Source organism: Platalea leucorodia (assembly GCF_965183815.1).
Source record: "Platalea leucorodia genome assembly, chromosome: 1".
NCBI classification, from domain to species: Eukaryota; Metazoa; Chordata; class Aves; order Pelecaniformes; family Threskiornithidae; genus Platalea; species Platalea leucorodia.
The window spans coordinates 61,473,550-61,545,638 of NC_138823.1; the positions used below are offsets into that span (position 1 = coordinate 61,473,550).

The window sequence follows — 72,089 nt, forward strand, 5'->3', positions numbered from 1 at the left end:
TAGTTTCTGATACTCACTTCAGTTTATTAAGCTTTACTAAGCAAAATATCCATTAACATATTATATAAAAGCTATGTACGTGCTACCATCTTCAAAATGAAAAGATATCATAACAAAAGGAACCACCTTAGCTTAACTTAGATTCAGTATACAGCTTTTATTCAGTAAGCATTAGACATAGAAAAGCTGTACTGCACAAAATGCAAATGTTTTGGCAAAACATTGTGTAGTTATTCTTGATTCAGCATCAATTTGTACTACCAAAAGATATTAGAGAGTTCAAAAGAAGATAGCTGGTTTGGTTGGTTGGTTGGGTTTTTTTAGCAGGATGCAGTCATTATGCTAACTGGACTGAATTTTAAGTAAGTTAATGATCTAAGTTAAGACAAGTGTAAGGTGCTAGTTTCATCTAGTCATGCTTTGTTTTGTCCTCAAAAATTGGCATAGACAACTTGTTTTTGCAACTCAATGAAATTCCTTCACACATTCTAGAAAAATACAGCATAGGACTGAATATGCATCCTTTTATACCAAGATGACCAGTAATTCAGATATGATTGGCTAAGTACTGTTCCCCATTATACATAGGCAACTTCTTCACCTAACACATCTGAGCAAAAATTCATTATGCTGAATTTTTTGTGTATTGAATTACAGTAGAAAATCCAGAGTAAGATTCTGCTTTCAGTTACTTTTATAGTTGCTTTAATACATTCCTAAGTGCACAAACCTTCCAAATTTCAGCTGATACATAGAAAGAAAATCCAGCTCACACATTTCATAGTGAAAAAGACTTCATTAGCCAGTAAAAAAAAGTGGAATGACAACATAATTGCATCATGAAAATAAGCAGGGTGACACCTACACACCCAGGTATCACATCTTTCAAGCAGCACCTTCCAGTTTTTCTAGTCAGCTTTTAAAGAGGACTATGTTTTAAGGACATTCTAAAATGCTTTGGGCTAATTTACCACATTCAAACATGGATTCTCTGCATGATGAAGTTACAGTAGCCATAACCTTGGTTTGCTGCCTTTTAAACTAATCCAGCTGTCTTCAGTAATGTCTTTGTCTAATCTTGCTTTCAATTCAGTTTCAAAACTTTTTTTTAACATCAAGTTTCTCAATTTCTGTTTAAAGAAACTGAATATTCACAAGATCTATTGCAAATAATTTTGCTATGCTTAGAAATCAATAAGAATATCAAGTCTATTCTTTGCTGGTTTCGAACACCACACATTAGAGAGTGCCATCCTAACATTCTATACAATAATCTGAAATGAGTTCTTTTTTCATAAGCACACATCCAGCTGAGCAATAATTACAGTGAAATGTGCTGTCATCAAAGAATAGTAATTAGGGATATGAGCCTGGATGTCTTGTATTCTTATGGAAACATTTTTTCTTTTCAGCTAATGATCATCCAAATAGTAAATCATTAAAAGGAAAATGGCAAAGGGTGTGGACAGTGGCTGTCATCAGCCTTGTGCACCAGCTCCAAACTCTGTCATCTTCCTTTGGAAGAGAAAGCATGATGATGCAAAAGTTAAAATTCTTCGTGCTTCTTCGGAGAAGAAAACAGGTACAGGTAATTCATCTTGTTATTTATTATTGGTAATACTTAAAGACAAATCTCCCATGTTCTCTCCCTTTATTGATCTGGGAAAACAGCTTTATATTACACTATCCTTATTATGTGGAGCAAAGAGAGTCAAAGGCCATCTCATACAAAAAGTATCCGTATATCTTTGATCATTATAATAATTTAAATCAACACCTAAGAGCACAGGCGTGTGAGTACCTCTCTGTCTCAATCATCACCAGCTTTCCTTTTTCTAATCATCAGGCCAATTTTTAATACTCACATACTAGTGTGAACTGATTGCCAAGAGGAATGAAAAAGACCTCCTGGGCTGTATCACTGCTCCATTGCACTGGAAACATGAGTCATTCCTTTTACATACATGGGTAACAAGTACCTAACGAACAAGAATCTGGAGGTCTTTTTGGTTTAATGTCTCAATGTCAAATAAACATTTAAACAAAGTAATTACTGCCAACTCTTGGTATTGTTTTTGTTATTTTTCAGTTAACACTACAAGGGTAACTGGTACCACCTTTGCAGTTTTTCGAGTGATACGTGCCAATTTGTTATATGACCAATGTAACAATAACAATAAGATTTTCTTGGGGCTTAGGAGAACCAGCTTCCAGAGATATAGGAGAAGCTACTTCAAACCAAACAGTGTAGCTGTGACTTTAACTCTTATCTCCCAAATCGTATGTGATCTAATCCTAAAGCCCTTACAGCAAAGTTTTCACCTCTCCACCCTTTAGGTGAAAAATCATAGTGTTAATTAAATAAGCACCTCTTTTTTTTCTTTTTTTTTTCCCTCTTTTTTTTTAATCTCAAGTACAGCAAATTTCTGTGAATTTCCCCCACAATGAGTGAGCACATTCCAGTGAAAACCATTTTTTTCATCTACTGCTAATTTTGAACTTGTTCAGAAAAATACTTTTTGGAACATAGAACATGTCAGCACTGAAAGAAAGCTTGATAAAAAATGTGAAGGAAAGAGCAAAGCAGGAGTGAGAGACTATTGTTTAATTTAGAAATTCTCCCATCTTTTCCAAATACTTTGACCAACCTTTTTTTTTTTTTTTTTTAAACAAGTGAATGTCATCAAGTCTATTCAAAATTATTCCCCTTCCAAGTATTTGTTTTTCTTCCTGCCAGCAATAATACATTTCAGGTTTTGCATTTGTTAACCAATATACTGCATACAAACCACAGGCATGTTAAGACACAAAGCAACACTTTGTATTTCATCAACCTCACCGTGATGAAGCAGGTTTGTACATATTCCTGAAGCATGTTATTGCCCACTTTGAAGAAATTCCAAAAGTGTGATGGCTGCTACTCATACTTGGGATATAAAAAGTTTTAAAACTGATAACGCTCCACAGCAATATAATTTAAACAAAACTCCAGTAAAATATTATAAAAGATAGGACACAAGATTAGAACAATACTGTGTTAAGGCATTATGCAAGATTTACAAACACCCTAGTTACAACCTGCATTAAGCACTACAAGCAAGTTAATAACACACAGCTCACGGTTTAATCCCAACACAATAACCAGAGATATATATTTTTTTAAATGTTTGATGTTTGACATACAAAACCGTAATTATAGGGATATTCCCATTTAGCTGTGCGTAATAGCGAACACTTTATAAAAGCCTCATGCACAGAAAGAACAGGCCTAGCAGCACCTCAAAGAGCATGTCTATCTAACATTAGTCATTTACCATGGTCAACAAATCACTCTTGCAGAACAGGTTACACATTTGTACTGAAATTCCACTGCCTTCATTATGAGATCAAAGAGGTTCCAATCTAGGAAAACAACAGGGCTGATCAGGATCTCAGAAGTGGTTTGTCATTACGACAGTATTTTTCTTTAACCATTTTTATTTCTATGGACAAATATGTATCATAAATAACATATTACATGTTATACTAGGATAGATATACAGTTGACCAGTCTTTTCTAATACTGAATGTATGCCTAACTCCCCATTGCCCTTTTTTTCCCTTTGTGTAAAAAAGTTGCAATAGATTTTCCACATCGAAAAACAGAGATTTATTAGATCTTTTAATTAAGTACATCCAACACATCCTTTAAATTCTGCCTATATCCCTAACCAAAATATATTCTTCCCATGATTTTCCCCATACACTTTCAATTCATATTTATGATTTGGGGGAAACCTTGATGAAGTTATGAACCATACTCATTTGTTTTGGAGTCATTTATTATCTGCTGAAAATTAGATAATGCTTTCCTGTGCTTCAGTGTCTACTAATACAAATTAATCTTGCTTATATATCAATTCTTGTCTATACCATGAAATATCTGTATTTAAATCTGTATTCTGCTACTGTACTGACCTTTGAAAAGTATCTGTTCTGACAATCCATCCGTAAAATATAAAACTTACAAAAGTTTGGCTGTATCTGGCATGTTAAACACTGAACTTTCTGAAACACTCAGATGAGACTCTTTCAAATTAATTTTAAAAAATATATTCAGAAATTCTTGGAGTAATTCGAGTAAGTAAAAATGACAGAACATAACAGGAAAATAGTATTATTCCCTACCAGACATACTATTAACCTGACTGTGACTTCTCCTTCCCAAACTTAAGAAAAGAGAAATTTAAAAAGATTAAGCAATTTTTTAAAAATAAAAGCTCTTCCATTAAATAGAAAAAAAACCACATGACTTAATGATTATAAAAAAAAATTAATGCTAACTGTACTCTAAGTTACATTCCAAGACTAACTTCTCATTTTTTATTAAGAATCACTATAAAACACTTGGTTTAAAAGGTATTCTAAACACAACTGGAGTAAAATGCCTTTTTTTTAAAATGCCATGATACAATAAAAAGTACTCATTATAATCAGAAGTGAAAAAATGTAGGCAAGTAAGGTATATATGGCACATTACTGAACCTTTTGGTGACTTCTTTGTCCACATTTAATTAGTTAATTTGCTATTAATTTCAAAAGAATTGCATTATCAAACCCATGGGTTTTTTCCTTTTCTTTTTCCTATTAGTGAAACTGGCACAGAAAAAAGAACTTAGCTCTACAACTAATATTACAACTTTAACTTAAACCTCTAACAGTTAAACGTGGAATGCATGAAACTATTTTACAGCTGAATCAAACCCATGATTCATTGTAGCAATGTAGTCTCTCTTTTGATTGTAGGGGGGTTTAATTGACAATCGTCTTTCTCTCAAATGTATATGTTAGAATTTTAAACTGTGTCTACCAATTATTTTCAAATATAAAGCATTAAAATCCACTTCTGATTTTTATTAGTCGGTTGTAACTAATGAGTCACAAAGCGCTTTCTGAGTGGTGGGGATCATGAGGGGAACATATTAGAATGTTTGCAAAGACAAAACATTAAAGGAAGAGACTTGAAAACATTATTTTTTGAAAATTATTTTGAAAATCACTATGCTTTTTTCCATTGAATTATTTCTAAATACGTAATTATATTTCAGAGACTTCCAGTGGCCTTGCACTAGGAGGACTTCATTAGGCTGTTAATTATTAAGATCCCACAGTAACACACAGAGTTAGATTCAGAGACTTGGCATTTACTAATATTAACATATTAACAGAGAGGCACTGCTGGAAGATTAAGACTTGAAATCCCAATTAAATTCCATGGTCTGTTTTCACAAGCAACTGTCCAGAACTGTCTTCATTTTTGTTGAAAAAAGCACAGTGTTAACTACAGAGATATTCTTTTAATTTTCTGCGGAACAGACCGCCCATGGTATTCCAAATCTATTTTTCAGGGAAGACAATCTACATTTTCCCTATTAACCTCCCCAGTAATTGAGTCACGTGTACACTATGCAAATGATTGACAGTTATAATCTTTAATAAGATTATAATAAGTATTACTTTAGTCTTCCATCTCCAGACACCATGGTTCAAATATTTCAATGAATCACAGTTTACCAGACCTCAACTATGGTGCTGTAGGACCAAGACTAACACAATTTTTTCTGGGATACCTGAGCTGTGGAATAGCCTAAACTGCGCCATATAAAAAAAAAAATAAAATCAAACACTGCAGCTCATTGCAGCAGACACAGATACTAGAAATTATACTAACTAGCAGTCTTAATGCCTAAGCTTTAATAACCACAGGCAAATTAACTTTTAATTTGTGATATTTGGGGGTTGTATCATAAAAAAGAGTTTGCCAGATCATAATTTTTCCTGTTCCATTTCTGTTGGCTGCACAGAAATTTAGAACTGGCACAACCAGAAGTTTGCTAACATAATGCCATTGACAAATAAGCAATTCACAAAAAAAAATTACCTTGCAAAAAGGTAATAAACTACAGTGGTAGAAAGCTTTGAAGAATCCACAGAGATTTTATAGTTCTGCTCAAGCATAAACTATTTGGACTAATTGGAAATTATTCTTGTGAATATTACAGAAGCACTGGTCATGTCTAAAACAAGAAAAATGAGATATTTTCATTATGAGAACTACCCACACAGCTTATCAGTTGCACAGGACTGGGTTTATTAATATTATTGATATTAATAAAAAATATTAATAAACAAAATAATAACATAGTTTGTTTCTATGTTAATATTTTCATTAACAAAGAAGGGGAAGGAGAAAGATGTCTCCATGAATATACCTTGGCTAGATGAGAATCAGAGTGCCCTTATGGCATTCTGGAAAAACAAAGAGCATTAGTTATGCTCAGTTAAAATAGTTTTGCCAAGAGACCAAACATATCAACTGCTGTTTGACAGTAACCATTGTGTTTTCCATAGGCATTGTGCCATTGCATTAAAATGACTCACTTCTAGATCACATTATTATCTGCTTTCTCTAGATTTCACTCAAAACTATAAAAACAGGAGACAGGGATGAAAGGAAAGCCCTCTGAAAAAAATAATTGTTTTTTCAATCTGAAAAATATATGCTCTGCATCCATATTCTAATTAACTAGACATCAATTGCTGATCCAAAGATTAACTGTATGAACAACAGGAGTAGCAGATAAGTTTGCATCTACAGTATTTTAATCACAGAAATTAATAATTGGCTAGAGGGAAAGAAGTAATTTGCAAGACCATGTTTATCATCTGAGGTCAAGACAAAATGAATCAGCAAATGCTTATCTGTGTGGTCTTCATTGAAAGGAAGCCTTAAATTCTTCATTAACAGTAGTAAAAATTCAGAAGAGGTAAATCTAAAATTCTTCTGTTTTCTAAATATAGGAGTGAAGTGTGACAACTGCCAAGAGGAAGGCTTAAAGACAAGACATTTTATGTACTGCATATAAACCTGTTAAATCTCAAATCTGTAAGTTACCTATAACAAGCTTTCTCCTTATTTTAATAATAAAATATCCTATTAATTTCAACTCATCCAGTCAAAATTAATGAACAAGCCTATGTAAGATACCAGAATACTGAGCATGTTGGGCCACTAAGGAAACATCATCATTATGAAATAACCTGAGAGGTCAAGCAGTAGCCTGAATGAAGATTTTTAACTACAGATTGTTTCATCATTGTCTGACATTTTCTGTATATTTCTGATTGCTAATATATAGGGAGGGAAAGAAAGGAGAATCAAGAAAAGCTTGGAAAAGGGGATGGGAAACTGAGATGGTAAAAGAGTTAGAGGGTACAATACAAATGGAAAAGAGACAATGAAAATCATAGGAGAGGGGAAAAGAAGGGAAACAGATCAGAATGAATTAATAGTTACAATAGGCAAGTGACCAACTAGTTGAAGAAAGCATTCTCTTCAGCCAAGAGGAGTGGTCAAAGGTGTGGCTAGTCATCAGCATACATCTCTGGCCACTGCTGGTCAAAGGTGCCTTTTGCTTTTCTATCACGTTAGTAGGAACATAATATATATATAGCATTTGGTACTGTATCCTCTCTTTCTCCAAGGTTACAACCACAATGTTCTCATCTAACTTCAGAAAAGTGCTTCCAAATTAAAGCATTGAAGACATTTGAGATTTTCATGTGACCTTCTCTTGCAACAGTTCTTCAATCTATCCACCTCATAAAGCTGTTAGATTCTCATTAGGAAAATTCTATCAAAACAATTGCAATTGCTACATGCCAGACAGATTAGTCTAGAATTTATGTAGTTATTTTTCTCTATACACGAAACAAATTTCTCTCCTAAAATGTAAGTCTGAAAACCCTGTCCCTTTCTATAATGTAACTCCTGTTTCTCTTAGTTATTTGCATAGGTCATGCACAAATGAAAAGGATTGCTGAGTCTGGACTCATACTTCAAGCATTCTGTGGTTTTAAATGTACATGAAGAACTGTAAAGCAGAATTTATCTACAAATGTATAACCTAGTGAGTCATCCTATCACTATGACAATGATTGCCCATACTTAGACTCTAAGAAATGCATCCTTCCCACTCTTACCTAGTTATATCCTGCGCAAGATGCATTTTGCCTAACATGACAAGACTTGAGATTTTTCCTCTTCCATTTTAACCGTCTCCTAGCAAGGAGAGGTTAAGATACATTACAAACAATGTTACTGCACTACTCAAAGAGAGATCATGGGATAGCAACCCACGGTTTCTTCACTGTAAGGACTCGGCCAAATCACCTTTGTTTTCTGGAGGAAGTAAGCAAAGGCCAAAATAAATACCTAAGTCAGCATAGTCACTGTGTCATGAAATACCCTTAAAAAGTTTCCCACTTCGCTGCTGCCTCCAAACCCTTGTTGCTCTCTCATACACTGGCATACTGTTCTGTCTAAAGAGTTGTATTGACCTGGATCAGTTAATTTACCCACTTACAACACTGCTTTTCCAACAGCTGGTGTGTCTGTAATTTGAAGGGTAGTGTACAAAGGCATGAGGACCAAAACTCCTTAAGCCAGCAGTTAAAGTTGCAGTATAATGAAACTATGGCCTAAGTAAGTTGCCTAAAACTGCACTCCACGTCAAAGGAAGATGGCCAGAAACTGAACTTAATGCTCCATGGCATGTCTACACTCTAATTTAAACATGACAGGGCAAGTTCACTTGCCCAAGGACCAACAGGCACAGACCAACCTACATCTGTGATCATGAACTCACTGTCTCCAAAATGGAGTGGCCTTGTCCTAGCTTCAAATGAGCGTGCATGGGCCTGAACAGAGGAAATAGCCCACAGGCTTTTGTGTCTGCTCACCTCTGTACCTCATGTATTCTTCCTCACCTTATGATACATCATCACAGCAATGCAATGATGAGTTTTTAAAGTGTTTAGAAAGAGTCCTCTTCCCTGTGTCTTCAGATGGTCATTAAAACTAACCACAGCAGCACACGTCCTGCATGTCAAAGCTGGGGCTCCTGAAGTCTCTGCTACTGCCACTTTTCAGGCTCATGTTCATTGTGGCCAACTTCCAGCTCTTTCTGCAAACCACTGGGGCTAACCCACATGTGTGCGACAGAAGCTACCAGAGCCACTGCTCTGTGCAGTCGAGCTCCGGCTTCTAGGAAATGACGTGGGAAAAGAAACTGGTGTTGGAGCTCAGCCGTGCTAGTTCACACCAAGGGTCTGCACTGAAGCATTTTTTTCTTCTAAAGGGAGGAAATGAAAAGAACGGCCAGTTCTATGGGAACTTTTCACTTTTTCTGACCTACATGGTGCATATCCTTATGTAACCTCAGGCTTATCAACACTCTTCTAAGAAGACTGGCATGATAGAGTAGCATATTTTTTGAATGTGAATCTTACAGGCTTCATTATTTTATTATGCACTTCCTTTATAGCTCTTTCCCAGCCTCCATTGCACCTTAACATGAGGAATAGTCTTACTTTAAAATCATCGCGCCTTTAGCTCTCACTATGAACTTCATTCCCCTATGAGCCATGCTGCATGTTTCCAGATCAACACCTTTTGGACGCAACAGTTAAGGATGTCAATATGAAAAGTTCCTCCCACCTCATAACCATTATTTACAAAACTAAAAGGAGCCTTGCAACTTCTTCCTTGGGATTGTTTAAGCCATAGATAATTGTTCTCCATTAGCTAACACACGACGCCTGCTTTTGCTTAATTTTCCATACATGGCTTGAGCCTTTGCAAGGCTAAGTGAGCAACTCAACATCTTATTTCTAGTATGTCTTAGCATTTAGATTTCTGACAACTGAAGCTGACGTAGAGTTACAGCCCACTGAAAGAACCCCGTGCTTCTGCATTATACTTGAATTCCAGGTGGAAACTCTCTGGAAACTAAAACCCAACATAGAGTCACATGAATGCACTGACAGCTTTCCTCTTTAAGACAGACCACTTAAATTATAACACCACATGATGCAAAGTGTAAAAATAGAAATATACTATGTTCAGGTCAAGATTCATATCTGCATTTAAATCTTGTTCTAAACCCCAAGTATTACTTACTCTCACCCTGCTAGAAATCCTTCTATTTTAAATTACAACAACGTGATACAAGAAGCTCTTAGCTACTTAAAAGATCTGTTCCAAAGAGTATTTTTCATATTCTGGTAGATCTGTCTGTCAGAGGCACTCAATACAGAACAATACTTCTGTTTACCTTTTATAAAATACTTCCTCTTCTGTAACCCACTCTGAAAGCCTTTTGATACTTCTTACTTCACAGCAGGATCAGATAGATCTTAAAAAGTTAACACCACAATATATTGCATCATCTCTTGCAACCCATGGCATTTGGGATGTGCTTGAAGCATTTTGGGATTTCATAAATAAGCCGTGAAGAATAAAAATATGCATTCCTTCTGCAACTCTTTTTTTAAAAAAGTATATATTTTTAAAAGATGGGGAAGAAGAGGGCGAAGATATGCACCATAGTATTGCCATCTCAAGGTTTAACTCAATCCTCAAGTGTTATTTGCATAATGCATAATTTTGCATGAAGGCACAGGATAATTTATTTTCTCCACTGAGACTCAGACACAGCTATTAAATGATAAATCTGCTGAAGGCAATCTCTTTCTCCAGCTCAGGAGCAACTAATGCATTGTCAAGGACTTGTCTGGGCCAACAAGTATTTCTCCCATCTTCTGCAGGAAATGCCCTCAAATTTCATTTTCGTAGTGACTGAAAAGAAGGAAGCCTTAGCTTTCTTCCACTTTACACAAAAGGAGATCTCCTACTTCAAAGGGGAATTCTGTTCCTGGAAACTTTATGTCTCTATACAGACCATCTACATGCCTTCCCCTACTTGAGATGCAGCCTACCATAGAACAACCTTTTTTCTGTAATTCCTCCTTTTCTAACAAATGTTCTGTTTAGGGACAGGAAAGTTATTCTGATACTTGAAGATTTACATGTTTGTTGACAAAAAGAATCTCAAAAAATGTCTTACAAAAACACTCTGATATTTTGATAGCTTCTAAGTGTTATCTTTTTTTTTTTTTTTCCCCTCCAAGTCTGCTTTTAGAAAATGTTATCTAATAAATTTTAACATAGACCTGAGGACAACAGCATATGTTTAGGGAGTTGTGTGATCCTGCAAGAAGTGCTAAGTAGAAGCAGCTCAACTGGCTTGATGTGCAAAGCTAAGATGAAAAAAGACATATTTTACAAAAGCAAAGAGGAAATAAACAAAATTAGCCAGTGGCCATCCAAAACACCAGTCTGCATTTCAATTTTTAATGTACAGTGTACTGTCAGGATATTCAGGCAAATTCTTTTAAAGACGCATACTAAGAAAAAAAATTAAAGATTAACTAAAGAGTTACAGTCAGTTCTAAGTCAAAAAGACTCAATCATAAAAGAAAAAAAAATACTTTGAGAGGGGATTAAAAACTTACGTACTGAAGTCCCAAAGTCTTTTTGTTTTCTTTTAATATTGAGTCACTTAAAGTTTTTACAGTCTATGAACAGCACATTGTCTGGTTTGGATTAAGAGTCAACATTCACTAATCAAGTAAAAAGAATGAAATTGCAGCAACTGTTGCAATATTTTTTTTATTATTTGAAAAAAACCCCAACACTTCTTTAAGATGAAAATAAAAATCACTATTGATTAGATCAATCTAAGTCCTGAAAGCATTAAGACTACAAGTTGCCACCTTTGTAAGAATTTAAATATACTCTTAAGTTATTATTCCTTTAAAGTAGTGGTGTAGCAACCTAAGATGAAAGAGAGCTGGGTTTTGCTTTTTGTTTCAAACAAACGATGAACATTGAAGTATGTTATTTTGAGTGACTTGGAGTGTATGTTTCTGCTGAGAAACAGCAAAAACATCCATAAGTAATCTTGATTGGGTAGTAATGCTACTTGCTCTGTCAGGCAAACTTATCCAGCCAAAGGCTTTCTGTAAAGTAAATGGAGATACAAGATTTCTTTTGGAAGGACTTAAACTCCCACTAGCTATGCATGTATATTAAATGTAGCTCATCTATATCAAAACATAAGACACAGATAGAATACATGGCCCTGCTCCATTCCTTTCTCCCATTCCCATTTCTCCTGCCTATGCATTTTCACCCCCTTCAGGTGTCAGCCTTAGTGCTTACCAAAGTTTCAATCTCTTAACTCAAAACAGCCTAAACCCACCCACCATTTTGGGCAGGACAGTCACTAACCCAGCTGAAGACCACACCAACCTTGCAACAGGGGCTGCTGAGTACTAGAAGTGATGCAATGAAAGTGAAATGACAGAAGCACACGCTAGAAAAGCAAAACCGTTTTCAGTACAAATAACCTGTCAAATTACACACTCATTCAGTGATGTTTTCTCTCCTCTCCAATCTAAACTTATGGAGAAACTGAGCTACAAAGCAATACTATTCCTCTCAATTAGTAATCGTCTTAAAGATTTCCTTGCTCTTCTTCAAAGAACCTTCTAGATCTTTCAGGTTTTATTGTTAAAAGCCACAGTACTCCATTCAAAAATGCTTTATGTAAAAAACTTGTAGTCTATTTATCCTTACTAAACAACTGCAAACATTTCTGTATTCCTTGGTGTATAAGCAGAAGGAAGTTTGCTATCAACAGGAGAGTTCACATCAGCTGCTAAATGGTGCTTTATGTCAGTAAATTGATACACAGGATAGTAGCAGTAATCCTTTAAAATGGTTAAAATTTCAGAAATCAGAGAGAGAGAACTGTTTCAGGAACGTCTACACTGCCTAGGCAGACGACGAAAACCTTTCAAGTTAAGAGTTCAACAAAGCATTCAACACAATATTGTCAAAATTGTCTCATCGGTTACAGCAATAGAACATACAACAGCTTCATACGATTCAATCTGTTGGCAATGTACTCAGGGATGAGAACAAAACAGCAGAAAGCTGCTTTGCTTCCTGAGAAGATTTGAGAGCCAGTACCACTCTGTCACATTATAATACAACCTGAAACATCTGTAGTCTCATGAGATTTTAACAGCTTAAGGGAAGTGCATTCTGGTTTTGCACCCTTTTCACCAACTTGAGCTTTTGGCTGTCATCAGAACAACTCTCCACCCTCCCACTCCTCCAAGTACAACCACTTCTTCAGACATGCTGACAAGAAAGGAACAGGGTAAACTAGTTCTGGGCCAAGACAGAGCCAGCTAAACTTCTTACTTAAATACTTCAAATTAATTAAGCACTTCTGTGCCATCTTCAACACATCAGATCTAGCAGAGTGTAACCATTCCATCCTTTAAGCAGTGAGCACCACAGTCTGGACAGTATCTGTTAAAACAGCCTAGGTAAATAATGAAGCAGTAAGACTGTGCACGTCCAAGTCTCAAGGCTACGCAAGTTCTTCCAGAAGAAGATGTATACTAGAACAGTCTGCCTCAGGTTCCCTTTTCTACTAAACTCTTGTAAGAATTTGAGAGTATGCCAATGGAATGGACTGGTATCTTAACATTTCTTTTTCAGAAATGCATTAGTTCTATACTGCTAGGATGCTCACTAAATAAAAGACAAGTAAACATTAACTCCTACTTCTAGAGAGTATTTTCAAAATATTGACAAAAAGGTATCAGACAGGATGAACTAATTTTTCTTCTTAAAAGCTACCAGCTGCATTTCTTTACTGTGTTACTCAGGGCCTAAAGTATGCTTATGAGTGTCCCAGGAGAGACGGCCTCCTACACAATATGTAGTATCTAAGCTCAACACAGTGTAAATTAAGCAAAGGAAACAAGCTCTTTTAAATGTTTTTATTACAGAAAAACAAAAGGCTTACACTTGACTTAAAAAAGCAGCATTATTTCGTGAATTCAAAGTTATTACAGTGAAGTTGCTTTAAGAAACCTTTAGAGACTGAGGAAAAAAATAAAATGCCAGATCCCCCCTCAGACAGCATTCTAGATTACTTGCATGACCACAGCAAAACTCTTAATTTCACATCAGTTCTGACACCCAGTATATGACTTGTATGCTTTTTTTCTCCCCGTATCTTGTTGAATATAGCTGGGAGAAGGATTTGGTGAAAATGGCAGTACTTTTCTAAGTTTAATTTTCAACAGTTCAGTATACATCTGATTGATATTACAGTTCAGAAGTGACTGAGACATGTTTTCCTCTTAACTCTAGCAGTTGAGCATTACAGTTTTAACAGATCCCAGTGTGATCTGTTTCTTACACAGTATTTATCATACACAGGTCCATATCTCAGATTTCTCAACAAGTTGTTTGGCTACTACTGATTATAAACACAAACAAAAATAACCACAAAAATGAAGGCTCACAGTTGAAACAGTTCTTAGCAGTGCAGCAGAATTCAGAATTGTTTTTTATTACATGCCATAGAAGGAACAGCAGTGTTCCAGTGACCACTTCAGTTTCTTTATTAAGTCAAAAGCTGCAGGTTTCCAGCCTGAGCCAAAATTAAATATGTAATTGATTTGTATTTTAAGTCTTAATAGACAAATCAAGAAAACATATTACTGCCTTAATAGTCCTACATTTTGACTATCAGCACTGAGTCGTGTGAAACTCCAGAGAAATTCACAGGCTTGTCATTCAGTGATTTTTTATTTTTTTTTTTTTTAAACAACTCAAGAGCTCTACACCATGTTAAAACACTTCCTAAACACATTTTTAAGCATCTCACTCTTCAAATATATGCTAAAACTACACCTCCAAGATTCTGCCAAAACAATAAAATAAAATCAAAAAGCAAGAAAACTCAAGTCACTATGTACAACTAGCTATAACAACAAAAAATGAAAAAAAGAAGAAAACAAAAAGGGGAAAAAAAACCCCATATCAGACACCTGCTACTCAGTATTCTATGAACTCGTTTTTTTTCCTCTCTTCCCAAGACGAAAAACATTGGACTCAAAATCAGACATGGAATTTTTCTGAAAAAAATTTCTAATCTCCTTAGATATTGTTTATACCGTTTCATAACAGAGCCTTGAAGTCAGGCACCTACTTACTGTACTCTGCACTGCAACATGAAGCCAGCTGTTACCAAGCTACTTAAACAGAAGAATCAAATTTCTTTCCTACAAGGAAAAAGGATGCAATACATTTTTCCTGGTTATGATTTATATCATCATCAGGTTTACTCAAACACAGAACTTGTCTATTTAAGCCTACCCATGTTTTTTATTTAAAATTACTTAATTTAGTGCTATAGCATAGTAATTTGTGTGATCAAGCTGCCTTATAAGGAGGACATCATAATCTATATTGTACAGTAATATAGCCTTAAAAAACAAACAAACAAAACAAAACAAAACAAAACAAAAAACAAACAACCCACCCAACATGAATACTAAGAGGAAGAGCAATACAAGTTTTGTTTCTGTGGTACTCTCCCTGACATTGATGCCAAAGGCTGCTTTATGGCTTATCCTTGGAGATTTTAACCCTGGATATAAATTAGTCCTTTTCTCAGTCACAGGGTTGTATTAAAAGTGACTTTTATGATTAAACAGGTAAAAAAATGCATTGAACTGAACAATCTCTATGAACGTTAATATTATGCTCCATTAACTCCCTTCTTCAGAGTAGGTAACAGTCTCAAACAAAAGTATCAACACCAACTACTTCAAAGATATATATCAATCTGAATTAAACACTGTAAAACAAATTTACACCATTCAAAAAGCTTGTCATTAGAGAGTTATGCAAAACAGTGAAAGGGTGTTTATATTTACACCTTCCTTTATCAAAGTTGTACTGTGGATTCAGAAAACTTAAAGATCATTTGCACTATAAGTTTGTGTAAGCACTCATACAAAACAATTTAACCGGCAATCATGTTCTAAAAGGTTTATAATATAGTCTTCCAATATTTTTAGCTGCTAAAGCGCTAATAAAGACTTAATTTAACATATAACTCCCACATCTTATATCAAGTAAACATTCTTGACTGCCAATAATTGTGTTATTACATGATAAAACAATCCTCCAATTCCTAACAATTTGCATTTAACTTGAGAAAATAGAAAAGTTTGGGATTTTTTTTTTTCCAAAATAAAGTGCAACAGGCAGAATATATGACTTGTTGGAAAACTCTAAGCTGTCTTTAGCTATCAGGCTCTGAAAGACTTTACAGATCTCTTAATCCTTCTTAGTTTTCAGCCTTAATTTTATACGAATGAGTGTTTAGCTGGGCTATATTAGCAGTAGTTCATGACATACACTAAGGTCAAGTAACATTATCTCACTGTTCTGGAAATGAACAATACAAAACTCTTCAAAAAGCTGTGTAGAACTGTACCTGCAAATTTCTTCATTTTAAATTGCTCTTTGTTGATCTATTAAAGACAATTAAGAGAACATCCATAATTTTTTTCCTGTCAATTTCTGATAAAATTTGAATGCATGCAAGTCAAAACTACCATAATGCAGACAAAAAGGTCCTCTTTCATGAAGATCATCAATAAATGACTACCTTCAATAAATAAGTCTATTTGGAAATTCTAGCGAATTCTTTTGCTAAACAAATTAGTCTTTTTTCTTTTCCATTATGTCTTTCTGTTTAAGCTCTCCATCTGAAAGTTCTGTATATTTTCCATTCTTTTCCTCCTCTTGTTCTTCCTCACTGCCTTCGTCCGTGAGCTCCCGATCACCATTTTCCTTTTTAGCTGCCTCATGTTCATCTATCCCTCCATCTGTATCAGCTGTGCAGATTCCATAACACATAATGCTGATGACCCCCAGGGGCAACCCAAAGAGAAAGCATCCCAGAAGTGGTGAACTCTTGAACACAGACTGTTGAAACACAAATTTGAAGTAAAGAACACTTTCAGTGAACATACAAAATTACTGCATTACTTCTCTTATTACTCTGTGTATTCAGAAACTTCTAAAATAACAGGGTTTTTGTTGTTGGTTTTTTGTGTGTTGTGGTTTTTTTGTTTGTTTGTTTGTTTTTTTCCCCCAGAAAGGAGGAGAAGACTTCATTTTAACAATTCCTAGTATATGTTCATAAAAAAAGACTTAGAAGTTCAAATATTACAATGTTGCATTGGGATAGTTAATGTTAACATGCCAACTGTGTATCTTATTCATTGTGTGAAGCTTGAGAAACAATTGTTCTAACAGTGTTAAAATAACACTTTGAAGCAACCAGTTTCACCTCTTGTTTGTGTCTTATTCTCAAAAATTAGTTTGAGTAACAAGGGATCTGCTGAAACATTATGTTATTAGACAGCTTCCTATTAAAGAGTAGTTTAATGGCACAGGAGGAAGGACTTTTGGTTTCAGAAACTGATGGCTAAATGTTGCACATTCACAGAAGTTTGGAAGCCACTCATACAGAAACACATGAGTTTCAATTTAAATTCACAGCACAGGTTTTTTCTGCTTGTGTAGGACAAGTGAAGAAATGGATTTGTGTACATCTTCCAAATAAAATTCTGTTAAGCATAATTAACTTATAAGAAAGATGCTAAAAATATTTGCTTTAAAACTACATGAAGTATAGGGGAAGGCTGTGGATGTTGTCTACTTGGACTTCAGTAAGGCCTTTGACACTGTCTCCCACAGCATCCTCCTGGAGAAGCTGGCTGCTCATGGCTTGGATAAGGGCACTCTGCACTGGGTAAAAAACTGGCTGGATGGCTGAGCCGAGAGAGTGGTGGTGAATGGAGTCAAATCCAGTTGCTGGCCAGTCACCAGTGGTGTTCCCCAGGGATCAGTGTTGGGGCTGGTCCTGTTTAATATCTTTATCAATGATCTGGATGAGGGGATTGAGTGCACCCTCAGTAAGTTTGTAGATGACACCAAGTTGGGTGGAAGTGTTGATCTGCCTGAAGGTAGGAAGGCTCTACAGAGGGATCTGGACAGGCTGGATCGATGGGCAAAGGCCAACTGTATGAGATTCAACAAGGCTAAGTGCCAGGTCCTGCACTTGGGTCACAACAACCCCATGCAACGCTACAGGCTGGGGGAGGAGTGGCTGGAGAGCTGCCTGGCAGGAAAGGACCTGGGGGTGTTGGTTGACAGCTGCCTGAACATGAGCCAGCAGTGTGCTCAGGTGGCCAAGAAGTCCAATGGCATCCTGGCTTGTATTAGGAATAGTGTGGCCAGCAGGACCAGGGAGGTGATTTTCCCCCTGTACTGGGCACTGCTGAGGCCGCACCTCGAGTACTGTGTTCAGTTTTGGGCCCCTCACCACAAGAAGGACATCGAGGTGCTGGAGCATGTCCAAAGAAGGGCAACGAAGTTGGTGAAGGGTCTAGAGCACAAGTCTTATGAGGAGTGGCTGAGGGAGCTGGGGTTGTTTAGTTTGGAGGAGGCTGAGGGGGGGCCTTATCGCTCTCTACAACTACCTGAAAGGAGGTTGTAGTGAGGTGGGGGTCGGTCTCTTCTACCAAGTAACAAGCCATAGGACAAGAGGAAATAGGCTCATGTTGTGCCAGGGGAGATTTAGATTAGATATTAGAAAAATTTCTTCACAGAGAGAGTGGTTAGGCATTGGAACAGACTGCCCAGGGAAGTGGTACAATCAGTCCCTGGAAGTATTCAAAAGACGTGTGGATGTGATGCTTAGGGACACGGTGTAGAGGTGCACCAGGCAGTTAGGTTAACAAGTTGGACTCGATGATCTCAGAGGTCCTTTCGAACCTTAACGATTCTATGATTCTATAGTATTTAATCCCCTTATGCTCTAACTAGTTAGACTGAAACCATAACATTTCTCAGAATGTGAAAGTGCTATCAATTTCAGTGAAAGGATGTCAAAAGGGTCAAGGAAAAGATTTTAAATCCTCCCTGTTCTATCCCTTAAAATATATGTCAGACTAATGCAGAAAAGGAGTGAAAAATGAAGAAATTAACATATGTTGAATATTTAGCACACTGGAAAATACTGTTAAAAACTTTAGTCAAGAAGTTCATTTTGCTTTAAACCTAATGTATATATACCTATAATATATACACAATATATATAATATAAGCTTACATAAAAATATTTCTGAACCCTCTGAAAATATTTGCATCTTGATTGACAAGGGCACCATCTAATTTAACAAAAAATAAAACTTACCACTACAGTAGACTTGGCATCATAGATTATTCTCTTGATTCGTTGCAGAAGTCCATCACCACCCTGTGCCTGAAATTTCAAATGGAACCATGTCAAAACTGCTGACACTTTTCAGTTATGATTCCAAAAGTTCATTCTTCAGACCTTGCAATCTTAAGTCCCTTTAGAAGGAAATGAAAAGTAATTATTCTTGTATCTCATGACGCCCAGACACTCCAACTTCTCAAGCATGGATAAACATTTCAATAGTCTCATGAAAAATTCTCTCACGGTTGTTTTAAACAATCGGTGCAAACTTTAACAGTGGACTGGCACTCCACTCTCTTACCATAGAGAAACACTAACAGAAATTACCAACTGTCCTGATGTAACAATTATAAAATTGCAGAGATCTTCTGAACTTTCCTGCAGCTGATGAATATCTATTTACGGATTATGACAGAAGCAGTTAGAATAATCTAAGAACTAAGTAACAAGAAGATACAAAGGTGTAATAAAGAATACTTGTGTCAAGCAATGACAGACTATACCTACATTACCACCCAATTTAGCAGTCTTCAAAATAACTACATGAATCCGAAGGCAATTTGTCGGTTAACAGGACCAGTTTTCGCATGTCTTGAGTTGCCAGAGAAACAAATGGGAAGAAAACATGCATTTTGGAAGTCAACTGATTAGCACTTGACCCTGACCAAAACCCCTCAAATTACGAAAAAGTCCACAAAGATGAAACAGACTCTCAGAAAATAACAGGAAAGTCAAGGTGAACAATCCAACACTTCCCAAGGAAGGGAGGGGGGGAATGTTATACTTCTCAAATTTCACTGTGGTTCAGAAAGTCTGCATCCTATTACTTGTTTACCAGCACACTTTGAAGACTGTCATTCCTCAACAGCTGCACAATTTCTTGTGCCTGAACATAGCCGAAGTAGTGCTATTTTATGTCTATAGACACCATTTAGCTTAAATGAAGTCACATCCTATATTGTCTGTCTTGTATTAGGACTCTCACATAGAGATGTGACTTTAGACAGACCTTTAATCATTGTAGCTGAAATACTGCAAACAAAAGGTAGAGAGACCTATGTGACACTATTACAAAAAACACCAGGCATCACAAACAAATTTCCTGAACATTAAAAAACAGACAGAAGCCAATTTCATTTGTTGTTTCAACCAGGATATATTTAAATAGAGTAAAATAGATGTTGATAACATAATTCAATGCAATTAACAAAGCATTACAATAAGTTACAGAACTACCCCTCAACTCGCAACTGGAAGCATGGCCAGTAAAGTCAGGAACAGCAAGCAAATCCACCTATATTATGTTGCTACATCAATTTGTCAGATTAAATAAACCAAAGTACCCCATATGACTGAAACTATCTACAGCATTACTTGTCATTACCACCCAATGACCTAAAACTGCTGGCATAATGTAAAGTGGGATTCAGCTAACACAGTAAACATTCAATATACAGTGAATTGGGGCTTAAACCAACATAGGCTTCTCCCAGGAGCAGCCAAACAATTTGTTGGCACTGCTCCCCTTCATGGCAAAGCCTTCTTGCCCCATAAGAGCAAATAAAAACTCTGATCCATGATCTCTTTCTTCATGCACACAACATAGTTGTGTCCACACAACGTGTGTCCAACTTACAGTACGCAAAGGGAATTAGGAAACCTGAGTTTGTTTTGCCAATATTAAAAAATTGTCCAAGCCATCAATTCCAGATGGATTTATTAATTTTGTTGTTTTAACAAAAGACAGCTCATTTTTAGTTTTAGAGCAGAGAGAGAGGGGTAAGTCTGTTTGTAATATGCAAAGAAAGTATACAATTGTTTTTTTAATCTGAACCTGTCATTCATCAAGCTATTGGATTTATTAATTTATCTCCCAAAAGAAAGGTTTGAGTTGAATTATACACTATAAAGAAAAATTTAAACAAATGCATTTAAAGCAAACCAGGAGATGAATAAAAAGCTCTCCATTTACCAGTGACACCAGTAAAAGGAATATCAAGAGAAGTTAGCTAACATTATGCTAGAAAAAAAAAGCTTGCTTTCTACAAGAGGTTCTGCAGTCAGAACAGCGAGCAAAGGCACACCTCAAAAATTCACAATCACGCATTCACTGACAGATCCCAAGAAAGACAAGACAGGAAAATAAACCACATGGAGTAACAATCAGAGTAACCAAATTTTTTTCCTCCTTCATCTAAGGAAATAAACACCAACCAACATATTCCAAGTCACAATGAAGACTTACTTCAGCTGTACCATCCAAGATATTGTTAATAAACTGAACCATGTCTTCTGTGTTCTCAATGTGCCTATCTGGTAGAAAATACTGCTGATTGGAGGTATTCAGTACAACAATAGTAGGGATCGTCAAGTCACTAGAAACATAAAACAGACAGTTTATACATATAAAGAACTACTGTGTAAAACACTGCAATTCAGATAATTCCTACATCATTTAAAAGGGTATCCATTAATCTTCACTTTGTGTGTGTTCCTTAAAGGCAAGAGGGAAGGCGGAATAGAATCACCTGAATAGTACAAGCACACTTCTCATTATTATTTCTTCCTTCATATCTGTGTCAGTGACGCTATTGAAGGTTATTGCATTTTACATACCTATAGTGACTGCAAATTTGGTACCTTTATGACTTGCCAATTAGTAAGACATCACAGATAGTAGCCTTGTATATGATGAAATGTACTATTAGCACAACATATTAAGTGTTTTAGTGCACAAAGGCAAAAGCATGATCCAAAAATTCAATCCCATATTGCCATGGTCCAACTAACCAGCAATATCAATCGACCTCTACCTGTCAAGTCAGAAGAATAAGCCATACCAACCAAAGTTTTTCTACATCTCTTTTAGATATGGCAGATGATCTACAGAGTTTTTACACAATTATTACTCAGCAGTTGACCTTCACATGCATAAGCATTGTTTAGTATCACAGATCCAGAGAGAGGAGGGAAAAAAAAAAAGAAAAAAAAAAAAAAAAAAAAAAAGGAAAAAGATTAGAAATTATCTCTGGAGATAAACCAGTATCACCCGCTGTTCAAAGAGGCCCTAAATTCAAAATTAAATCAGGTTTAGGAAAATTTAATACTGCACAAGTACATTGTTCAACAAGAAAGATTTAAAATACATTAAATAAGTAAGGTGAAAAATCTCCTGTGCTCTTTGCCAATTTTCTACAGTTGTCAATAATGAATATAAATAATAGGTGGCATTCCTTCACAGCAGAAGCAATGCAAACCTTGTTTTTCTGCATTCTCACTCTTGTCTAATAGTGCCCCACATGTACGTTTGTAATTCATGTAATACTGACGATGATTTCAGCCTTAACTGTGGCTATCAATCCATATTCAATTATTTCATGAAAATTTTGTTTAGCATTTACTCAAGATTCCCATTTTTCTTTGAATTCATAGAAATTATTCTAAATTTTCTTACACATTTTAGGTGGTGGTTTTTTTTTTTTTTTTTAATTCAAATTCAATTCCAAACCTAGAAGTGAACAAGTTTAATACTTATACATGAAAATTTTCTAAACTCCTAGAAAGCTTAATATTTTAAGGTGCAGAGCACGTTCCTAGTACTCAAGTTGAAAGCATGGTGGCACCTCAGAAAAAGTAAGGCCAACTACAGAGATAAGAAAATAATTTTATCTTTTCAAAGGAACTTTAAAAAAAACAACCACACAACAAAGCTTTGTCAACAGTGACAACGTGCAACATAACATACTCTAAATACAATTTTTCCCTGGACATTTTCATTCTTTATTTATTAGGAACAAACAAGAAATAAGGAGGAGGCAATCAAACCAAGTCAGGTGTTTTTGCAAGTGCCTGGTAACAAGTTATCAACCTCTGCCAAAATACCTCATCCCAATTAAAAGAGAACATGTTTTTTTACTTGGATGCAGAAAAGACAGCCCCCCCCTCACCCCCCCCCACCCCCCACCCCACCCCCACCCCCCCCCCAAAAAAAAAAGAAGACAAAAAAAATTACTTCTATTGCATTTAACAGTCTGGTAACTGACATTCTTGAAGCTGGTTGTAGAACAGCTGAAAGATAAACTCCATATACAAATTTTATATGCTATACAGAGATTCATAAAAACACGTTTAATATGTTTCTTCCAAGAGCTGAGGAATTAATACTCTACATACACCTATAGCTGATATTCCAATGATGCTATATATCTTAGCTTAAACAAAGATGTATCTTCGCTTTCAGTAAAATATAATATTCTGTTTTCTTCTTTTGTGCATGGTTTTAACTATGCCATTTTTAATCCAACAAAAGCATGCTCATCCACTGCTGAAGAGACAGATAAATTATAATGTCTACTAATGAAGTCACAACCAAGCTCGTAACTGTACTTCTATTAGGGAATACTACTTCTTTCCTCACGAGTCATACAATATTTTGTCCTTTGTGAAGAAACAGAATTTGTTCCTATGTGCAACTAGCACAGTATTCTGCAATAGAGGTCTCGCGATTCAGGCGGCTTTTTCTGTTTCCACTTGCTGCCATCTAGTGGAAAACTGAAGCACTTGCAATACGGTTTTACTTAAATTATTCAAGTAGCCACATGAAGAGCAGCTACTTATAACACTGAATATATTTTGCTGCATTCTTTTGCTGCTTTCCACTTATGCTGGAAATGTATACGCTCCGTTTAGAAAACAATGAAAAGCCTGTGAGTACTTTAACAGCAACTTCCCATATACTAAAAATGATAAAATCAGGCATTTTGCAGATTAAGTTAAACAATCCAGCTGAACAGCTCTTGCCACTAGATCACTACTGCTCTAAGAGGCAGTTCTGTCTTCTTCCCCTTCATTTTCTTCATCCCAGGAACCTCATCTCCCTCCCCTGCTTCTTTGCACACCAGTTCTGTTACTCAGCAGAATACATGGGAAGACATTTAAGGGTTTTGTTGGATCAGCAAAATAACTCCCCTACTCGCCTAGCCAGGAAAGCAAACACTTTTCTGCCCGATAAACAGGCTGAAACAGCTCAGCAGACAGTCAGACATAAGAGCCTGCACAGGAGAAACAATTAACGAAGTGAGGAAGGTCTCACTTTTGGCAACTATAGAGCAGCAGATCAATCACATCACTTAACTTCAATTGACAGACACCTGTTTTTAAATTAATTGTCTGTAGATTAACACCTGAATACATTCCACAGAAATACAGACCTTATGCTTCCTGAGTCCCCATGAAGCTCCTAGAACCTTTAGGGGCACTAACACATGCTTTGATCATGCTTTGATCCCCAAGAAAGGGGTTTTGAAAACTTAGAGGGCTGGCATATTGACCCCTATTTTTCCCCTCTTTCACTCAAAAGGCCAGAGGAGAACAAGTAGTCAACTGTAAAAGCCAACCAACTTAACTCTCCAACTATGCATTTTTAGACAAGGATCAGAATAAGGGGAAATGTCAAGCATCTTATTAAACTACTTCTATATTTCAAAATGTACCACATACGTATCAAGTGCAGACAGCATTTTCCATGCATTTGATGCTTCTCTACAAAAGCATATTTCTATGCATGTCTTAAAAATGCATCGAGAATGAAATGTGCCTCTCCAGAAATAATGCATAAGCATTATTTACATCTCCTGTTATAAATTGACATAACTTTAAATTTGTCTAGTGCCCCTTAAACTTAACAAAGGAAAAAAAAACCACCACAGCTCTAATAGGATAATTAATTTAACAAAGTAGACCTAAAAGATAAGCTTTCTCAATCAGCATTATCAGTAAGCCAAACTTCTAACATTAAACTACACAGTTTAATTTAACAAAGAACTGATACTATGATCCATATTGAATTCTGAGGACAGCGAGTTTTTAACACATGAAAGGCAGGAATTCTTCATAAGATTGTTTTCAATTAAAAATACTTAGCAACAAACAGAAGAGAAGAAAGAATATTCAAATAAGAATTTACTTACTCCATTAGTAAACTATTAATGTAATCATTTCCATCCATATGGCCAAACTGGAAATCCCTGTAAGAGAAGCAGTGAAAAACAGAACGATGAAAAATAAAACAGAATAGTGGGTTTCAGCAGAAGTTCTTCCTTAAATATTTTTCCTATAATTGAAGATGAGAGCACACACTCAGCAATATAATTCAAAAATTGGCCATCTATAAGACAGTCATCATCCCAAAACACACTCAGTTAATGGAATGGTCTTATTAAATATCCGTATATGAATATAAAAGAAGGCACTATAACATTTTTAATGTAGAAAAAAAATGACTGCTGTCTTAGAAACGTTAATGCAGAAGTTCATTTAAGGTATCATAGTACCATGTGTGCCTACCTGTGAAAGTGATCCCGATAATCTCTAGCAACTTCCTGAATAATAGATTTTAGTCTGGAGGGGAAAAAAAAGTGACATTGATAATCCAGGATATCCTCTGTCAAAATACAAACAATAAACATTGAGATTTCCCCAGTAAGGAGCAAATAGTATCTCATCAGCAATAAGGATTCCCTATTCCATTAACAAAAACCACCTCATTCATCTTGTTTGGTTTCTAAGTGTTGAAAGGCTATCTACCATGTAGTCTCAATACGAGAAAAACACAGACGGACAGTCAGGCTGCTTCACTCCATCTATTGCTTTCTGAAGACACAGCACTGTGACTCTGAAGAAAATCCAAAGAGGTCTGGGAAAATACCATACACAGCACTTGAACAATATTTTCTTAGTCTAATTATGTATGCAATCAGAAAGAGACAGGGGAAGGTCTTGTTCCTCTCGGTCTCTTCAGCAATCTCCAACCGAACTGAAAACGCCCCTTCTTAATACAAGTTCCACAGACAACTAATACATAAGCAGCACTAAATTAATTTTAATCAAACTGAGCTGAAGAACAGTCATTTGTTTAAACTTACTCCGTTCATCTCAAAGTCATCTGAACTCAAGTACCGTCATCTATGTTTAAAAGGTGACATAACAGCTTTAAAAAGCTACGCAATCTCTGTTTGCTCCTGTGATCTCATTAACAAATGGCAGAAGAGTGATACAGGAACTCACATCATCTCATTGAATTCACATGTGCTTCAACAGAGCCATAAATTAAGTAAATCCAGTATGCTTAAGTCATAAATTAGAGAACATCCACAAGTTAAAACCATTCATTTAATCTAGCATTTCTTAATATTTAAAAAACTTCCAAACTTCTCTATGTCATACCAAAACATTTCTCCCATAGTGCCACCAATACTCGATTCTGTACCTGGTATGTTCCACTGAAGAGTTTTTATCATCAATGACTGCAATAGCCACAAGTTTTCCTAAAATAAAGAATAAAACACTTGAAACCATTTAAAAAGAAACATGCATTCTCAGATGGAAAATACTCCAGCCTAGAAGATCAGATACTCTCCAGGGATAGGAATTAGTTTTAAGTATAAACCAGCCTCGATGCCAAATACCCTCTTGTAGCTGACCAAACTGTGGTTTTCTTAAAGCTACTGAAAATAATTTAAGATGTGGCTTACTGTCACACCACTAGCATTCTAGGAAAAGCCTATCTATAGAAAGAAGTTAAAAGTGAAAAACACATATAAAAATTAATTCCCTACTCAAGCTGCATATTTGCATATACCTAAATATGAGGCTATGGAAACTTTTATTATATAATGGCAATTACAAGCTGATTCTAAGTGACTGAATCAGTATTGTATGGATTCAGTAATGACTATTTTTCACACTATTGAAAATGTGGAGTATTATCCTTACTGAAAAAAAACTTGGAAAATTTACTGGCAGAGCCCAGAATTCATTACATCAGAAAAACAACTTAGTTCACAGACCTCTGTCAGAGGAGCTTAAAGACCAAACACAAAAATATATTGATCTTTTCATGATTCACTTTGGTTTTTTTCTCTTTTAATCAGAAAAACTTCACAAAGCCTCCTAAGGTGAACCAGATGAAAATATGTTTGGAAAACTGGCCAAAGGTTCTCCAGATCATGCACTTCCTGTTGGCAAAGCAGATCTGTTAACACTGTAGTCATCAGCTGGGTTAGCCAAAGCCTCTAGAGTGCAGAAGAACTGTTTAAGTCTCTCTAGACGCCATGATTCACGCAAAACCCTCCCCACCAAGCCAATCTATTGCTCAATGCCTACCTATCACCATGCCACAGGAAGCATTCCCCTCAAAAAAAGAAACTTGCTCTTGTTCAACTAATACTGAAGGGTCTTGAGGGCAAGAACAATGATTCATTCCCAGGCTTTCTTGTGAAATAGCAATAGCTTCTCCCTGTCCCGCTTCGTCCATACCTCAATTCTCACTTTTCCCCATTTCTTTCCACACCCTAAGACACTACCTAGTGAATACACTAGGAGACAGCTACTTTTTAGACTGGAACAGAAGATGTAGATAAATTTCAGGTACTGTGTACTTATGCATAAAGCTCTTAAAAATAAATGATGGCTTTTCCATTGTATTAATAAAGCCAATTTTTTTTTTGGTAATTTGAGGAATTCTTAGACAAAAATGTAACAGGAAGAAATATGCTACATTTAAATAATTTGTAACAGCACTTCTGTGAATAACCTTTTAAAATTTAGGTGTAACAATACTAGTTTCACAAATGTGTAAGAACCTAGATGTTTCATAACCTTTAAAACCTGGAAGAACTCAATGGTGTATTGAATATAAACTTATTTCTTTTGAAATGGAATGTAGATTATAAGGTATCCGGGCCTGGAAAAATCAACACTTACAGCATTTCTTCTGCTACTTTAGAGTATGTATAACTTAAGAGCAGTACAAGTTATTTGTCTATTCCAGAAGTCACATGGCTGCAAAGTTTTCATTTGGCTGGTAAAAAAACTTTACTAAAGAAAAGCTGAAGTATTCCAGGACAGGTCCACATTGGTACATGCCCTCCTCCCTTCTTTACCATATCTACTTTAAAGATACCGGAATCCATTAGATGTAAGACATATCTAAACCCATCCATATTTGATACTTCTAAATCCAGTCATAAAACTTCCTGTAGCTACTCCAAGAGTTAATATGTAATTTATGCAAAACCTAAGCTGCTCTTAAATTAAAGGTCTGTCTATTTTTTTGTGAATACTACAGGATTAGACATACTAATTTTTATGTTGTGAGGAAAGGACTAATGTACGCTTTGGATTGAAGCCTCCAGTCAATAGAACAGGTCTCACCAACATCAAAAAAAGATTGCCACTATCAATGCTAACTGTGAGGTTTAAAAAACACATTCTTAGTGCTGTTTAACTTTTCTTAGTGTTAAGTACAAGAGATGCTGAAGAGTTTAGTGGTAGCAGCATCTCACCTGTATCTCCAAGTTCATACAGCGTAAAGCCATCTACATTAAGATAACCTTGAAATCTTTCTCTGTTTATCCAGGATGACAAATCGCCATCTTCATACTCTAAAAAAAAAAAAAAAAAAAAAAAAAAGAATGCATTAGAAATTTTTTTTTTTTGTAAGGTGGGCAATCAGATTTATTTATTTCAGTACTATAGAGGCAAATGCTATTTTTTCCCCTTTTTTCCTTTTATTATTGTTAGACAAGATTTCACACATTTCTTGACATTTCTCTTCAGTTTTAACACTTGTAAAGCTATTTTCAATTGTTCAACAAAAACTAAGTGTATTATAGCAAAGCACGAAAAGCTGATTTGGTGATTATTTTTTCCCAAATCAAGGACAAACAATACTATTCTAGAAGAGAACTGTGACCCAGTGCTGAAAGGAACAGTTTCAATCCCTGTTTTTAAATGGGGGGGTCAAGTTTCAAACAAAGTAAAGAGATTCACAAATACAGCTTTCTGTATTTTTGTGAGTCCTGAAATGAAATAGAAACCAAAAAAAGTAGATGCATTAACAGCATTGTGAATGTAAATGAACAAATATTTACGTATGATTCAGAATCAATTAGACTGAAGGGTAGTTTCAGATGCTAGATGTTTTAATCCATATAGAATCAAACACTTTCCACCAACACAATTATAATTAGATCTTAATCACAAGTAAAAAAGAAAAATGTACATAAACATATATATGATGCATATATGTACACACACACATATAAATGCACATTAAATAAATAAATATGTATTAAATCCTATCGTATAGAGTGAATCATCAATAACTTCAGGTTAACAATTAATTGTCATAGGATTGTAGCAAGCAATTCCAAGCATAAAGATTCCCATAGATCTGCATCCCATTCTCCTACTGTGGGGAAGAAAAAAAAACAAAACAAAACAAAACAAAACAAAACAAAAACACCAGACAAGGCCAGAGCATTGAAATGGATTTTGCTAAAACTTTTTCTTATAGTGAGCTCTTCATATTTCTGTCCAGTCATAACAGTTGCACATTTAACCTTATCGAGTCTCTTATACTGCGTCTTCATAACTTGTTGGATTTACAGAAAAGTTTCCAGTATATTATAAAAGAGTAGATTTTTTTACAAAGTAAATTAGAAGCCTGAATTATTACAAGTTTGTGTTTGTTTTGAAAGGTGTGGAAAAAGCAAGCAGGCCACACAGCAAAAAGCAATTCATAAGTGTTTCTCTTTGACAAGCTTTCCTTCTCCAGGCCCATTAAAAAAAAAAAAAAAAAAAAAAAAATCAAATGCAAATCAAGAAGGCTGTAGAGTGAATTTTTATCTGGAGGATGATTGGTAAGGCAACAGACTGAAGAGGAAGACAAGTACAGCCATTCTATGAAACTACAAAGAATATCCTTGATGGCCCATCTGGAGTATTTTGCTGTGGTACTACCGATCCTCAGAAATTAAAACAGCAGAACCATCTTCTGAGTGATATCTGTTCAACTTAAAGTAAAAACTTGCATTTAAAATAATCTAAATTAAGAGTAGATGTTTTTGGAAATAAGCAGTGTACCTATAAGCCAACCCATGATATGCAATATAAGTGCATGTGTGTACGTGCATCTAACAGACTGTAAAGCATGGGCTTCACAGAACAGTCTGAGTATAATCTAGCACTTATACATGGATATCCATAAATATTGATATACAGTTTTTATATAAATGCCAGGTGTACTGCTGTCAGTGGTGTTACGAAACACTACTAGTCTCAGGTGACCATTCTACAGTCTACATGCTGAACAAGCCAGTTAAAGTAGCTTATCTAGCCTAAAATTGCATATCAACTCCTCCAGTGACAACAGTTGATGTCTCCGTAACCTCTTTTTGGGAGGGACACTTTCAGGAAGGGAAAACCAGACTGAATAGTCAACCATTCTATGTATGCATAGTATGCTCCATCAGTTATACAGGGAGAGGTTATGCTGTCTAATCCTTTCCCACTACCAATATGCAAGTAACACAAATGTGAAAGTCACATATGCTCAAAGCTATCAGTTAAGGCCCTCCAAATTTTAATATTGGGAATAAAGGCAGAATCAGTTTCCTCTTCCTTCACAGTTTCTGAAGGAAGGCTTGTAATACTAAGAAAGTATACAGTCTGTATTCCCAAGGCACAAAAAGCTCAAACTGGACCCTTTTACACACTCTCTGAGCAGAGTATGCATCTGAAAAAAATCAAGTTAACTTCAAGAGAGAGAGCTCTGACTGTCAGGAAGAGCACTTAAAGAAAATCTGATTAACTGTTTGGAACTATAAATTCATCTTATGTGTGACTCCTCTTCAGCAAGTCTTCTTCTATTTTGTATATGATGAATTTCGACAGTGCGTGAAGGGCTAACTTTTATAAGTGCATTAATGCCAGCAAAGCAATAATATCGGAAGCTACAGCTTACTGATAACACAAAGCAAATGCCATCACTTCTACATCAGTATTGCTGAAACTAATTCCTTCTCGGATGCATACTGTTCCGTAAGAACTAATTAGTTTTTTCACTCCTCCCTCATGAAGGAGCTGTTATTTATCATAAAATTGGGGAACTTCCCAGGACCACAACACAATCTTCGAAAAAATCCCAACTGTTCCAGTTTCTCCATATATACTTTAAATATCTTGTCTTAAGGTAATGTCCACTTTTACTTACCATCATAAACAAAGTAAGTTCCATCTTTGAAGACCACAACAGCAGGCAATTCAGGCAATGTCACATACTGAAAGAGGTGGTTTTCAATTAATGCATGGAAGATTAAAAGATTTTTTAAAAAAAAACAAACAAAAGAAACCTTAAAATGTGGAAATGTATCCCACGGGGAAAATCTCAAAGTACATTTAAATGTTTTCTGTCTGCATTTACTAAAATAAATTTATCAGCTTCCATATATTAAAAATAACACAACATAAATGTACCGGAGAGGTAGGACTCATAAAGTGTAAATGAAGCAGGACTTTTACTAGTATCTACAGTAGCATGAAAAATATTTTATTGGTTGGACATGAACTTTAGATAGGAGATAATAACTTGAGGGTTTTATCAATCATGCTCTCTGTTCCCAATTTGTGCTGTTGTCAGCATACTTGTCATACTACTACTTCTCCTACATGGACAGTCAATATTGTAAAGTAAAATAGTAACATATAAAACCACAGCTTCAGCAGACAGGGCTGCAAATAGGCCTAATTTAGGCCAACAGAACAACAAATGCCTGCATTACCATCCTAAACATGATATTTAGGATGGTCAGCAACATACTGGGAAAAAAAAAACCAAGGTGTAGAAACCTTCCCTTGGAACTTAAAAGAATCTTATTCAGCTCATGTTTTCAGTAAACTGCCACAAAAGAAATACTGCATCTACTCCTTACTGCTTGCTACCATTCTAAGTTAAAATTCTAATAGCATTTGCGGTTAAGAAGGGACTGTATCATGAGCTTAGTTTTGATGATGATGTTGGCTGAATTGTCTAATTTACTGATGCGTTTGGGAAACATAAGAACAGTATCATGAGTGCTTTTACAAATTACATGCCTTCTGTAATTATTCTGCATTATTTTTCTTGGAAATAAATGTAAAAGCAGTAGGTTTATAATGTAACAGCTCATATGAATGAGCAAGAAGGTGGTAATCCTATATGTCGCTTTATTCTGTTATTTGCCCAAAACATAGTTTAGCATTTTTAAAGGGTAAATCAGTCTATGTATAGCTTATGGCTTGCAAAAGATGCCTGAATCTTCGAACAAGATTACCTAAGGTGACAAAACAAAGCCTAACAGTGAATACTGTCATGCAAAGCCTCATTACAACTAGCAACCAGTGATTTAATAACATTTTTCCTTCTCTCCATAGAATATTGCATACCATCACTACTTCAGTTTAAATAACATTTGTGCGAAATTACATTCAGTAGGAACAAAAGCTCACTGCTTACATCACTGTGATCACAGAATCTCAAAGAGTTCCAGCCTTTTACACTCTTTCCACTGCACGAGTGAACAGTACTTTTCTTGCTCAGCTGGGGTTGAAGTGCAAATAGCAATATTCAAATTGAGGTAGCTTTTGATACAAAGCTTCTGGAAATCTAACAATATACTATTTATAATAAGGCCAGTTCTACTTATGATGTTGGAAAATGCAGGTGCCTAAAAAAATAAATTATGCTAGTTCTCATTCTGCTAATCCCTAACTAATTTCAAAGTCATGCATTATCAGGCATGGAGTAGACTTAGATCCTACTTGGAGATAACAATAAATGAAAAAGCCTCTTGACTTTGCTTCAACACATAAGCAACAATGGTTAGACTAACAACAGTAACAGCAATTTTTTCCACCCTTGTGACTAACTGTAAATAGTTTCCTTGTTACAGAATCCTCCAAATAGCCACATGAGAATTCTGCAGCCAGTAGACTGGATCGGTTGATCCCTGGGTAGACTAATCTTTTGATCAGCTGTACTGTACAAGGTGAAAATAACTTACCTTTTCACCTACTTCTCTGATTATTAGGGTACCAGTAGTACTCCATGCCACAGACCCCCAAACTAGTTATAAAAGTGGTTGGTGAAAAGGCTGTCAGGAGCAACAAGAGATGTGCATTGGCTAAAATTCAAACTATCTACCTTTTTGAGCAGGTTGTATGGTCCACATTGAGTTCTGCATATCTTCTGTTTAATTTTATAAATATGACTGAGCAAATAATTTGGACAATAAAAAGCAATGACAGACTGAAACTTGGTTTGTATTCTTTCCCCATATAGACTCAGAAATTAAATGTTTCAGGGTAATTAGTTTGAAATTTATCAAAGCCAAATATATTGTAAGAAGCCATCTCTGTGCCACCAAAACAGTAAAATTACATATACGAGGAGAACTATACCATTTCTTTGGAAATTGTAGGAACTGAAACAGCTTACCTCAGGCAGCACATCTTCTGAGGCAGAAAAAAAGTACGTATAAACAATTAGTTCTGAAGCAACTTCAATGTATTTTTCCTGCAAAAATACAAAAAATGTTTTTTAATTTCTGAACTTCTATTATGCTTCAAACAAAAGTTTTGTGACACACCTTATCTTCAAAGAGTAATTAGAAAATATAGTTATGACACAAGATTGTAAAAACACTTCAATAAATGTAAAAAAAGACGAGAATTTATTACAAGCTTGCACTTCAGTCTTTTTTAGAAGATATTTTAAACTACATCTGTGAAGAGCCAAAAGAAGTAACTTTACTTAATCAAGCTTCAAACCTTTAAAGGAGATTCACCACCAACATACACAAAAAGTACACGATGTCTCTTCTGCACATGCTCGAACATATGCTGGCTAGGAAGTGGCCTGATAAGAGGTCTGGGAGGAGGGAAAAAAAGAGAAAGAAAAATCTCAGTTTCTGCAAGCTGAAAAACCCAAATAGAAATTCCCAAGAAAATGCCATACAGTTTTTTGTGGTTTTTTTTTTTTTTTAAACTAAACTCCCCAATGCAAACTCATTTAATTTTTCAATTTATTATTTCCGTTTCAACTAAAAGCAAAAAAACCTAACCCCCCCCCCCCCAAATAAACCTGTTATGTTCCTCAAATAGCATACTTAAATTTTAAATTAATATCTCAGCACAAAATGCTGCTATGATGTAAACATGCATGCCATTTACTGGCCACAGAATCACAGATTAGGTTGGGTTGGAAGGGACCTTAAAGATCACCTAGTCCAACCCCCCTACTGTGGGCAGGGACATCTTTCACTAGATCACGTTGCTCATATCCCAGTCCAACCTGACCTTGAACACTTCCAGGGATGAGGCACCCACAGCTTCTCTGGGCAACGTGTTCCAGTGTCTCGCCATCCTTATAGCAAAAAACGCCTTCCTCATGTCCAATCTGAATCTAACCTCTTTCAGTTTAAAACCGTTGCCCCTTATCCTGTCAGTACAGGCCCTGATAAAAAGTGCCTCTCCATCTTTCTTATAAGCCCTCTTTATATAGTGAAAGGCCACAATAAGGTCTTCCCAGCCACGATAAGGTCTCAGTGATTTGAGAGATAAAATTCTGAATGTAAGCACAGCAGTTAAAAAATGTGGTTTTAGAAATAAATAATCTTACAAAATTATGGTGAATTATTAGAGATCACTGATATTCCTAAACTACAGAATTCTGAACAATAATTATGTACTTATATGAATGCTTCTTAATTATATTTAAGAATGAAGGAAAAAATGGGATTCTTTTTTCTCATGAAGATTACTGTCCATAACATTTTGAGGCCACAGGCCACTGTAGGGAAGGAAGAAAAAGCCAACAGAAATTGTTATGAACAATTCTGTAAAAGCAATTTCCTTATGTTGCCAATTGCCGCAACTTTTCAGATTCATAAGCGTATATTAAACTGATATTTCTAAGATAATTTTCAAGTATTAAACAGATTCTGCCTTAGTAATGATGTCTACCTATCAGCCAACATTTAGGTCAGTAGTCTTGTTTCTGGCCTCCATGAGTTTCATTTGTTCCGTTTCCACTACTTTGAAAAGCCCCTTAGTTCTTGCACTGTAAAGAAGGTATTGTGACTAGCCAGTCTCTACTTACTTCTTCCGTGCCACTCACCACCAGTCTCACATGCAATCGCATGTATAGTACATACAGTTTTTAACTTCAGGTCAATGTCTTGTTCTTTTTTAAATAGATTTAATTTTTGGCCCACCTCAAAATCCTACAGAAGTTTTAAGCCACGAGAACCAGGCTCACAGAAGAGTATACTTACCCTGCCACTCTATTAGCAAATTCAATTATATCATCTTTGGTTCTAGGTCCTCTATAGTTGTATGCCAAGTCACCTTTTAAGCTAGATAAATAGGAAAGACAAAAAAAGAACAGAACTGAATCAACTAAGAATCAACTAAGCTATGTCTGCACATGTATAATTACTCAATCTTCACATGTTTATTACAGTCACCTTTTAGCAAGTGATAAGCAAGGTATTTTTTCAAATAGTCAGATAAAAGAAGCGGTCAGCAAAATATAAAACTCAATAATGCAATACAACACAATTATGGAGTAAAAACTTATTTACACAATATCTGATTTACTGACTTCTAAAAAAAATTAACATTCTTTTATGATTATTTTTTTCTAGTGCACAGCAGTCATTTACTTTGTAAACACACAGATCATTTGGAACATTTGCTTATGACCACACAAAAAACCCCATACACCCAAAGCAAACCCCAAACATTCAGCATTTTCACAAGGACTAATTCCTAAGTGGTATAAGACAAATATATAACCTTCTTTAATGTTTTTTTATAATTGAAAAGTATCAAATGACCTGCAAAACCTTCTGAATTTATGTATTAAATTAAGCTTCCGTGAAGTCTTGGTTAGTTTACTGTACTCTGCAGACAGGGGATATAGCATGCTTGCATTATAAGGATAGTCGAGTAAGTTTTACAAATTCTAACAGGCTTTCTATGGATCCATATAGGCTTAGGAAACTCACAGGAAAAAAGTAATCATAAACCCCATTTTCTATGCCTCTATATGCCAATAAAGTTTTTCATCCTTAAAGATTAATAAGCTAAACATCTTTGCCGCCTTTTTGAGAAAACTAACTTAACAAGATTTATTATACATTACGAATATTATTTGCTTAAACAATAACCTGCTAACAAACCCAGTATGTTCATAGTAAAAAGTACTCGAAAATTATTAAGCCTTTATTTAACATGACCTTGTACTGGACTATACACGTTATAAGTAAGTACATATAATATCATTACAGACTGGTATTTTCTATAAATTTTGTCCTCCATTGATTTTTTTTTAATTACATGAAGAAAAAAAAAAATCTATATATACTTCTCTTGTCGAATAACTGCTCTCACACTTCACCCTATATAGTAATGACTACTGTCATTTACATCAGATTTTCAGGTACACTGAAGAGGAGAGAGGTAATTAAAAATAAGAAAATGCAATCAACAACTCACAAAAAGTTAACAGGAAGACTCAGGTATGCACTTACTGCCTGAATCACTCTAAAGGTATCACTTCAATGGGTGCCTGAAATTCCTTTTAATAATTTAATATATATATATATATTTGAAATATATATTTCTATACACACACTTTTACAAAGTTGCATAGCAAACAGCAGTTAAATGAATTCCAAATTTGCTAACCTGCCTTTAAGAATTCTGTTTCTAAGTAAGATGCTTGATATTACTGAATTTCAAAGCAAAACAGTTCAGTAGAAATCAAAGATAATGTCAAAATGAGATCGTGGAGTATTTTTGTTTGGTTGGTTTTGTTTTGGGGCTTTTTTGTGGTTTGTTTGCTTGGGATTTTTAAGCAGAGAGGACTACTTTTTACTGTCATGAAATCAGTGGTAGGATAGATAACTGTTAGAAATTCAATGGGAAGCATCAACTTACAGCTTAATTGTTGGATAGCCTCGCACTCCAAATTCAGATGCAATACCTGAAAGAAATGTGTTAATGCCAGAGTGAACCAAGACTTTCTTGCTCTCTTACCTTAATCTTTAAACATAGTTTACTATTCAAACCACATAAATAAATGAGCCCTGTGTGCAGGGCTCTGAATAACAGTTCAGAAACTATGACCTTAAGGTTGTCTGCCTGGATCAAAACCATAATTGCACAGAACTATAAACAAAACTAGCAGCTCACCTACCGGCATCTTAGTCAAAGGAGACTGATCTAAGAGATATGCATACTAGGATCAGTTTGATTCTGATCCTTTTCCCTCATAGCTGTACTACATAGAACTAGAATGCATTAAAACGTGTATTAGAACATTGAATCACAAGAGCTGTCGACAGGCAGTTAGTTTCTCCTTGCACAGCTCTTGGGTACAGTCAGAACTACAAAACAGACATTTTTTTAATATATTTTTTAAACATCCCAGCCACGGAGATTACTAAAATCTTTTCAACATCATAGAAGTGATTTACTTATTTACATCATTACCTTCACTTGCCGATACGAAGAATGCAGTATAGGCAAACAGCAGCAACTATGCTAGTCCCAGGTGTGACGTATTTCTACTTCGATCACATTCAGTGGACTTCTGAGGCTAACCCCCATGAAAATTCAACTGATACCGCACTGGGTGACTGTTCTGTTGATATAACTGCTGTATCCTCATTCCACACAGCTACCAGAGGCAACACTTACTGGATGCTTTATATGTTCAGCTGTGATCTCAACTCTCTGATGACAAGCTACCCAAAGTTTTTATTTTTCATACTACTTCACATTCCTATTAGGAACACAAACTATGCAGAGCCAACCATTCATGTTCCTTCCTAGTTACGCACGTGTGCCCAGCTGCATTTCCTTCTGATATCCTCAAGATTAAATTACTTTGATTTCAGAGAATCTTTAGATTGGGAAGACATTAAGCAGAGGTGACTGAGCTTTTCATATCCAGATGTTGTAAAATTTCCACTTTCAAAATAAAAGCATGACACTATTTCAAAAGATTTATTGCACTTTGTTCTTCATAAAACTGGTAACAAATCTGAGAACAACAACATTTCCAGGGCACAAAGGTACCCTTGCAGTTTTCAGTAATTTTTTAAATATGCAAAACTGAATTTTAGAACAAAGTGCCAATTCTGTTCTAGGTATCAAACACAAAAATTTAGTATCAGGATGACAGATGCAAATATTTCAGGGTAAGAGTTTATATAATTTATATGATTTAGAATTTTATATACATGACTGGAATGTTAGAGATCCACCAAATCTATTCTCAGTTTTGAAGTTACCTGGTTGCATGATCTTGAAATTTTTAATTCTCCAGACTTATTTTTCCTTAGCAAATATGTATCTTTAAGATGAAACACGAGGTCAAATTTATGTGGTTTTACAGAGAAAGCTACATACAAAAAATTGGTGTTTGAGACAAGATCACTTTGATCTCAAAAGACCAAACTCTGCTATATGTAAGCACAGAAAAACTGGAATACCTCTGAAAAAGGTATTCTGCATAATATTTTATGCAAATATAACAATCCTGAATTGTCAGGTTTAACATGTATTAACCAAAAACATTACATGTATTAACAGAGTTTTATTACATATATATCTTACTTGGGCCCCACTGCCCCCTATGCCTTCCCTCTTAAATATCCTCCTGGTTCAACATAGATTTAAGTGAAATGACAATAAAAAAGCACACTAAAACTAAGAAAATACTGTTAAGCATGCAACAATCCTCTCATGTCTACGCAAACCACTTCTCAGAATACCTAACGTTTTGGGTTTTCTCTGAAAAGGTCAGTATATATGAAAGGCATCATCAAAAAAGAAAGTGTTAAAATAGCTGAAATTGGTTCTTCAACAAGACATTTACAGAGAAACACGGGGAGAAATTGGCTCAACACTGATGTAATGACTTCAGTGATTCCAGCTGGCTTTTGGTGTAACATCTTAAGGACTAGTTACCTGAAAAGTATAACAGCAAGAATAGAAGCACTTGTCCAACAGTAATACAAGGAACCTAAAACTGGATGCTGTCAAGAGTCACACCACATAAAGATGCTTGTGTAACGGTACTCTGAGAAGCATATCAAAAGCGGATCTTTGAAAAGCTTTTACCTTCCATTTGCCAGGAAGAATTCCCTACACAAAGCAGAAACAAGTGTGATAAACGCATACTACAGCACGTAGAAAGAAAAAGATCAGGAAATTGTGCTCCAGTGGCTGTTTGCATACATTTGCTATGACACAGAAGAATGACTTAATAAAAAAAATTAAGAACAGTTTTAAAACAGAGGCTGTCATGAAATTACCCTTAACCAAACCATACTTACTAGAAAAGGAAGTTGCATCCATCTTCCCAACTTTTACTGGAGAGCCCATGTTTTTCATTTCTATACCCACTTCATTCCACACAGGCTCCAGTTTCTTGCAGTGGCCACACCAAGGTGCGTAAAACTGAGAAGCAAATACATTTGATTTAAAAAATTAAAAAAAAAAAAAAAAAAAAAAAAGAGAGAGAGAAGTTAATGAAGAGAAATTAAGAGAAGTTGATTCTATGTTTAACCCTCAAATACATGAGTGAAGCTTATTTTCCAGTCATTGTGTTCTTTAAGTCTTAATAAAACTGCAAGTTAATTACAAAGTTGGAGTAACAAACAGAGCTTTTACGATTTGGTGCTATTTTTAATATGAAAGCACAAGTTTGGAAAGAATAAATTCAATCGCTGTACTATTATACGATTTCTTATTTAAAAATAGACTGTGTGGTAACATTTTTTTTAAAAAAATTAAATATCTTTTGGAATATTTTCCTCTTTTTTTGAAGGTTAAAAGATCATGTAATCAATCTATCCGGGAATATGAATTTATTTGCCAATAGGGGAATATTATTCTTTGAAAGGAAGGGCAATATACATATGTATACTTCCCCAAGCTGCCCTCTGGATTTCAGTTCTTCAGCAACTACTTTTATACAACCACACTGTAAAACTGATCCCCTTTTCTTAGGGCCAAGCAGAGCTGAGATACTTCATTTCATCTTTCTGCCTATGTCTTGCTGCAACACCTCAGTGAAATTAATCAGGAAGATATCGGTGTTTTGGTATAACAAGATCAGGTCACAACTTGACAAAGTTGGATTTTGTTTTACTATACATTACTGATCAATTCTGAATAGCACATATAGTTTTCCCCACTCAAAAATCACAAATCTGAATTATACAATTTGGGAATTACAGTTCATATTTGGGTGAGCTAAGAAGAATTTTAATCTCATTCCCAAACAAGCTCGATCTTTTTAATAATGCCTTGCCTCTGAAATAAGGAGCACTGAATCTTTCCAAATATGTTAGAAAAGTAAAAGAAGCCTCTCATATATTTGATGTTGTAGTGCTAAATGTCTAGAACACAAATTAGCTGGTACTACTATAGAATGGAACTGTAAAAATTCTGAATGGATGTTATCACCTCCTGACTGTAAGTGTTAGGTAATCCGCTTTCCTTTTTTAAGGACTGTAAAATGTAGGATGAAGCCTGTCTGCATCCAGCACTCAGTCTAATTCCTGGTTCTTCCTGAACAATACAGACAGATTGCTTATCCATCCTGTCAGAAGAATTACTGTCATAGAATTTTTCTCCACCATGTATAAACGATTTTCCAAATGATGAAGCAGCCTTACTACAAAGTATAGCATTGTACATTTTGTGTTTTGATTTCCACTAGCAGGTCTTCCCATTTTTCTCATATACTCACATCTACAAGCCAAATATCATCTTTACGGTTTTCTTTAAATCTAGGAGGGGAAAAAAAAAGAAATCAATATATGATATATCTGAAAATATAGTGAAGTGCATGTGTGAAACAAGCAAAGTCTACAATTAAGTAGGTATAAAGCTATAGATATAAGAATTCTGTTTGTTTTCTTTCTTTAGGGGCGGAGGGAAGGAGAAAAGAGTTATTTTTCAGTATTAAGATTGCCCCTGCACATGATACTACATACACAGTTGTACTAATTAGGTTTCTATAACTATTTGCTAAGACAAAAAAAAAAAATAAAATCCACAACAGAAGAACAGTAAGAAATCAGAAAACACACCAAAACATACAAAAGATATTTGATTAGGATCTGTAATCTAAGGGGAAGAAGTATTTTGCAGCTGTTCTAATTATATTAAATACTGTGGTCGACTGTTTAGAAAATGTTGCATTTTTATAGATCAACTAATACAGACTCTTAGAGCATTGGTTTACACTGTTAATCTTAGCTTTACTGAGTGTAGACTAACTAAATTATCTTTAATGTTAACATGCAAAGCAATTTTAGTTCAACCTCCTTCAACATTGTACTATAGGTCTGCCAGTTTATGTTTTTATCAAAGGTGCACACAAGAAAGCAACTTACAGGAATAAGAATGTTCAAGATATTGATAAAAACAGATACACAAGTACTACTGAACACTCTTAATGCTAGACATATGACATCTTAATGAACTGACTAGCTTTATTAACTGTAAATCTGTCACTAAATGCTAAAACCTCTAAAACAAAAATAGAACATGATAAATCAAAGTTCCTTGGTACCTCTTGAAATGTTGCTTACACATTTCACTGAACTGTTGTCACTACAAGATCATAGAAATTATCACATTACTTAACTATTTCTATGTTGAGAATTAAATAAGCCAGAATTTTAATGTAAGGTTTATTTTTGTAGAAGATGGGCTTTGTAAAAGTGACAAGAATTGGGAGTAATGTCACATGCTATAAAATACATTATACAACATTCTTACTGTAACACTTATTGTGAAAGGAGATATATAATTACACAATAAGAGTGTGATCTACACTCTAAGCTAATATCCAATTAAAAGAAGTTATAGCCCAACTCATCAATTCCCAATATGCAGCATGCCTATAAATGGCTCATAGGCAGTCATCAGAATCAGAGAACATTTATTATATTTTATTTCAAGTCGAATAGATTTGTAACGGTCCACAAGGATCTTGAAGAAATGCTGATGCTGGCCTAGTGTTTGAAAGAATTCAGAAATCATTAATATAATCTAATTACAGTGCTGAGTGTTTGAAACTTAGAATTGCAGCATTTCACTGTTAAATTCAAGCCTTTTTTGTTTTATTGATGGCATACCAAGGTTGTAATGCTTGTACAGCAGAAAAGGTATTTGCAGCAACTAACATAAAACTGCTACAGGAAAGCAGCATTTTTAAGTCACAGAATTGCTTAGTCGACGACTTCACTAAAAATTTACTTCACCACCCTAGACTGTTACAGAGCTAATGAAAGAACTAGTTAGAGTCTAGCATCTCTTGAGAACTCTAATGAAGCTCTAGCTAACTACAATTACAATGTCAAATAATTGGTTATGATGCAAGAGGCAGAAAGCAGCTACTGAATCATGAGATCCTGGGCTGTGCTTCAATTTAAAATATCACCTTTGGTTTGTAAAAGAAGAATTTACAATGAAATGTTCTCCTCCCGCTGCCACAGTATGACTGTCACAGGACATTGCAAAGAGCATTAAAGCACTGAGAAAGGTAGACTGAAATCTACAAAACCAGTAGACAGCAGAAAGGAAAGAGGGAAAGAAAGGAAACATCTGGAGGCAGAACATTCCCAGGGAATTTAATAACTCTGGCCTAAGATATTATAAAAAATACTGTCATTTCTACAATAATAATTTTCAAGTTGTACCACCCATTTACAAGCACCTATTTAATCAGCTTCCGCAGAAACTAAAATCTGAAGTGTGACTAAAACGAACTATCAAACTCATTCTAGTTTTGGTAATGTCAATGATTAAATTATTAGACAATATTAAGAAAGTTCAACATACTATTGAAGAAAAACAGAAATCTCTGTACAAATGGGTACTTAGGCATTTTCTGAAGGTGCTGTTTCTAGGCCCTGTAAATACTTTTCTGATTGTAAAATTTCAGTCTCTCTTTTTAACTGTCCTATGCAATTCTCTCTCTGTCAGCTGACACAGGCACAATCACAGTGCTGGAAAGATGATATAGGAGTTGCATACCCTTGAATCAAAAATTATTTGTCTCAAATACATACGACTTCCCAACATTTGACACTACAAATGTTGTCTCAACCTCTACTTAATCCATGCACCCCACTTAATCATTAACGGTTAAAAGAAACCAGCATGAAGCAAAACTGAAGACCAAAGCCACAATTCCAACAGCCTTAAACCAACCCAGTTGCTGCTTCTATTCCTCCCTGTCTCCCTTCTCACCCTCCTTGCACTGTTTCTGATGATTCTGATCCTGGGTTGAGCCACCAATGCATCCTCACAGACAGAAAAATATTTCCTTTTTTAGTCAGGTTACTTATCTACTTCGTTATCACACTGGAACAAGTCAGCAAATATAGCAAGATGAGTACTGATCTGAGGTAGCCAGCAGTTTGATCAGCATAAGCCGACAGGAACCATAGCTCTTATTTTACATCCCTTCCACAGCCCAGCTGGATGATGCTGGGTAACTTGCACCTCTGTTAGTTCTTCTCTGCTACTTGTTTTCCTGTATCCTGTAAGCTTGGGAAACGGACCTGCACCTTGTGCTGGTAGACATTGTTTAGAACTATCAAAATTCAAATAAACCCCGAAGTTTTCAGCAACAGCAAAAATTCCATAATGTTTAGGTATCTATAAAATGGAAAACTTCAAACCTTCACCACTCACTGCTCCCAATCTTTTTTTTTTTAGATTTTTTTCCTGACCTTTTTCACCATTTGCCAATTAGCTAAAAAGAAAAAAAAAAAACAAACCACCAACAAAACACCAACCCACTGTCCTGAACAACTCACCATTTAATTCTTATTCCCAATTGCAAATCAGGCCTCTGCAGAGTTTTATAGTTGAAAAATCCAAGTGTTCTAAAATAGGATTTTCTTTTATCAGCTATTTAAAAAAAGTTATGTGACTACAGAATTATGCTTCTTCACCCCAAAACAGCAGTTACATTTAAATTTACACCTGTGGAAACATGATATGGGAATGTGATGTGGGAGCACAGATACACGCTATTTTATTCACTTAGCCTCTATCTTCAGTCCTTGAAAATATGAGGCATGTTTCAAAAACAAGCTTTGAAAATCAAGTCCAAGCAGTTCATGTGCTTCAGCTGCTTTTTCACAACACTTTAAATACCAGTCAGAGATGCTGATGTATCCCTCTTCAGTACCGCTTCCACACATTCCCATTCCCTCCCCCATAATTCCACTGCACCTCATTTGATCCTATGATTATCTGCTGTAGCTGAATAAGCAATATGGTAAAAAAGTGAATGGTTTTCTGACTGTTTAGCTCTATGATGCAATTTATCATGGATTGAACCCTCATGAAAACATCACCTTTGACTGGCTTAAATTTATCATAAAGCAGCCATCTAATGCCACCTTCTCCTCCCCTACCAACTAGTATTTTCTATACGTTCTACTTCAATTCTAATAATCATGCTCCTTTGTAGCACTTTAGATTGACCTGCTCATCTGACAAAAGAAAATTAATTTGATTTTTGGAAAGTTAGTTTTTATTGGGAACAGCAAGTACATAGCCAAACTGCTTAAGCAAGGCAGTACACGAACAATGACACTACACAACCAAGTTAAGGGCTGGACTACCCATTTCAACACCTCCACAATCTCAGGGCTAAATCTGTTGTAAAAGCACATTTTTACACTGGCATATAATTGGCACTTCAAGCAGCCATGAACTAGTTCTGCAGGCCTCCTTCTCTTTTCCGTTTCTGGCCATGCATGAATGCACTTGTACTCATTCTCCCAACTCCTTGTGGCAGTTACACAGCAAACTCTAATGAAGAATCTGGTTAAACGCAATCAGCTTTTATTTGGGGCAGGCATCAATCCACCAATATATTTACTCTACCACAAAGAAAGAGCAAGGAATCCGGAGAACATTTTGGCAACAGCACTTGTAATAATAGCTTTTAAAAAAATTGCAAAATTAAAGTGTTTCTCAGTTTTATTAATTGCACCTACTTAATACAGGCCACAATCTTTCTGCCATTCCTGCTAAGAAAAAGACAACCTTTTCCAGCGTAGCTTTCTTGACAACCACACCCTGCACAAAGCTGTCAGTCTGGGGTCATCCCCCCCCGCAAAAAGCCAACCAATATTTAAGTAATAAGGCAAGACACCTCAGTACTTACGACTCATCTAGGTCCTCCACAAAACCTGCACCTGATGCCACAACATGTGCAACCACTGCGAGGTAAGGAAAAGCGTACCGTGAGCGATCTCCAAACCAAACCGGGGGTGCTCACTCATGCCGGCTGACAGGCTCACCACCAGCGCGCCCTTCCCCCTCTCCCCTCACGCCTCCAACGCTTCCCCACAGCCCCAGCCTTCCCCGCTGTCCCGCACCTCCCGCCCGCCCCCGGCCGCCACGGCGCTGCCCGCTGGTCCCCTCGGCCTCTCTCCCCCCTGCGCCCACCAGGCTACAGCCCCCAGCCCAGAGCGGCCGGTGGCCGCCCGGCGGTTACCTGCCGCCCAGAGGAGCCACCGCCGGCGCCGCCCGCCCGCCGCTGCCATGTTGACAGGAGTCCCGGCACGGCCGGAAGGGGAAGCAGCGCGCGGCCGTGTCGACCTCTCCCTATTGCGCAGGCGCGGAGGCCGTGGGCGGCTGCGCGGGGCGAGGGAGCGGCCGTTGCAGGCCGGTTTGCGCGAGCTGACGCAGAGTGCGTGTGGGAAGGCGGAGGCGGCAGTTCTGCCTGAGGGGAGTAACGGCAGCCACGGCCTGGCCCGGCCCGGGGTGGCGTGGCCCCGCCGACTCCCGGGTCTCCGCGCCGCCGAAGGGCGCTCTCGGAGTCGGGGAGGGGTGGGGGCAATTGTGACACGGTGACGGGACGCGGCGTGGGTGGACGTTGTCACCTCCAGTGGTTTGCTGAGTTGGAGCCCGCCAGGCTCTCTCATTCAATAAAATCAATGCTCTGATTCCTTGGAAGGTGAGTTTCAGCAGAAAAGGTGTAGCACCTGTCATGTTGCCAGCTGTCTTCCACGGGTAGAGCTCATTCCGTACTGCTGACTGATGATGCTATGTCAGCATCCCTCCTTCAACACGCTTATGAAAAACACAGGCTTGCTGCCTGCTGCTTAATGTCCGTATCATTCTCTTTAGCGTTCCTCATTCTTTCAAACCTGTTATAGTCTTTCCTGTCTTCAACTAGCTCGTCTTTCTTTCAGTACAGATCTGCAGGTCCTGGAAGGGCAAGTAATCCAGCTGAGAAACCTTTTTTTGAGAAGTTCAGTTAGAGCAGGTCTGGGACTATTCAGCCTAGAGAAGAGAGGGCTCAGGGGGATCCTACTAATGTGTGTAAGTACCTGAAGTGAGGGTGCAAAGAGGACTGAGCCAGGCTCTTTCCAGTGGTGCCCAGTGACAGGACAAGAGGCAATGGGCACACACTGAAACAGGAGGCTCCCTCTGAATGTCAGGGTGACCGAGTACTGCCCACCAGTCTCCCACCTTGGAGATATTCAAAAGCTGCCTGGACATGGTCCTTAACAACCAGCTCTAGGTGACCCTGCTCGAGCAGAGGGGTTGGACCAGATGACCTCCAGAGGTCCCTTCCAACCTCAGCCATTCTGTGATTCCATGATCTGTTCCTTTCCAGTTTTGACTCCTTCAGTGTAAGTTCTTACATACGTCTTCCTCCCCTATACTGGAGTTCCTTTCCTCAGCTGTACATGTAGATGTTTGCTGTCTTTGTTGGAGCAGCATAGATTCTTTCCAGTGACAATTCAGTTCTTCTGACTTCAGTGTTGATGTCTCTTCTTCTAATGATATGGTCTACAAGCAGCAAACATTGCAGTTGCCTCACTTTTGAGCTGGTCTGTGTGTGCGCGCATGTGTGCGTGTTACTGCACATCTAGATGCATGTTGTCCTCTAGCAATAAAAATGAACTGGCTATTCATTACCTTCCTGACTAGGCCATACCTGGCCTGGTGAGGACCTCCCCATCGCTTAATGCTTTGTGGGCATAGCATGTTGGATTCATCAAATGATCCCCAGAGTTGTCCAGCCCTTTGGAAAAGCCAACTGCCAATCATAGGTTTATTGGCTGAGAAACAGGTCAAGACCTGAGAGTGTATGCCACAGCTCACATTAGAATTCAAAAGTAGCTGGCCTATGGTGGACGTATCTTTTTCTTAGCCGTGTTTCACTGAAAGATTATGCAGCATTACACATCTTGATAAGACTATTTCACTCTTTTTTCCCCCCTCCACCTCCCCCCATCAATAGGACTTTCATAAGTTCCTAACATCTGTATTAGATAAACTATGAGAATTGTTCACTGAATACAGAGAATTTCTGTTCCACAGCATTTCACTTTCTGTATACCACAGTTAGCTAAGTGATGTCTGTATGCCTGACCAAATGAGAGCTGGCATCTGTTTTGATCCTAATCTAGCTGCTGTCTAGACTGAGACAATGAAAACAATTTACCCCATCAATCCTTTAGTGGAAAATCCATATGGGAGAAAATGGGAATAGCCAAGTAACTGTTAAATTAGCATAATCCTGTTCTCTTACTCAGACAGTTCACAGTTGGTTTTAAATAACTTTTAAAGTGAAAGAAACATTTTATATAGTTTTGTATAGGTTTGAATAAAGCTATTTGCACATCATTTAAGTCTTTTTTGTCAGCTTTGAAGTTTATTCTCTCTGCAAATAATGGAATATACTCTTCCTAACTTTTGCATTTTGTGAGCCAAAGTCTTCTGCAAGCCTGTTCACTATTCTTGAGCTATATTATTTTGAAAATGAAGGAATCACTGTATATTTACTTCTTTGTAACTAAATTTATGTACACCCACAACACAATACTATGCTATATTTATTTGTACAACTTAAGTGCCACTTTACTGCCTAAAATGTGATATGCATATAAAAGATAGTTCTTGCACTCAAGCCAAGTAACAAAGTATCATGGGAAAAGCATGTGACATGCAAAAGAAATAAATAGGATAATGACAGATGAGGTCTAGAGAAATCTCAAGGGGTTTTTGTGTTTGTATTATTTCTACTATGAACATTTCATTTGAAAAAAATACAGGATTAATAGATTACTATTAATAGATTACTAAACTCACTGGAGTTTAGTGTAAGAAAGATAATTAGAGAAGAAAAGGGATGACTTTGGTAAATGAACTGAGCAGGAGGTGTGAAAAAAAAGACAGAGAAGGGTAAAAAGCAAAAACCACAGAGAATACTGTTGAAATCCTGGGAGGTACTGCAGGAAAAAGTGGGAATTATAGGGAGATCAGCAATCAATGAAACATTGGAAATTGAACAGACAAGTTCGCATACAAAGCTTCGAAGGCTCCTTCCAATCCATATTGTGTAGGAAGATTTAATGGTCCTGCTGTCCCAGATAGTTCTTTTTTTGAGTCTAATAGATTGGGAGGTTCAACAAAGGCAAGATACAAGCTTTGCCTCGTGGCCTGCTGAAGGCTGCTTTTCAGAGCTTTTTTGCTGTTGCAAGATTTTCAGTCTGTTTGTGCAGGTTGTCCACTCTTCTTGCCCTGTGTGAAGGGCAGGGAAGAGGACTTATCTGTAACTCTGTCTAGATTATACAATGTGGACTTATTTTTACTGGAATGTCTGGAATTTTGCCTTAACAGAAATAATCTCTTTCAAATAATTTCCTGTCTAAGATTCATTAACATTGTCAACAGAATACCAAGGGCGATTTCAATACACATAGGCATAAATAAAATCCTTAGAATACTGAAGTTCTTTGTGCACATCTTTATTATTATACAGTGAGCAGCATATCTGTGACACGATGCTAAAGGAGACTTCCCCGCGTTCCCCAGCCAGGCATGAAAGGTCGTAGGGAACGATCAGACTAAAAGTGTAGAGAGAGGATGGAAGAGTGGAAAGAGAGAAAAGAAGAAAGACAGGAAAAAAGAGGAAAGAAGGCAAAATGAGAGCTTGAACAAGAAAAAGAGGCATAGAAGAGGATGGAAGAGCATTTTGAGGTGGACAAAGTTTTGGAGCTAGATTTGGTGGTAAGATGATAATGCAGCCTACATCAAGAGCTTATGACAGGGAGGGAAGAAGTTACAAGTTACGAAAACTCAAGAAGCTGAGAAGCTGAAGAGAGAATGAGTTCTATCTAATGAAGAAGGCAAACCAAGAAATTCACATGCCTTCTAATTTTGCCACCAGTAGTATCTCTTGATGATGCTACTATTTTGGGGTATATTTTACTGCTTGTTTTATATAAATTTTGCTGTATATTTTGACTTCATTGTATATTATTTACTAAATATATTTGCTATTATAGAACATGAAACATGTAAACATCAAAACGAAGTTTACAAAATGTTATTTCTGAAGATTTACACAAAGATTTTATACAAAATGTTTTCCAGCTATTCATGTTTTCCCTGCTGTTACATGAAATCTGAGAATGTGTGGAAAAACATATATTTCAATTTTAGTAGAAGTAGTCCCAGAATTAACTAAGTAATTTCAAAATTAAAAGAGTTTTCTTTTTCAAGGCATGGAAAAATATGTTTCTTACTACTTCGTAAGGTACAGGTGTTCCGTACTTTGAGAATATTCACCTCCTTGGTATTTACCTTTTATCAAACAGTTAAGATCACAGTGCTCACAATTAAGAACTGCTGTCAAAGATATGTTAAGCAAAACAGAAATCTAAATAAATACTACTCAAGTAGCTTTTCACATAAACCAGATAGACAGTAGCAATGAAGGGGAATGGAGGATACATACTTTAATTTGAAAGTGATAAGTGTACATTTGTGAACCAACGCTTGTGTTGTTACATTTTTACAAAGCACTTCTATGCACTCTTGTAACTAACTACAGGCCAGCTATGGAAGTGTTTGTCTTCATCTGTAATACAAGTACTGTTACAGACAAGGATATCAGTAACTGTATCATTCAGTACCGAGTTTTGTAATAGACAATATGCAAAGTTACGCTGCAATAAATAGTTGATATTAGTGCTGCTTATTTCTCTTCCATTAGAGGAATAAGCTGTACTGATATGTAGTATCTTCTCATAGTGACTGCATCTATGGTAGTGGGTTTGCACCACTTCAGCTGTGTCAGTACCTTCCTATAGATACAGCCTAAGTCTGTCTCGTAAAATGGACTAAACCAGTAACACGATTGTCATTAATCATAGTTAAATTCAAAGTAGTGATAAACTTGTAGTGAAATAATTTCATATCTAATTAGAAGAACAGATAATTGCACATGTTCTCTTACACTTTAGGGATCTTTTTACATGCTTTGCATGAGAATGCTTGTAGGTTTTGCAAGGCACAACATGAAGTAAATCTGAATTAAGAACATAATTGTGATGGCATTAATACTGTTGACACTGGCAGCAGAATTTGGCTGATCATGTATTAACATTTCACTTTTCCATATAACTTTAGTTTTTAAGAACAGCTTGGATTGATCCTTGGGGGGGTGTGGGGGGGTGTGGGTTGGAGAATGAATTTTAAAAAAAAAAAAAAAAAAAAATCACATTCTTACATTCCTTTTATTACAGAGACACCTGGTGGTCTTTGGATGTATTTACAAAAGTAACATTTTCCTTTTTTTGTCTGGGTTTAGTTTAAAGTTTGCTGTATCATTTATAATATATCACTTATATTTAGAACCTCCTACATTATGGTACTACATCATTTGAAAATTAAATTGAGAACATTTACATAGTGTTCAGGATGTACTGGATATTGATTCTCATGGTTGATGATTGATAGGTATTTTTCTTGCATCTTCCCTATCAGAGCTATATTGAGGAGAGATTTGGGCATATTATAGGCGAAGCGAAGTAAAAATATATTTCTTCCAAAATTTAGTGTTAGAATAATCAGTATTTGGTTTTCATGTTTTCAGCATTCAGTTTATGTGTTTTGTTTCCGAGTTGTCTGTTTTAAGAGGTTGAAATGATGACCAAAAAGTTATGTCAGAACCAGTTTGATGTCCAGATCGACTGTCAAGAAACACTGCCAAGAACAGGACTATGCTACCACAGAAAATTTTTAATAATACTCCATGCATATGGAATTTTATAAATAATAGGCAATTACAGGTAATTACACAGCATAATAGGTAATTACATGGGTTGCTAACGTTAGATCTCTTCTCACACCACTCCCAGGCTGTCAGGCAGAGTCAGTCAGACCCTGGAGCAATGCCGCTGGTGTTACAGCAGCTTCTTCCAGCTTCCACCCCTGTCGTCATCCTGCCACAGCAGCTCTTGACACCCACCCACAGCAGCGACCTCTTTGCACAGCTCCAGCAGATTCATGACTTTCTCGTAATGCAGCTGGGCATGGCCATAAGCAGCTGCAAGCAGGTGGACAGGCGCTGTCATCCAGCCATGGCCTTCTTAACCAGCAGCTGGGTTTGGCTTTTAGGTAAAAAAATCCCCATCCACTCTTTCCACATGAGCATGTACTACAAAGTAAGTTTTAAATGCTAGGTATCTGTATTTTACTCTGGGTGGGGATGGCTGGGAATCGATCTGAATTTTTGCAGCTAAAATGAACACTATTCACTTCAAGAAATACAAGTAACATAGGAACGTTCTTATCCAAATTTAGAATGTGGTTTTACAGCTTTTACTTTACTGAAACAAAACTGCCATTGTGGTTATTTTTATTGGAAATTATCTTTGTGGGCTGTTTTGTTTTGTTTTCATTGGGCAGTTATCAGACCTGTGCCCATGATGTCATTTGACAGTCTTTAAGGGCTAATTAATGCAGTCTTGCTTTTTTTTATTTTTTTTTAGGAAAATTTTACAGACACTTTGAAGTGATTTTTTGCAATGCTTACAATTGCACTTCAAAGGAGTGGTTTTCACATCTGAATTTCTGTTATGCTTAGTGCAGTGATTTTCTGTGCAACACTGATTTGATATAGTTTGAAACTCCAAAAGAATAATTCATGCAAAAGAAATGTATGAAACTCTAGGGAGCTCTCCTATGCAAGATTTGTATGTAGCTTTCTTATACTTTAATTTGACTCTTCTGCTGGCTGCCAGGAAACTTGCCCATCACTCTGACTATAGGAACCAGAACAGATCATGATATTTTTGGGAGATCCAGAGGAAATGTAAAGAGTTGTTCAACAGTATTTTCTCCCCAACTTAGCCACATCATTTTCTAGCAAAAATATTCAGGATATAGGAGGAAAGAACAAGAAAACAAGAGAAGATATGCTTTAAATTAATGGTAGTTAACATAGCTGGTGGTGTCATTTAAGTCAAAACATACTAGTAACGGTGTGGTCAGATAAATTTAGGAGTGTTCTTGGCGTGCAGTAGATGCTGCCTGGCAAATAGGAACCTTCTAGTTTGGGTCAGGAGACAGGCAAAAAGTTGAAATGATGCACAGACAAAGTTATTAGTGAATGCTTAAGGACCTGATTCAGAGGAATTAAAACAAAGATTACTTACACGTCTTGATGGTTTTCAGACCTGGTCTAGAAAACTGAATGCCTGTATTTGCAAGTTTTGTTTTTCTTTAACAGAGAAATATGGTTGCAGCCAAAGAAATAATGCTTTTAGAATTTACACCAACTCGTTTGCCAGGAAGTTCTTTAACTTGATGAAACTGTGCAGAATCCAGAATGTGAGAGCAAGCTTCCATTATTGTCACTCACTTAGTGAGAGGCTCCCAGTGGTACTGAGTGAATGACTTACGTGTCCCATGTGCTCTGAACCCACACCAGATGTAAAGTTAAACTAGAATACACTTTTCTATTAGGTTTTATCAGTTTAAAAAAAAAACAAAAAACAAAAAACAAAAAAACCCAAACGCTTAATTCATACTCACTGTCTGGTCCAGCCTGAAGTTTGCTAGTGAATTACACATGTACACTCCCATGCACACCAGGTTTGGGGAAGCTGCAAACACTCCAGTGATGCCCAGCAGCTGGCAGCAGGCACATGGGCTGTGACCCACAGTCCTGCTGCAGCTGCTGTCGCTGAGCCTGTCACTCACTTTGCTCACCCCAGCCCCCCCAGTAGCTGCATCTGGGACACCCACCAGTCCCATCCCAGTGGCTGGAGCAGAGACCCCCATTCACTCCAGCTGCTGACACCACAGGCCCAGGGTGTCCGCACCCTCAGTCTGTTTCCAGTTGCTAGCCCTATCTGCACTCACTGGTCCTTTCCATAGCTGGCACACCAGACACAAAGTTTGTGGGACCCATAGAGATGCTCCCAAGAACTGTGGCCCCCTCTAGCTACTGATGCTACAACCCTCGCCTACTCCAGTAGCTGGCAACAAACCCACTGACACCTATCTCGTCTGTAGCTGTCACCTAGCCCTTACAGCACTCACACACATGAGATGATAGAGATTCTACAGAAAGATAGTTAAGAAAGGATTTAATGAAAGGATAGGACAAACTGCGGCGATTAGGCACAGAGCTTGGTCAGACAAGCAGGCTGGCCGGCTATGTTTTACAAGTGACTGGTCCCATTTATAGCCCTTTCTGTCTCTTTCACACTTTGTTCCTCCCCAATCCCCTTCCCCTAAACATTCCTTCAAAAGTTTTGCACAGTCCCACAGGCTGCCCTCAAATATCCCAAATCCTTGTGTTCCTCTTATTTCCTACTTCTTACCAGTTACAAGGTCCAGGTTGGCCCTTTCCAAAGCTGTGCCTGCAGTTTCTTGATGGCCCATCAATTAGCAACTGGAGGCTTCTAGTCCTTGGCATTGTCTCTGTTATCCCTTGTTTGTGACCAGGTTTGTGACTCCATGGGCTCTTGTTTATGGTTTCCCCCTTTACTAATTATTGAGTAAATAACAATGAATGCATTGAAAAGGTCCTTGATCAGATGATGACCTTAATGAAGCAGGTGCTCTCCTCTTCCATGTGCCCTTTCACCAATGTATTTCTCATCATCTCTGATTCTGCACAGGCTGGTGACCTCCTCTTACAGCTCCTTTGCTTGGTCACAAGATGAGCAAGCAGGCAAGGAGCCTGTCTACCTTAGCAAGAGGCCCCAGGCATCCCTGCAGCCACAGATCAGCAGAGCTGCACCTCCTTTGGGAGTTTGCTCTGGGTTGAGGTTTCTGCTGTGCGGGGGTAGTTCCTCCAGTGGAGGCTGGGGACTGTACCCTGTGGGATGTTACCACCACTGCTGAGCGCAGGGATGCTCTTCTCAGCAGAGCATCTGGCCCTTTCTGTGCGCCCTTCTCTGCCACCTGCGCTGTCTGCTGGCTGCCTCTGCGGGCAGTGCCCTGTGTCTGCGAGCATCCCTCACCCGTCACGCTAGAGTGGATCTGTAACTGCTGATCATGAGGACAAGAAGCAAATATACTAAATTTGGTGCACTGCAGATTACATAAAGATTCCAGTCGTGGCCTAGAGAAAAATCAGGTAGGTGGAGAGGGTTACCTTGACTAGTGCCTTCAAGGGACTAAGAATTCCCTCTGGGCTAAATCATGTTCTAGCCAGCTGACACATGGTCATACAGTAACAAGCAGGTAGTGTTGAGATACAGCCTTTACAGAAGAGCTGTGCTCTGTCTGGGCATGCCGCAGACCATCCTTGTTTGTTTATTTTTAGGACCTCTGTGTAACAGTTTCATTAATCAAAACATAGCTGCCCTCTGATGATAAAATAAAGTTTACATGGTTTCCTGATTCTTTAGATGCAGAGAATATTTCAAATTTTCAAGTTTCTTGCTTCCTCCCACTCCTTGTTCCCATATAAGTAACAATATGTAGATTCTGTAAAGCAAAATTCTCAGGAAATCTTAAAGCAATTTTCTGCTTTGGAGATGGGGAAACTGAGACACACAAAAAAAGTAAGTAAGTGAGGTGTCTGTGCACTGCAGCTTTAAGAGATAACACAGAATCCTGAAATAAAACCGCATGAAAAGCCACAACTAGCACCTGGAGTGCAAAATCACTAATTCTAACAAGTAGCCATTCAGCTACATGTTTGGGAAGTATACTACATTGGTCAAGGAAAGATAAATGCAAATGAGCCAGGGGTCTCTTATATGAAAAGGAGAAATCTACAAAAATGATGCCAAAGATCTTTTCTCCTGTGATAACTACACTGCCTTGAAAATAGTCACAGCATACATTTAGAACTTACCTATACTGTATCTCAAAATTAGTGACATTTGAAGTATAAAGACTACATTTTCTAGTTTGAAATGTTGCATTTTGCTAAATATGACTTAATTCTTATCGCACATACTCTGTAACACAGGCATTTCGCTTGTGAAGAGTCCGGCTAATAACAATATTATTTTATGTAATTTTCACCTGAAGAAATTGCTTATGCCTGCGCAATCAAGAATACAGCTTTAGTAGCTAAGTTGCTAGTAGAATTTTCTAATTATTCAGTTGTTAAATATTGTATTCATTAGAGGGTGAATAATGAGATGCTAATAGTTTTAATTTGTAATCAATTTACTTAAAATATACTTCTACCAGTTTTTAATTATTTTAGGTGCCCAATTTAATTTCATAATTAGTCATCAGTAAGCAAATCTACATAAATATCACAGCTATTGACATAAAATATAATAAACAAGCATTTCTATTAGAACTTTGATTTTAATCTTATTTAATCCTACCAGCCAAAGCAGTCAGTTACTATTCACAATTAATGGTATGCTCAGAATGCATAGACTAGAAATTACATAGATATCATTCGTCAGTTACATAAAAGATAAATGGACAGAAACATTTTTAAGGAAACAATTGTAACAAATGCAAAGAAAGAAAAAAATTAAGTTTATTTTATTTAAATAGTTTAAGTTATTATCTTAGTACTGTGAAAAATCTGATTTCACCCCTCACTAGGCCCTGTTTGAGTCAAGAGGTCAAAACTAAATATAACCAGCTTATTTTCATTTGTCAAGAAAATACAAAGCTAAACAGAGCTGAACTAATAAAAAAAAAAATTGTCTTTTCTCACTTTAGTAATTTAGAGTTTGTTCCATAAAAGGGTTTATTCCTACCAGTGCTCAGCCTGTAACTCCTAATTTTGATGTGTCTTTTGCTTAGTGTGATCCAGCACTAAGGTTACCTATACAGTAAGTAAGTGGAAACATTAGAAATGTAAGAAGGTAACAAAAAATACCTGCCCAACTGGGAGACTACCTAGAGCAGCCAGGAGGTGACTGGTGGTGGTTAATGTCTGGACTTGATGATCTTAAAGGTCTTTTCCAACCTGAACAATTCTATGATTCTGTCTCATGTATGTGGAAAACATATTGTCAAAAAGACACTATTCAACATCTGCATGAGGAATTGGGACAAAACATAATTATAATTACTCTAAAGCTTAATTATTCTTTCCTTGGCAACTCCATGGTTAAAATTTTCTATGGTTAAAATAAATTTTGCAATATCAGGTTAAGGTGCCATATCAGACTAAATGTGAGTAAAATAACTTCTTAATACCGATCACTGTAATTTTAGTACCTCTACATGTCATTAACCACAGAAGAACAATCCCGTTTAGTTTATGGAAGTTACGTGTCACTATGTGTATGATGACCACTACCCTTCTTGAATTTGAATAGGTTAATTTGGTCTGCACATGTCCATGTATCACCAGCTACCTAAGTATTTTCTTTCTCCTCCTTTTAATGGAGAGTTTTTATAGACGTACGGTAGCATGGGCTGTAAAATACTTGCATGGTAAAAAAAAAAATTAAAAATAAATTAATTTTTGTTTAATAAGAACAATGTTATATTGTTTTAGATGGACATGCAAGCAGTTTTTTATTTGTTTGTAATGATTCTGACATTTTTGCTTCTTCAAGGGCCCTTTGCCAAAGAGGGTGATTAATTCCCAGGGTTTTTTTCTTTGGTGAAATAGTTTCTAAATTGTGGATAATAGCAAACATCTGCAGAGGTCTATTTGTAGAGCCCACAGGATGCAAGTAGATTGCGGGGTGCCATGTAATATCTGTGATAAAAACCAGACACTGTAGTAAAGAAAACCAACCTCTTTGGCTGGTAACTATTGCGATTTTTGCATGAGAAAAGTTGTCTTCTTTTGAAGAAGAGTTGCTGCAGGATGTTATGAAGAACTTAAACCATGTTACATTCATCATCTTTCACGCAGGACGTCTTTCCATGGTTGCACATGGGCAGAAGAGCTGAAGAGCACTCCATGGGGGCATCCACCAACAGCCCGAGACTCTGAGTCTGTGCAACATGAAAGGAGAAACCATCAGGCTGCTGTGAGGGCTGGTGGCCCCGGGGGGCTATGAGGGCAGTGGGGGCTCCCCATGGGCTGGCAGGGCAGAGCCTGGCAGCCAGGGCCCGTCCCACCGCCCCAGCCAGGAGCAGGGCAGCCGGGGGGCATCGGGGCAGCCCCAGCCCTGGGCGTCGGGCACCTCCCTGGGCCCGTGGGTGGGCAGAGCAGGGCAGGGCTGTGGGGAGCTGGAGACCAGCCCTGCTGGAGTGTCGCTGGGGTAGGGGCTGGTGGCTGCAGAGTGCAAGCGGTATTGTTCTGTTTGAGTAGAAGGATACAGCAGAACCCACAAAAATAGTTCTTGGTATTCTAAACATGCAAGTGAACATAACAGTACTGTGAATTTTCTTTTAGAGCCAGACGTTTTCTGTCAGTAGGCATCCAGTCTGTGATGACCTTTGCTCTGTCCTAGCTTTGTAATTTCTCATTGTCCTGAGGTTAGAGGCTTAGAATTAAGGTTAATGTTTTCCCATGCTTCAAAAGTAAGATTTGTTTTTATTTAAAGTAATCTGAAAGTATTAACATATCCACCCTTTTTGGGTTTTGAGACACAATTACATGTGCAAAAATTCAGCATTTGCCAGACAAGAGTTTCAATACCAACTAGAGAGATTTTTAGGATTCCAACCTCATGTAATTGACAGAACAATAACTATAGAAGAATTTTCTAAATGCTGTCCCGAAATACCAAAATGTCAAAAGGACACACTTATCTTGTCGGGAAAATACCTGCACAAGGTACAGAATTAGATAGACAATGCAATATACATGGATAAAATATTACTGTTTTACATAACTGGTAGTGCACAAAAACGACACACAGCTGGATGCAAGGCTGAGGCCCCTAAGAAAAACTTTCTCAGCCTATTTTTTACAGCCTGTGTAGAAAACAACTCTGTTGCCAGATGTTTTGTTGAAGATAGTTCTGTATGCACAGAAGTGAAGAAGGCAGTGAAACAAAAAATTGAAGTCAGGTATGGGAAAAATAGGCAAAAGAGCATAGCATAAATGGTTTAAGACACTGGATTCATCATATGAGTATGATCTATTGAAAGTCTAGCTTTGAATTTCATGTCCTTGCATGCAGGTATGAAGTCATGGCCAAGTATCAAGGTATGATGATGAAAGATAACTATTAAATGTATCAAAGATAATTATATCTTTTTAAATTCGTATATGTAATTAAGTTGACTTCTGTAATACATTTTTTGTTTATATTGATTTGTTTTAAAATATCTGATATTGACTGAATTGGGAAAAAAGACGTCATTAAGTGCCTTGTGTCATGGCCCTGAGGCACTGCCAGCCTTGCCTGTCCCTACCCACCCCTGGGGCTCCCCCCGCCCTGCCCACATCCCAGCACCCCATTGTGGCCCCTGCCCCAGCGACACCACAGCCAGGCTGGTCTCCAGTTCCCCACAGCCCTACCCTGCTGGGCCATAGGCCCCCAGAGCCGGGCCCATGTCCCAGCCTCAGCCCACCCTCATCCTCGTCCCCAGGGAGGTGCCCATGCCCCAGGGAAGTGCCCCGGTGCCCCCGGCTGCCTGCTCCTGTCTGGGGCAGGGCCCTAGCTGCCTGGACTTGCCCTGATGGACCGGTGGGGAGCCCCTGTTGCCTTCCTGGCCCCTGTGGTGCCCCGACACCTTGCACAGAACTGTATTCAGAGAATATTAGCAGTAAAAAATCCTACCCGCAGGACTATTCATCAAGGCACAGGATGTCCAAAAGAAATGTTACAGTATCATAACGAATATATTAGTATCAATTCAAAGAGCAGGTGAAATTTACTCATGAGGTAATATATACTGGTTACTACTACTGCATTGATGCTCAGGACATTTTTTTTTTTTTTTTTTTCCATGGTTCTGCTGTTGATTTGCTCGTAAGTATGATAAAGTCAAATAAAGTTCCACCTAATTTCTCTATGGGAAGGTGAGAATAATGATAGTTTTGCTTTTGTTGAAATCTGCTTTGTAGAGATTTGTTTGGTTTTTTTTTTTTGCTGAGTCTGTGGACAAAGAACTGATATTTACTATTTCATACGTATGCATGATATGCCTTAGACAAAATCTGCTGGAACAATTTCAGTAACTATTGTGCTTTACAATACACAGGTTGAATTATTATTCAAATACCTCTGTATTGTCCCAGTCTTATGGCAGGTTCAGGCTGGGTGGAATTGGGTGAATAAGGCTGTTCATCTTCACTCTTCAGTGTCTGCTCACAGACATTTCTGCTCACACTCTTTTCTGGAAAAGAACCAGGCAAGACCTCTGGCTTATTCATTATATGTAATTTGATTTTTAAGCTTATTTTGACAGTACAAAAGCATATATGATCATACAGTAGTGTTGAGTTTCAATACTGTATTCTGACTCACAGTGCATAAGGTGCATAGTGTTCCACAGAACAACAAAATATTGTTTGTTACTAATTTTTAAGTCTTGTAAACATCATTATGGGTAAATAATTTACAAAGTTACTTAAGTGTACTTCAATATTTCCTTGGTACCCTTCATTTGAAACAGGTTATTCTTAAGCCCAAGTGCCTGTACCATTGTCTCAGCTTCACTAGTCAGCTCCAATCAGAATAACCTACCGGTAAGGACTCTCTTAACTGAACCATAAAAAGTTTTAATAAAACTGATATAGGACCTGATTTAATCTTTTCCCATTCAGGAGCCACATGGAGTAAAGTTGAAACAGAATATGTTTTTAACTACCTGGAAACATGTATCCCTCCCAGAATGTAGCCATATAATTGAGCAAAAACCATCTGAAAACACTATGTCCAATCTTCAAAAGGTGGCAGAACTGAAGTTTTTCACATGTTTGGAAATGACAGCACATGTGCTGAGAATTGTCCCAGAACATTTTTGCTGCTGACTCAGTTTTATTGGGAAATTAAAAAATTTTCCATTTACAACATTTTTTCTCTTTGTATTTTGCCATGATGACAAGAGCCATCATTTTAGTGTAACTATAGCCAAGGTTTCTTTGTCAGAATCTGGATCTGTTGCTTCATACCTCATTAGATTTATAAACAATGACTCCTGCAGCATAATTATTGCTCCAGAAGCAAGTATTTCCTAGAGGAACTTTGGTCACTATCAGAAGAAACAAATGAAGATAAATAGTTAGGAAAATAGTTATTTTAAATATTATATAAACAATAATTAAATAAAAAAATATTCTCAAAAATTCTAGTTGTTTCCATAACTCAGCTTTGCAAGCTTGCAGACTATTTGTATCATAGTATATGCAGAAGATTTTTTTTAAGCAAAGATTTTCTTGATTTCAGCACAATTTCATATAGATAACATAAATGCTCTTTAAACTGCTTTATTAGCTGTTTCTATTCAAATTATCCATTTCTCCTATTCTAGAATATTAATATTATTAGGAGAAAAAAATCTGAGCTAACTGTAGTTATGTGCTCACAGGGAAAAAAAGAGATATCAGAATAACTTCTAACTTTAGTTGTAGTCTACTTCAGAAAACACATATAGAAAGCCTGATTATAACCTTATGCTGTTTAATATTAGATAACCTGTTCTCTTTCTGTTCTGTATTCTGTTGACTTTTACCAACCTAAGTTTGTTTGTGTATTTATTATGTTAGTATGGCAATTGAGACATCATAGATATATTAGGAGAATTATAAAATACATAAATGCATAAATATTGAGTAAGAAAGACAATATTTACACAGGTAGTTAACATTTTGTATTTGACATTTTTACATTGTTGCAAAAAAAAAAAAAAGTTATATTTTTGAGCAAGATTTTCTAAGATATATTGCCTCTCCCAAAGATCTTGCTTCTTTCATATATTTAGGTGATCATGTATCTAACAAGGCTTTGAAGAGAACTTGAACAGGAAATCTAATCAGCAAAATGCAAAATTTTTCAGTGTCTTCAAACATTTAAATTTTACACTTAAGCAAAGTAGGAGCAAGCTATCACCACTTCTTTGGTTCTGTACATTATCCACTTTCCTCAAATGGAGTACGTTAAGAAGACAAACTAAAAAGACATCAGTTCTACCTTTCAAGTTGCAGTTGTTGGCACTGGTTGACAGTGATTCCTTTCTAGCACAAAATATCAGCATAATCATAATCTTTTCTGCTTTTTATCCTTAGAAGTTAAAAGTTTCCTATCAATGTTCTTTTTGACTTTAGATAAATCTAGTTTCCAACTGGCAAAGAAAATATTTTTAGTTTAATCAAACATACCTCCAATGAAATATTATATGCTACTAAACCATACTAGTACATATTTACTGTGTGCTTAGCCTTATATAAAAAACATGGAAAGAACTTTAGGAGAGGAAATTTTGTCATTTATCTCCTTGGTTTAATCTAGATATATTGCATGAATCAGAGAGAACAAAGGGAAGTATTAAGTGACTGAGAGAGGATTCAAAGGAAGTAATTTTCTATCCTTGTGGAGAAATCTAGGGCTCTAGTGCAAGGCACTCAGGCCAGGCAACTTTGGCAGTTCTACCTTCCTTGCCAGAAAGGATCTACAATTGGCTGAGTCTCCCCGCAGCTGCCCAGGGACAGCCACAGCAGGAAATGCAGTAAAAGCTAATACCAACACAGGTGTTCTCACTCATCATGAAAATCAGACATCTACAGATTTATAATCTGCTGAAAGTAGTTTTTCCAGTTTCTCTATCCGTCTGCTTGCTAGTTAAATCTTGTAGAGCCGTTTTCACATATCGCTCAGAATTTTGAGTTTTGGAAGATAATAATCTTTTAGATGAGATAAAATAAGGTAAACATGCTCTGAAAGTGGTATCCTATCTTTAATGTGGAAATGATATAACTTGGCGTTGGAGGACACAAGCCACCTCTGCACATATAAGATATGTTCTAACTATATGTGATGTTCAAACTGGAAAAATTAATAACTAAGTACTAACAGGTCAAATTACAATTTCATTTAGATTTGTAAAACAGAATTCATGGATTATGAGACAGATGTCAGATCTTGGTACACATAAAGAAGAACAGTTTAAAGCCAAAAGCATGTGGTTTATTTTAAATAACTTGATGTCATGTGTCTCCTCTTAGAATTTAACATTTGCTAAAGCCAACAAGGAAGAAAAAGATCATGCCAAAGATAACGTGTTTTTATTATTTCATGAGTGCTATTTTGAGTATGAAAGCATGTTAGTATCAGGATTATGAATCTTTTTGATTCATTTGAATTATCTCTGCCTTATATACTTGTATATTCTCCTTTTATTTAGACACACAACCTTCAGGAATGGTAATCAGCTGCTGGTAGGTTTCATCTCCTGTTTCAGTGAGTATGAGATTGCCATCTAATTTCTCTTTTCATATAAATTAAAATACTTCACAGCCAGACTATAAAATTAATTTCAACTAAAATATATCCACGGTCACATGCATGAGTGTGGTTTTTTTTCTGCATTAGAGAGATAATTTCATCACAAGATACATCAAAGAACACTGCACTTATTTGTGAATAAAAACAAGGCTAAAAACACACATAATTTAAACTAACAAGTTAATGTCTTCAGATTGACCTCAATGGATTTGAATCAGCCACAGATATAAAAAAATGTAATCCCATTGCATACAAAATATATGCATATGAAAAAAAAATCAATGGAAAAAGAAATGATCTGTCTGTCTTTTAAATCTGTTCCTTTAGTCATGGGACTGTTGAGAACTAGATCACTCAAGTTCAGGGTTGCCAACAGATATATTTAGCCAAAGGGAAATAGTGGAACTTTTACCACTTACCTTCATCAGCAGTAATTCTTACTGCCAGCTGAATAAAAGCAAGTACTGGCCATTTAGCAGAAAGTGGCATTGTTTCTTTTTCTTGAGAAAAAGGTTATTATATCCAGTGTTCTGAGAGCAGACTTGTAGTTGCTTTCTCTAAATGCCATATACATTAGACAAAATTAACACTTATTGGAATGTTTCTTGTTTTGCTTATTTGAGAAGTCAAACAATGATTTCCACTTCACTTGATGCTGTCATCCCTTCACAATATTGTCTACATTTTAATTTGTCTACTTTAGCTTAAAAAGATAAATACTTGCATAGTATTGATTTTTAATCAGTAAGACATTCCTCTTGTGACTAAATCTTTTCATTGTGGTAGATTAACTTGTTACAATACATCACATAATACATCAAAATATCAGACAGATACAATGGTAATTTTTTGTTTTTAAAACTTCTTGTATTTTCCTTTCTTATCACCTTTCTGTCTTTAATTGCTCTCTTGGAAAAGGTGGGCAGAGAGAAGAAATAGAAACAAGGAAGCTGCAATGGAAGTTGTATATTAAGTTTTTCTGTGTCTTCAGAGACATATCATCAGCAAAATTTTATAACTTTTTTTATACATTTTTATACAGATCCCTTGATCTTTGTAGATAAAACCTCTAGATGTACAGATATGATTACAAATCTCTTTTAACATTCCCATAAGACTTTTTGTAATTAATTAATTTATTTCAACATTTTTCAAGACTATATTACCTAGAAGATTTCAACTATACCTTAAACTTCTAACACTAGATAAATTCAGACTTGGCTAAGGCCAAGTCAAAATTATGCTGATCCTAGCCAAACTCACACACGTGAAGCAGATCACCTGTTCAGGTATTAGGCAGGCCTTAATTCTCAGTCCCTGTTTGTAGAACAGAACTCATCAGGCACTAAAAGATTTAAGGCTTATCAGTGTGACAGACTGATGGTAGCCACCACCCATTTTAAAAAATAAATTTATCAGTAATCTATGTATGGTTGAGTTACTAAATTAGTTTATTGATGGTTTCTGTTTCTAATTCTGATATCTAAATTTGCCTGCATATTTCTTCTCATTGCAAATCCATATTTTTGAAGCATGTTTTTTGTTTACAACAACACGGTTTTTAGTGATTATTAAAGCTGAATCTTCATAGCTAGACTATGAGGGGTGGAGAACAGAACTCCTTTCATGTTAGAAAGTGATCTCTCTGAACTCTAGCACAGATTTTCTTTAGGCAAGGAATGGAGTGGAGATTTAGCAGAACAAGGACTAGAAAAGTCTCACCAAAGAATACTTTCTGAATGGATGCTTGCACTGTAAGACAAAACTAATTTTATTAGAATACAAACAAAGATGCTGCTGTAAGGGTGAAGGGATCCCTACTTATAGATATTTTCATACATAAATTTGGTTGGTTTGCTTTAGTTTCCCCCCGAGCACACACACTTTCCGTAGGTTATTCTCGCCTTCATTTAACTATCCCAAATATTAGAATGATGGATTAAGTTAATAATATTTTATATTTTTGAAAATTAACCTTGTAGCTGCTCACATTACCTGTCTGAATTTCATTAATGAGCAAAGTTTCTACAGAATAGTTTTTATTCTGTTTCTTGCTTTCCTCTCCTTTTCTTCTTGTTCAGGAGAAATGCTAGCCATCAACTTATGTCAGGTTAAACAGTACAGAATGTATTTCTTTGGCTTATCTGTGATAGGATCTTGGATATTGGGAAAGTTCATCCGTTCATTTCTGCTGGGCTACCCTGTGCTTAATTATGATGGAAAGGCACTAAAAACAGAAAGAAATAATCAGATTAAGCATAATACATTATTGAGAAGGTACTCTGAAGCAGTACAAGATTGTGCTGAGCAGTTTGCTATTGAAAAAGGTGAAGAAATTAAAATGTAAAAGAAAGTGTTAAATGAGAGATTAAATATTTTTAATGTATACACATCAATCTGTAGTATTTCTTTAGAAATGATGAAGACACATATGTCCTTGACAAGCCCAGAATGCAGGTAATAAGCAGTGTCCTTTTCCATTTCAGTAAAAAAGTCATAAAACAACATGGCCACAGCTCTGGTCTCATTAGTATGGAAAATAAAGTTTAAACTGGAGTCAGAGTTCCTATTGACATGTTCTCATTGAACAGAACCATTCAAAATAAAATTCAGTCAACTCAGCAGTAATCTTAATAATTTCCTGGGAAACAGATGTACTTCGGCTAATCCATAGCAGCCACTTTCATATGTATTAACTTTAGGGCTCTCAAGAGTACCGTTAGAATGGCTTGGTTTACCAAAGTGTTCCTTGTTACTGAGGGATTATGTGGAAGAGTTTTTTAAAAAAGATGTGCTGCAAGAAGTGTGGGTTATCTCAGATGCGAGACATTTGTGACAATCTTGACCCTCAGCTGCATCATGCTGTTTTCATGGGTATTCATCTGTTCAGACCACTGCTGACAGGTAAAATTTGAAATGTTAATAGAGATGGCTGTGAGACTACATGGAAAGAGCCAGATAAATTGTGCATAGTACTTTTAAGGGTATTTTTAAACTATAATAAAGATTCATGTCTTTAGATTAATGTCAACTGTTTTACAACCACTTCTAGCACGTGGTATGATGTAGTACTTGCAGCTTATTTGTAACATACAAGTACATCCACAAATACTGTCTGTGCTGTCATAGCTGAAAAGTGATTTGCACCACAACTTTAATTCAAGACATTTGTGTGATTCTTTGCCCATACCAATGCATTCTCTTTTTTTATACTCTTCAGCAATAATGTTGGAAATAGTTTGCGTATCTCTTCGTGGTACCATCTTACTCTGTATATAATAGTCTTAGGTGATTAATAACATTTGTTTTGAAGCTGTGATTAATTTTTACAACAATAACAGCTAGGTTAACAAACAATAGAGTAAAAGCTTGCAAGAAGAGATTCCTGTGTTTCTCATTAGGCTGCTGAGAAATTACTTATTAACTAAAATTGGTTATTGAATTATCCAAAAGAAGTAAATATTTGATCATGCTCTAGTGGTGCAGAATAGCCTTGAGTAAACAAAACTGCAGAAAGATAAAAGTATTCTATTGCTGTAGTTATTATTTGTGTATGAAAAACAAAAAAAAATGTACATTGATCCTATCAAAAACCAAAAAACAGACTCATGCTTGACTTCCTACATATAAATGTGATTTGGGTTCTAATTTTGATTTAATCCTGGGTAAGGACAACTGATCTAATCAAAGTCATGACAGGAGTGTGGAGCAAGGTCTTAAATACATTCATTCTTTTCATGGCCTCTTTAAACCGCTGTTGACCTATAAGTAGTGCTAAGACACTAATTTTCAACATCTGTATGCAGCTGATGTTAATCTTCATTTTGGACTACAGGAAAAAAATCAGGAACACTTCTTCCTTTGGATGTTATTTATAATCTGCTGATTTCAAGACCTAATTATGATAGCTTCTTTTCTGAAATAGATACAGATCAAGTCCAGATATTCAGAAACCTAAATGAAAACATTCATTTTATTAATAACATACATAGAACCTTCAATCTTACCAAATTTTGTCACTTAAAATGCTGAAGATACAAGATGTTTTCATTATTGAGAATGGCAGCTCTACCGTCAGAGAGATACTGTTCCTTGTAAAAGTGAATAAACCGTAACTTTCTAACTCAGTAACTGTATTTACAATGATTACAGTTTTTATGGCAGTCACTGTTGCTGTTTGAATATTGAATACCTGCAGTAATACTTCTTCATACACTTCATTGCAGTATTTGTCAACTTTTTTGAAAACAAATTATTTTATGATTGATATCTGAGGAAAGCAAACTGAGACATCTGAGCATATGAATGATTCATCAAGAAATATATTTACCCTAAAAATGTGAGGCTTCATAATTTTTGTTATAGTGTGGGACCTTTCACATTTTTCATCAGAAATATACATAGAGATAACTTGATTTCTTTTATAGGAATGTGTTGATTAGTACTGATGCATTGAAAGTCAGATTTTTGTGTTTGATTGAAGGTGATGAAATGAAAAATTGTGCTAAGTCTCTGTCTTCTTTGCACCTACATGTGAATGTCTTTCTAATCAGTGCATTAGTGAACAAATCTAGAATTCACAGCAGCATCACACCTGTGTGCAGTGAATGGAAGGTTTGGCAAGGCCACCTCTCCATACACTCTGGTTACACTGAAGAGCAAGAATAACCATATCTCTTTGACTCAATTGGTTTTAGTTTTTCATATTGAAATATCAAACTAGAAACAATATTTTTTCCTTCATAAAAAAAAAACCTGCTTAATTTATTCTTAATTTGATTCCATTTAAAATTCTTCTAAAGTATGTTGCTGCTATTTCAACATTACATTATTTCAACAGTAAACTGTAGTCATAAATATAAATTACCAAGTTATATTAGTGTTTTCTCCATCAGATGTACCAGAATTTTTTAATGATATTTTTATTGAGACTTTATTTGGAAACTATTTTGCTGAGTTATTTATAATGCATGGAAAATGGAAACATTTCTGTAGGCATTCAGTAGAAAACAATATCACAAAAGAACAATTCTTGCATTTTTACTTGTATTTCTCATCTTAAAATTGCCAGAATGTTGTTCTCTTGCAAATTCCATAACTTCTTTAAAAAATAACCATTAACTGGTCAGGAGACACCTGGAATAAAATCAGGAACAGTTGACATAACTGAGCTGGCTTCTCTTGATTTCTTTATTGTTTTTTTTAAACATAAAACACAAATTGTGCAGCCATGTAGAGATAAGTTCCAGGGCACAGGAGTCTTCAACTTTAGAGCCTATTTTATAATCTGCTTTGTTTATATTTCATGGATATTGGGAATCAGTCGTAGTTTGCTAAGCTGAGGCCTGTTGAAGTATACTTATCTCTCATAAGCAATCCAGTTTCAGGTGTTATATGTTAATATAACTCACTAAAGAGTGCAATGAACTACAGAAAGTAAAGATTGTATTTACAGTGAATCTTTAAAAAAAAAAAAGTAATTTTATCACAGTTTTGCTATACGTGCTGTGAAGTATTGAATAGCTTAACACCACTCAAATGTAATATGTAGTTTTTTCCTGTTTCACTTCTAATAAGCAAAGAACTTCAATCAGTAGCACAGACCTGTACAAGATACATTGTCTACATTTATCTGCTGTAACTGTTTGCACTTGTGAATCAATTTAACTTGCGGAGGTGAAGTCAGAATTGGACTAACAAGCTGAGCAAATTATTACCTCTAGATAAACTTCCTGTTATGCTTTATGACTGTGACAGAATAAACTAAGAAGTTTTCTCAAGGCATTGCTGTTTGATGTTGCTTGTAAGTTTTATGTTCTGTTTTAAAGTTACTTTGGGTAGGAGAGAGGTGTTAAATACCTAAGTGATTATGTTCATGTTATGCCTGTGTGTAACCTGTTGTTGTCTGCTTTGAAGGTTTTAAATATAATATACCCTTGTTATGTGATGATTATTTTGTTCAAAGATCACTAGTTAAGTTTTTAGGTTAGTATTGTTAATGGGTCATTTCAAATTAATATTGCTGAATTGAAAGCCTATAGGAAGCAAAACTTTGTTATGATTGCTTGTTTAGTACATGCTAGAACTTAGAAGAAAATGACAGGAGAAACGTTATCCCTTTTTTGAATTTCTAATTTTAGAGAGAGATTCTAGAAAATAATTACACTAACTGTGTCTTTTTCCTAGTCTGTGTGTCAAAGAAACAGAACCACACCATGTTTTTCCACACTGACTAGTCTATGCATGAGGTTTGGTGGCATCACATTGCTGGTGGTTTTGGTTACTAACTTATCCCTTCTGTAACTAATCATATCTTTACAGGTTTGCTTTTTTGTTATGTAAGTTTGGGCTTTGCTGCTGCTGCAGAGATGAGATTAAAAATTATATGACTTTTTTGCCTCTATCTTCTTCTCTTTCATACATTGAAGGTACCTTCTATTCTCAAACTGTCTTCTATTTATGTTCATTGTCTAAGGGAGCAGTCTGCAGCTGAGGTACAGGAAAGGATGACCTTCTGTCCTTATATTTGCAAATGCATCATGATGTTTATTGCTTCACTTGTATGAAATTGTGTGGAATAATATGAAATAATAGTAAGAGTAAAAATGAATTTCATCAACAAAGAAGAACTGGCATGGTTATGTGTTTTTGGAGAATACTTGAGGAAGATCAGTTTCAAAAGGTTACAATTTTAGTGCTTTATACCCCTCTCTATTTGCCAATTTATTTAATAGGAATGTCCCGATTTATTGCTATTTGTGCTTGAAGTGCTTTATTGTTTTTGGTTTGAACAGTAATGCAATTTAATTTTTTATATCTGTTAAGGAATTTGCATCAATATAGTAAATATAGTTAACGTCTATGTTTTGAAAAAGACTTGTTCTATCTTCCTCCTCTGAGGCAAATTAAATAATCTTCTTCATTGGCTCAGTAATCCTGAAAAGGATCAGGTCTCTTCCTTTGTGACCCCAAAGGGATGGGTCTTGACATTTAAAAATTCAAAATTTAGCTTTCATGTTCTGATAATGCTTCTCTGGGGATCTTGGAAAAAGCAGGTCAGGCATGCTGCCAAAGTTCAAATGTACTCAAAGTGAGCGGAGTCTATCACATGCTAATCAGGCATGCAACAGTCTAGTTGAAAGCTAATGCCATGTATCAAAACATATGTTCTAGATTATTGATGCTGCCTACAGTTTTTATCTTATTTTTTTCAGTACAATTTCCTTACAAAAATAATGACCAGACCACAGTCTCATTCCCTTGATGAGCACATCAGTGTTTTTAGTATAAACTTACTAAGAATTGTTTACATACCTGGAGATTTCTAGGAAGACAATTCAGCTTCCTACGTGAAGGTCATGCATTAGCCAGCTTGCATGTTGGCAACAACTGTTCTGTAATTATTACAGTGATAGGCCTAATATCAAGCACAATGGTCAAATGAGACTAAAAAGAAAGAATATATTTGCAGGCAAAAATATAAAAATAACTGACTATTCCACCTAATTTTCCAATAAACATTTAAAATGGCTTATCAAATCTAGCACTATTGGTGTGTCAGGTTCCTTGCTACCTTTCCCTAATAGTACCTCATAGTACTTCCCCTAGTAGTTCCCTAGCATCATGAAAAGTTGCAATCCACAAGCTTATTTATTATGAAAAGTTTGGGGGGGTTGTTTGGTTTTTTTGTTTGTTTGGTTTGTTTGGATTTTTTTTTTTTAAAGTTGATGATATATTTCATCAAAGTTTATAAAACATATCATCTGCATAGTTTGGTCCATACAATTTCACATGGTAACTTCCCAAATTTACAGTGTAATTTTTTTAATTAAATTTGAATGCACCTTTTTGTTATAGTTTTACTATTGGTCTATTTTATTATTGGCCTATTACGCATAATTCTTTTTTGTGTCTTTTTTCCCGAAGAGTAGGGTGTTCCTTCCCAAAAAGTAGTTAATGACAGTGGTCATTTGTGTTTGTTTTTTTAAATGAATGTTCAGAAGAAAAGAACTCAAAAAGAGGCTTTGGGGTTTTTTAAGACATGCATAGCAAAGTATTTAACATATACTTAGCAGTACTTCTAACAGGTTTTTTTGTTGTTTTTTGTTTTGTGTTGTTTTTTCTAGGAATGTCTAGCGGTTTGTTCACCTTTTTTACTGAATGTCTCTTGTCTCCTGGCAGTGGAGTAGATTTTGTGAGTCACGAAAAGTCACATAATGTCCATGTAATTGATGGGAATGTGAGGTTTTGCTTGTTCATTTCCTTAAAATAAATTAAAAAAAAAATAAATCCTAGTATCAGACAATCCCCTTATTTAAGTGCAGAGTCCTGCAGCCATAGCTACTATTCATGATGAAAAAACTACCTGCTATACTGCTGTTAAAAAGTGGTGGGATGTTAGTAGAAAAGTAGAGATATGTTCCTTAAAGCTATGAGTAAGGAAATCTGGCTCCGCAGTCTGAGATCTTGACATAGGAATTGTAAGTATTCTGTACATGATGAGTTTTTTTAATTAGAAATATTTAGCTTTTCAGAGCTATGGCAAATAATTTCAGCTGTGTCTAACCATATCAGTTTTATGCCTCAAGGACCTGCCATTTAGGTGGCCTGTGATATTGGTCTTGGGACAGTGGTGTCATGATTTGTCACGTCAGTTACAAAAATGTTTGAGCTGATATTCTTTAAAGAAATATTTCTTTCCTCCTATTTTAATACTGAAACTCTAAATTTTAATGCAAAGCTATTTCATTTTTCATTTTCAGTTACTGTGGAATGGCCTTAATGCTGTACATAATCCCATTGGCCGAGTCCCAGTACTGTGCCGATGAGAAAAGGATGCAGGAAATTCTGTTGTTTACACATGTGTCTGTAACACTGAGAAGGAAGAGGAGCCCAGCAAACCCAGAGGGTAAGGGATCTTAAGCTTGTGGGTTTACTGTTTAATTTTTATATTTCTCTTCAGGGACAAAGTATGGGTTACTATCATGCTGATGGTAAGGAGGAAAACAATCTGAAATACACAGGAAACGAAGCAGATAGATAGTATTTGAAATGTGTGGCTAAATTAGCTCTAGCTAGATTTTTCTCTTCTGTCCGTTTCGCTACTATTGTGTAGTATTAATTCTAACACTCCATTAAACGTAGCTTGTTTTTCAGATCTGGTAGGATCCTTGCTTACCATAACCAGGTAAGGTTTCAAAATTTTCAGAGTGGCAGTTTGTTAAATGGTTATTTCTTGGTTTTGATTTAGAAATTAGTATAAATGCAGAAAGCTCAAGGATTATACTGCTTCAACACTGAAAATTTTTTTAATCACTGTGTGAAATGCATCTGCAACAGGATAAATTGTTAAAACTCTGGTAACTTTAAATCATTGCTGGTAGTATGAACATAAGTGTCATGACAATACTGTTATGAGTTCACAGCAGTTTATATTGCATTTTTTTGTTAGAAAGCAGTGTTTTCACAATGTTTTTATTCTCATAAATTCCACTAATGTGTT

General features: G+C 36.3%; 1 protein-coding gene across 3 annotated transcripts; it reads right to left on the minus strand.

Annotated features, from left to right (window-relative positions):
* Nucleotides 1-13,734: 13,734 nt before the first annotated feature.
* On the minus strand, nt 13,735-45,545 carry TMX3 (thioredoxin related transmembrane protein 3). Of its 3 annotated transcripts, none has more exons than XM_082320920.1 (16): nt 45,487-45,545; nt 45,154-45,208; nt 40,705-40,744; nt 39,284-39,407; nt 36,879-36,924; nt 35,210-35,290; nt 33,705-33,804; nt 33,373-33,450; nt 31,111-31,177; nt 28,400-28,498; nt 26,323-26,380; nt 25,401-25,454; nt 25,025-25,081; nt 21,301-21,430; nt 19,029-19,097; nt 13,735-16,750 (listed from the first exon to the last, which is right to left on the minus strand). In XM_082320920.1, the coding sequence occupies exons 1-16, from the start codon at nt 45,533-45,535 to the stop codon at nt 16,484-16,486; spliced, it is 1,374 nt and encodes a 457-aa protein (XP_082177046.1). In that variant the 5' UTR covers nt 45,536-45,545; the 3' UTR covers nt 13,735-16,483. The 3 variants fall into 3 exon arrangements, 1 of the variants encoding a protein (XP_082177046.1); XR_014229112.1 differs by having other exon boundaries at nt 16,691-16,750; nt 19,029-19,189; XR_014229113.1 differs by lacking the exons at nt 13,735-16,750; nt 19,029-19,097 and having other exon boundaries at nt 21,372-21,430; nt 25,401-25,497.
* Nucleotides 45,546-72,089: the final 26,544 nt, after the last annotated feature.

Excerpts from the sequence above, each read along its gene's own strand:
- TMX3 (XM_082320920.1), bottom strand. The coding sequence starts at position 45,535 with ATGGCAGCGGCGGGCGGGCGGCGCCGGCGGTGGCTCCTCTGGGCGGCA. Across the intron at positions 33,451-33,704 it reads GTGGTGAATCTCCTTTAAAG|GAAAAATACATTGAAGTTGC; the intron begins GTTTGAAGCTTG and ends GTATTTTTGCAG. Across the intron at positions 28,499-31,110 it reads AACTTACTTTGTTTATGATG|AGTATGAAGATGGCGATTTG; the intron begins GTAAGTAAAAGT and ends TTTTTTTTTTAG.